Source organism: Lutjanus erythropterus, chromosome 11 (assembly GCF_056507025.1).
Source record: "Lutjanus erythropterus isolate fLutEry1 chromosome 11, fLutEry1.hap2, whole genome shotgun sequence".
Taxonomy (NCBI): Eukaryota; Metazoa; Chordata; class Actinopteri; order Lutjaniformes; family Lutjanidae; genus Lutjanus; species Lutjanus erythropterus.
The window spans coordinates 28393059-28465147 of NC_139327.1; the positions used below are offsets into that span (position 1 = coordinate 28393059).

At 39.2% G+C, this 72089-nt stretch overlaps 1 protein-coding gene across 1 annotated transcript; it reads right to left on the reverse strand.

Moving 5' to 3' along the window:
• Positions 1 to 22608: 22608 nt before the first annotated feature.
• On the reverse strand, positions 22609 to 34983 carry grxcr2 (glutaredoxin and cysteine rich domain containing 2). The gene is made up of 5 exons (XM_084730359.1): positions 34627 to 34983; positions 34008 to 34191; positions 31827 to 31936; positions 27638 to 27865; positions 22609 to 23817 (listed from the first exon to the last, which is right to left on the reverse strand). The coding sequence occupies exons 1-5, from the start codon at positions 34681 to 34683 to the stop codon at positions 23644 to 23646; spliced, it is 753 nt and encodes a 250-aa protein (XP_084586485.1). The 5' UTR covers positions 34684 to 34983; the 3' UTR covers positions 22609 to 23643.
• Between the last annotated feature and the right edge of the window lie 37106 nt (positions 34984 to 72089).

Consider the following 72089-nt stretch of genomic DNA (forward strand, 5'->3'; position numbering starts at 1 on the left):
CTTCTTCTTCTTCTTCTTCTTCTTCTTTTTTTTTTTTTTTTTTTTTTTTTTTTGGCAGAATGTCTTTCTCAGTTTTTTTTTTCTGTTTGTGAAGTTTATGCCTGGATTGTTTCACCTATGGTTGTCCTCAAATCTGCCTCTTAGTAAAAGCCAATTCTCCTGTATGTCTCCACTGTCCCTTCCTTGTTTTATGCAGTAAGCTGTTGCTCAAGGGTATTGCTATATGATCTTCATTTTATAAAGAATTCAAGAACTCCATTCACTTCAATTCACTTTTATTTGTGTAGCGTCAAAACATAAAGTTATGTCAGGGCACTTTTGAATTACAGCAGGTCAAGACCGTACTCTTTATAAACCCAATTGTTCCCACCAAGAATAAGAACCGAGGAGACAGTGGCAAGAAAAAACCTTCCTTTTAACAGGCAGAAACCTCGCGTGGGTCCAGGCTCTTTATTAAGGCTGGCTGGCCGTCAGCCTGTACATTAACAGGATGATGTACTTGTTACAGAAAAAACAATGTAGTGAGATTACAGACACATTCAGTAAAAATGGGGATTCTTAGTAGAATTACAATTTTAAAAAACATTTTATAATAAAGACTGATATACTACTATGAATACTACAACAGTCCATTAGCATCTCGACCACTCTGGCTTCCAATGAAACCATAGTTACTCTTATAGCCATCATGGTCTCACTTGTTGCTTCACTTGTTGGAACTTTTGCCATTATTTTGTCTTTCAATCAGAAAAGGTTAACAACATCACACTTCAGTGCAGTCCTGCAGCTGTGAAAATGAAAGCTAATTTAAAGAAACATTTGGAGGTAAGAGCAGCCACTAACATTAACTACACATCTGCTAACAGTGAAAAGCATTTTGGGAATGTAGGTGTAGAGGCTGTAGGGGAGGAGGAGGAGGAGGAGGAGGAGGAGGAGGAAGAAGAGGAGGAGGAAAGAGAACATACAGTACCATAATGTAATTTTAACTTGATAATTCAAAGAAACGGTAATGGTCACAGCAGTGGTGATAACATTAATAATAGTCGTATAATGAAAATAATTGCAATAGTTGAGCAGCCATTATAGGTGTCCTGCAGCCACAGAGGCACCTGTAGAAACCAACAGGAGAGGAGAGGAGAGAGAAAAAAGAGCACAGTACAATGGGAGAGAGACGCTGTTCAATCAGTAGCATGCATTAATGGGAAAACACAGATACATACCTGCAAATATGTCAGCACTCGACGGTTATTTGGCTGGATGGTTGGAAAATCTTAAAATATTGCCCAACCCTAATAAACCTGAAACCACTTTTCAGCTGAAAACCAATGTATATGGGCGCTGAGAAGTTAGGCTGATTGATTTAGGTCCAAATCTTGACATTTTAGAGCAAAGTATTTGAATTCTACACATTGTGTTATAAATGTACAGCTACAACACAGGTGACCTACCACCCAGAAACTCTGGCCTTATAGTGTCTGTCAAAGTTCCAGCAAACTCTCTGTGTTTTCAGCATGGATACAGACAGCCTGGTTGCAGCTCCTCATGTTTAGTTAGTTTTGACTCCCAGCCATCTTGCTTCACGTGCAACTAAGCAACAAGGCCATGCCCCTTCCACACCCACTATAGTGGCTGCCGTGTGCCCCCCTTCTCTTTCACCTTTACCTTCTTCTCAGCATGTTTCAAAATTATGCAGTGGGTGAAGTGAGGTTAGAAAATGCATTCATGCTCAGCCAGATAGCTGAATATGTGCATTCATAAAAAATTTAAAATACATAGGTTTAAAATAGAGTGCCTCTCTAGTTGAATCTCACACCAGTCCTGTTCTCAACAGGAACTTTTTGACTTTCTCAAGCCTCTCCTGCTGTCACTTCAGCCCACCTTGCAAGTTCACTGCTAGCTGGAGTTAACTCGGAGAAGGAAGAAATCAGAGTCAGCACAGCATCTCCAGATCTCCAGACGAGAAGCCCATTTCTAACCTCACAAGCACTGAAAACACTGCATCCCTGCCAGATCTCTCCGTCGGTTTTTCCTTGCCTCTACGTCCCTCCATGTCTCCACTCTTTGAAGTATATAAAACAGATTACTAACTTGGCAGCTTATTTTTCCCAATCGTATCATACACTGAGCCTTGAGCTATGCATAATTTTCATAATGCACAATTTCACACTTAAAACTCCGGATGAACCTTAAACCAAAGTTGACCAAAGCTGTTTGTGATTGTGCATATAATTAAGCAGAAAGTGCATCAACTTAATATTTGATGTTATGTTCTGTATCACCACACATATTTACTGCTGAAACCACCTCTTTTTTTCATTAAAGAAGTGTGTATTTACATCAACAAGACTACTTTGTAGCATTTTACATGCAGTACATTATCTCAGTATTCATCTAGAATATGCAAGAGTTGGACTTAATTTATACTTGACATGAAGACAATACAGTAGAAACACTTCTGGGTCTTATTGTTGATCACATACAGGTGCTCTTTGGTTGCTTCAGGTGCACTGGGCTTTTTCCATCTTGAAGGGCTCATTGCACGGGTAAAATATAGTCTCAATAAAAGATCCAACATGCAAGTTTGCTTCAAAAACAATCCATGGTAAATTGTAGGATTTGTGCAAAATTAAAATGCTTTTCCCAACATTACATGCAATTACTGCAAAGCAATTACAATTTGATCTCATAATCGATTTAGTTACTATAAAACAGTAACCTGAGGTTTTTAGTCTCCTCAGTGGATGGTTAAGCCATCATTATTTATTTGCTATCTGTTTTCCATTGCACTTTTCACATTTTGTTTTCACTGTGTGTAAAACTTTTTTGTGATTTTTCTTTTTATTTTATTTTGTTATGTATGAGTTCATTTACAGGGTATATTTTGGGAAGTGAGGGAGGCACAAAAATATTTTTATCTGCAAAGAGAGGCTGACAGAAAAGCTTTGGGAATCACTGACCTTTGGGCCTTGATTCCCCCAGGCATGGCGCTATGACGTTGCATCTGTGATGTGGTTTTGAACCATCCTCAGTGTGGCTTCATATCCTACCAGGAGCTTTCCAGTAGTGGCACTTTTTGTCTGCTTGATTTGGTTAATAATTGTAATTTTTCCTTGACCTTTGGAGTTTTTTTGGTCAGGAGTCTGCACCAGGTGTTTTATTTTGAAAACTGACTGGATGCTCTGTGCTGTTTCTGTGTTTGATTTCCTGCCTGGCTTGATTTGCCCTGTACAGCTTGACGTGGCTGCAGTCCAAAATAGACTTTACATCTGAAGCACAGAGCCGCTCCTGAGACATGCTGCAGTGATTCTGGTGGAATCACAGCATGGTCTAGAATGGCTGTAATTAATTCAGGTGGTCACGTTGCAGCCAAACCCTAACCTGGTGAAACCAACACATTAGATATACTTGAACACTGCATGGACACAAGCTGTATCTTACAAAAAATACAAAAACGTTTGGTGGAATCAATGTTTGTGTCCTCACTCTGGAGGATTTTTGCTCCTCGTGAGTACAGAAGAGCTCTCTATCTCTCTCACACACACCATGATTCACACCCTATTCTATTATCTCCTAAAGAAGTTGTTAGACAAGATAATGAAGTCAGCAGTCCAAGGGATAACTAGTGGTTCTTCAGTGTAAACAAGTCACTGTCACTTCTGCTTTAGAGTTCACTTCATTCTATCAGGGATGTCCTTTAAAGCAGTGTGCAGCTATAAAGTTGGCAAGCTAAAACAGGTTGAAAATTTGCTTCACTTCAACTCAATTTGAGCAATTGACAGGAGCGAAAAAAAATGGAGAGCAGTGAAGCTTAGCCACATCAAACCCACCAGAGGTGGCAAAAGTACCTACATTCTTTACTTAAGTACAGATACTTGGTGTGGTCAAAGTAGGAGTATTGATACAAGTACAAAGTAGCCCTCTCTACCAGCTATTTCTGTGCAAAGGTAACTGAATCTCGACTTTTCTCCATGGCTGAGCGACATTGTCTTGTTACATCTTTTACATTGTTTTCGTCTTGTTATGTCTTTTACATTTTTTACATTGCTTTTGTGTTGTTACTTCTTTAACATTGTTTTCACCTTATGTCTTTTAAGACTTGCTACATCGTTTTCATTGTTTTCATCTTGTTACTTTTTCTATGTCTTGTTACATCTTTTGTTTTCATCTTGTTGTCTTTTACATCTTGATACATATTTTATGCCAACTTCATCTTGTTATGTCATTTTTGTTTTGTTACATCTTTTATATTACATTATTATTTTACATCTGTTATGTATGGTATGCCCTGATTTTCTAAGTATTTTTGTCCTATCCACTTAGGTTGGAATCAGGCTTGATGTCCAGAAGGCAGTGCAGAGTATTTGAGTCAGGGAGAGGAACAGAGCTTTCATTAAGAGCGTGTTTTAAGAAATTAAAGGTCAATATCGACAGTAGTGTCTCCTGCAGTCATCCATGGCAAACAGCATAACTGTTTTCAGAGACAAGAAGTGCAATTGAAAAATTAACTTTCACAGTTAGTCACCATGCACCCTTCAATGCAGCACTTACTGTCAGTTATCTCTCTCCTTCACTATTACTGGGTATGAGGCAGAACCAGAAGGCAAAAAGGGGACTCACCGCCTCCATCTGCTTGTAACAAGCCAACAAATTAGCAGCAAATAAATCACTTAGAGGTGGCACTAAAGGAGCCAGCAGAGAAAGAAGCAGGCCAAGGGATCAAAAAGAACTGGCAGGCGCTCAGAGATTAGTTTTCGTCAAGTTAAAGACTGGAAGGAATTTAAGTGAAATTGAGCTCTCATTTGCCTCATCTGTTTGTCTCTGCTCTAGTGCAGCAACCCTCGTGAGAACTTTCCATCTCAGGCTAATTGTTCGCAGACGCGCTGTATCAGACTGTCAACAAACAAACTGCAGGTGGGGTTAAGTATTCGCCTGCCAACAGCTGCTGGAGCTGTAGGGTGGCTTGTCAAAATGGCTTCCTGCTTGAATGGGGAAGTTACTAGATCAGCAGCATTACAGGCACCTAAGTACAGGAGTGTTCTCAGCAGGGGTCAGATCTCCACCAGACAACAGATGGAGAAGCACCCTCTGCAATGCCACCACAACTGTCAGATGAAAACAGCGAAGACTTGCAAAGTTTAGAGAAAAAGTTTTGCCTGTAGTGTAAGTTTTCTTATTAAGATGTATTCAAAGTTTTAGTATGGTGTATTCTCAGTTTTCTTTAAGATGCCTAGAATAGTGTAATGGTATTGCAACCTAGTGTTGTATCACACTCAAGCCAAAGACAAAGGGCTCAATAGCAAGACTCAAATACAGGGCAGATAGAATAAAAACATTTTATACATTCCTTCTTTTTAGTAAAGTCTTTACAAGCAACAAGGTTTGGCACACAGATGATCAGTCCAAGTAGAAAAGGTACACAAGAATGAGGTCTTATATCACTTTAAAAACATGGAAATAAAGGCTGGAATGTTTAACTGAGGAACCAAAGACAAACTGGCAACAGACAAAAGACAACACAAAGACCATATGCAACAGGGAGGAGGGGTTATGAGGGTAAGGTGAAACTAATTAGGGCAGGGCGGGTAATCACACAGACAGGAAACACACAGGGGCAGGAAGGGAAGTATCTGAAACAAGAGAAAAAGGTGAGTATACCAAAACAAAAAGGGGAAATATTAACTGAAAATAAGGAAAACATGACCTTAATCAGGAGACAGGTATGTACCTGTACAGGTTCACCTAACAGAACTTAAAAAGGGAACAATAACCAGGACAGAAAATTCAAACTCTAAATATTGTTATTTATATAGAACATTTTGTTATTTATTTAGAATATGACAATAAACCAGGCAGCTTTAAGAATAAAGTATATATAGAAATCTACATGTTTGGAGAAAAGCATAAAAGCTGGAATTCTAGATAATTTACACTTGATTTTGCTTATTCTGATTCTGCATGTCCTACTAGAAGTTATGGCTATATAGAAGGTTAAAGTTTTGGCATAGAGCTAATTGCTATTAACTGAAACTAGTTGCATGACAGTCAATGTTGTCGTAAAATCTGCATATCTCATTTGTTCATTAGCGGACCTTGAAGGCAAAGAGATGGCAGCAAAGTTTATTTTTCTTATATTGCGTCTAACTTTGGTGGACCCATGACACGTAGGGTATAGAATTAATCTACAGATTATCCGCTTTAAAATGAAACAGCTTTTCTATGGATGTCAGTTTTTGAGCCACAAGAAAGGCCAAAACGTGGCCTCCAAAAGACTACAGGTAAGCCTGGTTTTTAGCTTCACAGTTGTTCTTGCGATATAAGAGGTCCTTGAGCTATATAAGATATTAGCTGCAGACACGGCCGGTAGATCTGGCCCCTTTGGTCACTCACACACACACATTACCCATTGTATGATCTCCCCCATGGTTACACCTGGCGGAGATAATAAAATGGAGCGCAAAATTGACAATATTGCTTCATGTCAAGAAATGAAAACAGAAGAAATGCCTGTAGAGAAAAACAATATAAAAAAAATGAAATGAATAAAGAATTTATGGCTTTTGCCCTGCTCTTCCAACTTAAAAGCATCTGGTAAGTGACATACTGTTGAAAGGTTAAAAAATGAGCAATAGGCTATCTACTGTAAAAACCACAATGTTCCCAAAACTGAGAAATGCTCACATCCTGAATAGCACAGACCCACACACTCATTCACACCACACACTCGCACCCCCACAGCTCTAGAAAACTATTCTTATAGCAGCCATTGTCATCCAAACTAACCACCCTTTTGTATCAATCAGCCTCTCTCTCATAATGTAATCTACTGCTGCAGCTGCTTCTACCGCTGCAGCATCTCCCTCTCGTGTTTCCATCGGTCCGTCTCAATCCAAGACGGGCTGGAGAGCAGCCCAACAGGGTCTAAATTGATGCCTCACCCCCATCTCCTTTGCTGATTGGACTCCAGCTCTTCAAAGATGAGCACCTTCCCAACAGCTTGGCTGGAGCTTCCAAGGCTGGTGTGGTGGGATTATGGTGATTATTCTGTAGCACTGGCAGCCGGTGGCGAATGATAGCCTGGTTGACTCACTGCCGCACGGTTAGACACGTGGCTACCTATAGGGAGTTGTTTTCCAGTAAAGATTTTACAATCGTTTTCACTGGATAGGGACAAAAATCACTTAGAACCTCAAATTATTTCTCATAATTCCTCATTTGAGTGCTCTAATCTTGGAAACACTGTCATACATCTGTTCTCACATTGTCTTGGGTTGTATGATTTCAGGCTGGAGGAAGAGAGTTTATTGTTTTGTCAGTGTAATCGGGGGCTTGTCAGTCATGTGTGGTCTTAATCTTCTAATATACAGGTTGTTTGGTGTCATCAGTTTTCTGTCTCAAATAACAACGATAATAATACTGATGATAATAATTGTGTAATGGTGATTCACATGGTAACTGAATAATGCATTCAAGAGATGGCATAGTATTTTATTCATGGCCAGAAGGTGTGTGCTCAGTATGTTGTGCACATGCTCATGGAGAAGCTGTATACCAAGTTTCATCTAATTAAAGACAACATGTTTTATTATCGCTACTGTAGTGCCCCCTATAGATTGAATTTTATGAAATGTAACACACTTTCTGCACAACATTCACAAATTTCGCAATCCAATGTAAGGAAAGGATAGGGTAGACTTGAAAAGAAATAAAAAAAAAAAAAATGACATAACCATTGTGGTTGTCTAACTGTGTCACACCTGCCACATTATTTGATTTTAGAACTGAGCCCCCTTTTTTTTATACTGGTCCTCTCGGCCTGATGTTTCTATGATGTAGCTTGATTAACAGAGGAGGGAGCAGGTTTGTCAGCCTATTGTGTCTGTTTGTCAGAGGTCAGAGGCTCATATTCTTCAATTAGCACAGGTTTACAAAGAGCTATTACCTGCTAATTGCAGGAATCTCTCAAAAATTATTATTGTAAATAGAATATTAAATATTATTCAAGTAACTTATCATGCAATTATCACAGTACTGGTGTAAAAAAAATATATCTGTGGTCAGAGATCATTTTTTCACACATACACCAAACTCTGTAATGAGATCCCATTTTATATCAGAACAAAAACCTCTGTTACACATTTCAAACAGGCATATAAACACTATCTGATTGAAGGACGCACTTGCAACCGCTGATATAACCCATAATATCTGCCCACAAGTCCTCTCTTGTCTGAATGTCTGTGTTGCTGTTAATGTCTTTTTATGATTGTTTCTGTTTTGGGATGTGAATTTGTCTTTAATGTGCTGCAGAACAAGAAGCTGCTGTAAACCAGTTTTAACTGGCCCATTTAATTGTCACTGATTTTACCATCTGTAACATTACTTTTAATATTTTCCTGTATAATAATAAATAAAAAAAAGAGTGTCCTGAGTTGGCCTCAGTTAATTATAAAGCTCTTACAGTTGAAAACATGCATTATGATTATATAAATAAATTTAAGTGGTCTGCTATTTGATATTCATTTCCTTTGGTATTGATTTGATTCAAAATAGTTTAAATTCTTAATGTGAAGAGAGATATTCATGGTTATGATGGATGCATTACAGTATCTACATAAAATGTTGTTCTCTGAACTACATTAACCTCTCTGTTATGCATTAAACCTCTTGAGTAGTGTGTTCTCCACCCAGGAAGGAGCCATGGAGAGTATCTTTCTTCACAGTAGTGAGCCAGTGCATTTTAGTTCTGGCGTGTTACATATTTCTAACCAAATACATTGAGAGGATCACAAAATGCTTGCAGGGTAAACGCTGAGCAAGAAACAGCCGTGTGGATCAGTTACTGAGTGGCATTGAGGCATTAACTTTTGAGTGTGGAAGTAAAAGGAGAAGCAGGACGGAGTCATGACAAGAGGAGAGGACAAAAGACGCAATCAAATTTACACATGCATATACCACTTACTCAGAGGATTTGTAGTTTTCATCCTGAAAAAGGTAATATATACCAATTTGAGCTTTAATAATAGTTGGCATGAAGGGGAAGAGGGATGAAGGGATGATGGGAAAAGGGGTTAGGGATGAATGATGAAAGGATGAGGGGAGAAATGAAGGTCGTGGACAGATGGGTGAAGGGGTATGATGATGGGCAGTGTCAGCCAGTGGCGTGAAGATAGGTGGGAACCAGGGGAGTCAAGGCTCTGAGTCGAGGTATCATCTCTTTGTGAGCTCTAAATTGCATAGAGACCCCTGGTGGTTCCTGTATTCAAACAAGGAGAGAGAAGGAGGAAAAGGAGGTTTGGTTGGGAGGGATGATTGATGGAGTCAAGGGGGAAGGAGCAGTTCAGGTGCGCTTCAGCATTTTTGTGTGGGAATGAGATGAATACGAGGCATGGTTTCTTATTCCTGAAACTTGTTATAAAACATCATGATCATGCAATTGTTTGCATGTGTATGTGCGTGCATGTGCATGATCAGTGGACCTGCAGCTTGCTCATAGTTAATCTCCAATACCACCGGACAGATTGGCTTTTTTCTTTTTTTTTACATTCATGACTGTATGCTGAAGGACCTCTGTGATTCACAATTTTTGTGAAACCTTTCCCAGAGCAGCTGGTAGAGGCAGAGGCGCAGAAATTTCTTCAAACTTCAAAGGTAGGGACAATGTATAGGAGCCATGTTAATGTTGGTGGAACTTTGCAAATCTCAGCTGGATGCATCTGGCAGTTGTGGTGGCATTGCAGTAGGTACTTCACCATCTGTTGCCTGTGGGGATCTGCACTTTTCTAGTTTAATCAGAATCAAAATCAGGCACGGTTTTATTGCAGAGTAGGTTTTCACTTAGAAGGTATTTTCTGTGGCATGTTGGTGCATAAACACAGTAAAACACGAGAAAAAACAGAAGTGACTAAAGATGTATAATGTAGAAGAACAATATTTATAAATGCTACTGATATTTACATGAGTAGATAGACGGAGCTGTGCAGTTTTATGTGGGAGTGCAAGCTTGTGGATGGGAGGGGTCGGCTACAATCTTACCTGCACGTCTCCCTGGAGGCGTACAGGTCCTGCAGGGATGGCAGGTTGCAGCCGATGTTGACTGATACGTAAACAAGCCCCATGTATGGCTGTCTGTACATAACAATGTCCAACATAGTAAAATACTGTATTTTCACTGTAGTGAAAGCCCAGCTTTGCAGTACAACATTTGATAAAGGTTGGCAATAGTCTGCATTCTTATCATTAGGTTATATTTAAATTATCAAACAGGTAAATTAAAGGAGGATTTAGTGTTCAAAAAGGAGCACTGTGGTCCAAATACAGACATGAAAGCTCAGGCACAAGACAAGCGCAACTTTATATCTTGACAGTAACAAGCAACAATGAGTCCTACATTGTTAGTTGATCAGCTGTTTATAACCTTTATAAGCTGTTTATGCCTCCTGCCTGCCAAACTTCATTAACATATTGCTCAATTTAATCAATATATAAACGTTTTCTCCCTCTAAAAGATTTTAATTCTAATACACATGAAGTAAACTAAAATATTTCAGCCCAGAATGGAAATTTCAAAGGACATTCTCAGAGAAGTCAGGATTTCAACTTAGCATTAATCTTTGATAACATATCATGGTCATTTTATGATTAAGTACAATAAATACATTACATATTTCTACTTCAAGGGCAAATTGTTTATTATAACAAAATCTGTCTTCACAGTATAAATGTGTTGAATAGAAAGATAAACTGCAGTCAACATGAAATTGTTTAACAGACAGAAAGAAGCAGGTAACAGACAAATACAAGCAGCAAAAATGTCACACAGGCCGAGGTGAATGACAAAGAAAAAAGAATATTTCAGATCAGCTAAGGAATACCTGGCATCATATTTACATTGTGCAAGACAGATGGTGGTGGGAGCTCATATAATCATCAGAGAGTTGATAAAACAAATGTAAAATCTGCTCAGTGAGGGAGGTACTGAAATGATTACCAATGAAGCGTCGCAGTGACTCTGAAAGAGCCCTGCAGTCACGCACATCCCCAGTTGATCAGCTTCAGCTGACAAACAAACACATTCACATTCAGTCATGTTCACTGAAGACAATAAGCCTGTTGTATAATCTGACCAGCACAAACACTCTCACATAATACCATCCTGCTGGTAACGCTTTGCTGCTACCTGCTGCACACTGACGACGACTGATTTCTCCCTCCACATGCTCCTATTACCACATTCAGCCATCGTATCTCTCACCCCGTGCGTTTTGTATATCCCATACCTCAGTGTTATGTGTCTTCTGGGCTCTGTTCTGTATAGTTCTCTGCAGGTTTTCAGCTCCCCGCTGAATCATACACTGCTGCTCTGATTCAGTGGGGAACACCTTCAAGAGCAGAGCCTATTTCACCAAATAAAAGAGTATCACTATTTATGAGAAAAATAGTCCTCTTCCCTCTGACAGAATAACAAGTATGCAAGAGAATTATATATTTCCTTTCTTGGATAACTCAGAAGTTTTGCAAGATTTTAGTCATTATCAGCACAGGTGTCCGGAGAAATTCATGTCTCTGGAGACTTCTGAAATACACTAATAAGAATGACTGAATAACACTGTATAACACTAATAAAACACAACAGTGGAATGATAGCTTCAGTACATCATGTGCATGGTCTACTGACTGAGCTACAGGACACCTGAAATATGTTCTTCATTAGAAAGTAGACCCTTTATTAGACTTAATTAGAAAGTAATTAGGGACACATTGAAACAGAACTAGGGTTGCATAGCTTACGCAAGCTACGCAACGTGCACCAGTGCAGCCAGCAGGAAACATGGCGCCCAAGCGGCACAAACGCTTGAACGTTTGGTTACATTTCATGAGAAAGGATGACAAGAAGGCAACTTGCAATACTTGCAAAGTGGATATTTCATCAAAGGGAGGAATACTACCAATATGTAGAAACATTCGCACACACAGCATGCGATAATGAATATCGCGTTTTCAATCCGCTCCAGCGTGAATCTCAACCCAGCAGCAGCGGCAACGTTAGCACGTCCTCTGCTGTTAATACTGCAGGTAACTAACTAACTAACACTGCCTATCATGTTAGCACTATTTGCCTCATTGTAAAATCTGCTATTATTAACTGTTAAGGTTAAACGAATGCCTTCTCATGCATTACATTTAGATGACCATGACAAGAGACAGAGTCTGGCTCAGAGGCTGGCAGCACTCGCTCCAGCTCACGTCTAGCTTCCTGTTTGTTCTCCTTTTTTCCAAATGAGAATCGATAAGAGAATCAATAAAGAACCAAATCGTTAAGCAGAATCGAAAATGGAATCGGAATTGTAAAAATCTTATCAATTCCCATCCATAAACAGAACTATAATGTAAACTGAAGTATATTGTTTACCACTGTTAATTAATCCTTAGATTATATTAGAGGGTGAATAAAGACACAATACTTGGTAAATGTGGTTCACATACTGTTTTTAAGTAGGAGATATGTGATTTCACTTTAGTTTGCTATACAGTTATGTTGTAATGTGTCCCTAATTACCCTCTAAGAGAGTCTAACAAGGGTCTAAAACTTGTCTAATACTGTCAAATAAAGAACAGGAAACAATAGTCTTTGGCTGCTTTAATACAAAGTACAGCTTGTTACATCCTATAAGTGTACTGTAAAATAAGTTTCTCAATTAGAGTGAAAAGTCTGATATTTGTGAGCCAGAGGTCTTCACACTGGATAGGGAATAAAGAGAAACAGAACAGAGCATTTCATGCATTTCAATTCAGTTACACCACCCCAACCTATAACATTGTTTACATACTGAGAGAGGAATTAATTCCAGTTTCCTGGTGGACCAACTTTCTCTTGTAAGTTTCTAGATTCCAACAGCCGCTTGGGAGACGTTTTTTTTTTTTCTTTGTTTAGAGATCGATTTTGCTTAGACACCCATTTTGTCTGATAAATATTCAGTGTCTGATGAAATTTTTTGCATTTGCTCCACGCTGCAGCAGTGAAGTAAGTTCTGTCTGAGATGGTGAATATATTGGCCTGTGTTTGCTTAGGGGAGACATTTTGCTGTCTGGCCTTTTTAACTGAAATGATTAAACCTGCCCTTTGGATTCAAAACACTGCATGTTTTAGTTGCTCTTTCCTCCTCTTTGCGCTCGCACCATAAAACACACGGTCTCCTGAATTTTTTTTTTAATCAAATAATGGCTGTGAAATTAGTTGGTAACATATGCAAATGCTAATATAGAAATATGCTGATGTTCTGAGCTGCAGCCTTGAGGATCTGCTTCATGCACTCAGTTGATACAGTTTGGAGTTTATGGACTTGATTTTCCATTTAGGAAAAAAAAATCCTTTTAGTGGTGAGCGTTACAACAACAGAAGCAGAATGTACAATGTGCTGGTAATGAAAATTCACTTGAGAACAATTTAGTGGAGAAAAATATGCAGATTACCTAAATTACCCACACCAAAGTGTGTTAGGTAACACTCTTTTTATTATGTATTTCCAAACAGACGTGGCGGCATGGTCAGTCGTAAGGCGCCTCTGAACAGTTTTTATGTGATTATGGAGTGTCTCAAAATATTGTGATTACATGAGTTTTAGTTTTCAGAAAAAAATGAGATGATCCTGGTAAGAACCGAGTTTTGGTTTTGCTTTTACTCCATTTTTACAGCATTCTCAGAAAACTGGGATTCCTGCCAGTTTACCACTGTCATACAACACCAAAACTGGACAAGTCCTCCAAACAAAATGACAAAAAAATACCTAGCTAAATCTAAATACAGAACTTGCTGGGGATAACTTAAAGCTATATTATATATTTTGTTGAGTTCAGTTGTGTATTGTGTAATTTATGTTTGTTTACAGATTATCACTTTTTTTTCTTCATATTTTAGCTCTGTTTAATGAAAAATATGTCTTACTTTGAATGAACCTATCATGTTTTAAAAATTAGCTTTAATGTTCCTTCTCTCTGTATCTGCTGTCAGTCAAATGTGCATTACTACATACGTTTATAACATCCACAGCTCACACTAGTATGAGGACAGTCATTTGCAATTCTGGACATCACAGTGGTAAACCAATTGTTTTTGAATCATCTCCATAAACTGCAATATTATTCCATTTTCTGTGTCTCATGGTAGTATAGATTTTTTTTTTTTATTCCATCATGCAAATGAACACTGAATTTGCCAGTCAAGCCTCTAGAGTGGGAATTAGATTCAGGAGCTATCTTTGAGCTTGGTAAAAAAGCAACGGGGAGACTTTAATTTGTTCTCTAACTTCCTGAATCTCTCTCTCTCTCCCCTTCTGTCAGCATGAGCAGGTGTGCAGCATGGGAATGGATAGATTCATTAGAAGTTTCTACAAACTTGAAGGTGGAATCCAGGGATGTAATTTGAAAGATTCGTCACAGTTTTAGTGTCTCTGAGACACCGCAGACGTAGAATGCTCTTAATATTCTGGAGGTTTCCATAAACTTCTCTTGATGGCAGTCGCCGCAGCGTACGGTGATAAGGGATGTTAATTTCACATGACACAAACTTTTATGGCAGTGCTTTATAAATTCAGTTTTTAGCTGACACTCTTCATCCAGAGTGAGTGACCAGATAGGCGTGAGACGTTGCTTACACTGCATCAGGATGCATGATGTCAAAGTGTCCATGTTATACAAAGACGGTGATATTTGATAGTGTGTTCTCATTTACTAATACAAGGTGTGACCTAATGGCATCCATAATGCATGAAGTGCAATTATACCACAAAACCCAACACCCCCAAGGAAGAGAACATCAACACAGAACTCACCTGCCTTCTTACATCATGGGATTACTATCTCTGTGCTCATAACATCAGGGATGATCAATATTATATTATTATATTAATAATAAAAAAATTAGGTCTCACTTCAAGCTGTTCTTTGTATCAAATTAGAGAAAATAGAGATATTTTCCTTACCAGACAGTATTAGACTCCTAATTAGACCAAACCAAACGAGGTTTCACACCTGTAATTTTGGTCTGGATCAAACTGAAAAGTCTGAAAGTCCGGATCAGACAAGGTGGGTGTGAAAACACCTTAACACTCGTGAGTTTGATGATTTCATGTGTGATGTAATACATTTCACAGAAAAACTACCACTTTTTCCTCTGTGAATAACTTTATTACAAGTGAAATGTCTGAATCAAAATCAAGAACAGCTTTAATACCAAATAAGTTTCCATATATAAGGAAATCACTGTATATAGTAGACTTAAATATAATGATATAAAGATGAAACCTGCTACTACAAAGCATAAATAGAAAAAAGAAACTTGGCACTGACATATGAAAACAAAAATATATTATAAAAAAAATATGTTCAATATGAGCTATAAAAAGGTTTATGCAGGAATGTGCAAAATGTTATGCAGGGAATGTGCCAGATTCACAGTATTATTTTAAAGAAAGGGGTCCAAGAGATGTGCATTAATGTGATGTGCAGAGGGTGGAGGCGGATATGAGAGACAGAAAACCACATGTATATATGAATTTATTATATTTACAAGCATTTAATAACGTATCGTAACTTTGACCTCTTTCTTAAAAATAACAAGATTAGGTATAAAGCTGGACATGTAGGGTCAATGTGCTCCTGACGATGTAACTAAGCACTGTACGTGTCTCTCTGTAGCCTCCTGAGGACGTACATGAGGACTGCTTTCACTTATTCATTTTGAAATTGCAACAGCCAACAGGGAATCTCCATGCGACCAACCTTTAGTGTGACTTCATCACTCTCTTGGTACGTCAGGGACAGAAATTTACGTCCACAGGGCTGCCTCTGTGTTGCTGCAGTCCAGCCTCTAACATGATAAGAAAGTTGTTGTATTGGAACCACAGTAACTCTTATTATTTCCTTTCAATAAATAAATTAAAAAATACTGCTTATGATAATAGATTAAATTTAATGCACTATATATTTGATCTTAGAGGTTAGAATAAAAAATGTGTCTCATGATTTTGTAGGACAAATATGCGACACAGTAATAATAAATCTAATAAAAACACCATTATATAGATTCCTCATGACCTCATGACTGATATACATATAAATGATATAGATATTTCAATGAATTATTTTGCAACCTCTGACTCTTTGTTAATTAAATGTGGGGGTTGTGAGTATACAATGTTCATTTGAGGAAAAAATGTCAGAAGTCAGAGGTCAGGATCAGCTAATAGGAGCTGGTGGGGGGTTCAGCGTTTTGGCAAACGATGCTTCAGCAGGGTCGAAGCTCGCTGTGATGAAGGCTTAAAGCCTGATCCATCCAGTGAAGGACATTCTCTTTAATCACTACACCACCCTGCTGCTCCAACCTGAGGGAACAGTCATGTGGTAACGTTTCTGAAGACTGTTACTACCTGAGCAACCCAATAAATTGGCTGTCGTTCACTTTCTCGGCAGCGTGAAAGATCTGCAGTCCAGAATCTACACCAAACTGTGCATTAATGGAAAGGAATAAGCTCACTGAGGTGGGTGCTGGTGAGAGATTCATCCATTTTAATGACAGGAAATTTGAGTTATGAAATAAAAGGAAAGTGATGGAGAGGGAATGACTTAGAACGACACAGACAGGAGAACAGAATGATCAGTAGTAACCAAAAAGAGAAAGTTAAAGCGTCTGCAAATACAGCTCACTTCCCTACACCATGCAAAATTTATTATTTATTCTTGCATGAGAGAGTTTCTGATTAATGTACACAGTCTGCTCCCAGTCTGCTTCCAGTGTCATATATTACAAATGGGCTATAAGAGATCACAGATATATCTATAAAGCATCATAAATGATGATGCTGCCAACAGGGAAAGTGTTTCCCTCTATATTCATAAACCATTGTTTGCTAGCTGCTGTGATTAAACAGGGCATTCTTTGATAATGGAAATCTCAAATAAACAACCGTTTTACGTAATGTTCCACAGTGTATCACAAGAATAACTGATATAGTGGCTTTACGTATGTGTGGGAGTGTGTGTCCACCCACCATAGCACATTACAGTCAAGTCAGTGAATTAGTTTGTAAAAGCCTGGAAGATCTTGCATCGAAGAACTCTAAAACTGTAAACATATTAATGTCTCTGTCTTAGTAAGGGTACGATCACTGTCAAAACACTGCAAGTTTAGCCCATTAAAGGGATAGATTGACGTTGCATGAGATACTTATCAGTGTATTACCTACAGTAGATGCCGACATGTACTGATGTGGACAGAGTCAGCAGCAAAAGTATTTGAGACACTTAAAAAAGATCTTATTAAGTAAATATCTCTCTCTCTCTCACTCAAACAGACTCATTTTTTAAAAATCAGTCATTTTAGTTGCAGAACATGGGAGTTGCTGGTCTACTGCTGCTTCAGTTGTTTAGTTTTTTTGTGTTTTTGTGTGACTTTGGTAAATCCAAATAAACCTTTTACAACAACAAAGTCACACATCAACACAAAAAAAGTAAATGATTGAGGCAGCGGTAGACTATAGTGACTCCCATGTTCTGCAAGGTAAAATTGCTGACTTCATCCATGGAGTTTCATTGGTTTGAAGAACCGATTTGCCATATATATAGAAGCAGTTTCCTGTCAGAAAAGGCTGTGTGACAGGAAAGTAAAGTGGCACTAATATTTTAATTAAATAATTCTGCTGATCCCGTCCACCGCAGTAGGCTACATTGCTTGGCTTCCAACACCAGGACTCCTGCTGCTATTGCAGGTTATACACTGGCCAAGGATAAGTACCTCATACAGCCCAAAATTCAATTAATCACAACTATCCCTTTCAGTCAAACAAAGTATCCACACTGGGTCACAGCTCTCAGACTTTGTTAAACAGAGCAGGCATCTTTTCATCAAAAAGCCGTTTTTCATTATTTAAGCAGACCCAGACTGAGATGCATTATGTCTGTGAAGGTGAAGAGGCCAAAAAGAGGTGTGGATTATGAAAAATGGCTTCTGCAACATGAATCCTCCTAGATTTATTTTCTCCATATCCTGTCTCCCAAAGGTCTCAGTGAGGATTCTGATATTAAGCTCTTCTTGTAAACCTCTCCTGCTTAAAATCCTGCTCCTACAAATCCTTTGTTAGTAATTGGATTTTAGATGTTTTTATTTGTTGAAATATTGTTTATTAGTGATGTGATTTTGTAAATTTGAAACTAACATTTCTTCGAGAGGGATTTTTCGTCCCTTTACCATTTAGCGAGTTGTCTTTTTGTGCTGCAATTCTCTCTCTCTCTCTGTATTTAATCATTTTCTTTAAATCTGAAATACTTTTTGATTCTCCCAGGGAGAAACTATGTTACATTACAGTTGCTCCAAGAAATATATATATGTAAAATATGTGCATTCTACAACAATTAACAACTATATACATTTTTTGAAAATTGAGAGTTTCGAGGATACTGGATGATACTGGATATGCCAATGCCATAAGAAAATATGTTTTAACACTTTGTATAAATATTCAGACTTTAATTCTGTATATTCAAGTGTCATTCATTTCATATCAAACGGGTTGTACTGAATATTAACAAGGCTGTTATTTTGTCACAGAAGATAATTACAGTTTTGCTGATATTTAATCTTGAGTGTGATTTTGCTTCTGTGCAACAGTTCTACAAGCGCAAATTTATCAGTTAATAGCAATAAACAACAATAGATTATGATTTGTTTGTTTATTCAATCATTTGTGTGGCGCCTTCAACACAAATAGTTCTGCAACTTGACTGAGACAGCACTGTTGCCTAGCAACACATAAACATTTCCCTGCACACTAATGTTAGCTTGCTTTGTTGCTTTGTGTAGGTCTACTCATCATCACAGTAGAGCTCTCCTTTAGTTGTCTGGATGGATCCATAAAACTGCCTCAATATTGTATTCAGCTCCTTCTTTTGAACAGGCTGAATACTGTATGTATATTATTTTTTTTTGAGAGTCGCCCTGGTACGGACCAAACAACCTGACAAAGGCGGGTTTTGGTTTGCTTCCCAACAGACTCTGGTGCGATTTGTTTGCAAATCAAGAGGTATGCTTATCAGTGCAGGTATTTTCTCTTAAAAGGTCAAAAGCTGTTAAAGCTGCTGTTCTTGTATCCTGCTCTACTTTGTTAGATAGTCAAGTAGCAAGCTCCAAATCCTCACTGTACAAGACGCCATCTTTTTGTCCCATCTCTATGGTCTCTACCTGTTAGACATTGTAATATTAATGTGTTATTAAAACACATTATACTCTATATCAGCACTCATGGAATGCCTCTTAGGCCTAACTGTTTAATACATGTACATACTGTACAACAATGCAGAGAAATGCTGATTTCTTTTATAACTGTTTGTATTTGGTCAGCTAGTTAACCATGACATCAGCATGATGATGTACTTGGTCATGTTGGCCGTTTGCCTGATGTGTTGCCTTTTCATAATAATAAAGTTTGGGAGGTATAATCCCATGTGGAGATGCTCTCTGCCTTTACTTTCCTGCTCCTGGCCTAAATATCGGAACAGATGTGCACCCAAATACCATTCTACAACCGCAAAGTGTGTGATCTTCATGCTCCAGTGATTATCTTTCTATATTTGCCCGAATTCCCCTTTCCTGAGCCAAGAGTATTTAGTGTAGCACTTGTGTGTTTTTACCTGCTCCCTTATCAGTCCAGCTCCTGCGGGATAAAGGAGGCCAAAAACAGTCCTGTGATTTTCCATCACTTTGGCTCCCGTGTGGAATACCGAGTGAGAATGGGAGCTGACATGATAAAGTTAAAAAGCTCGGTTTTAACTCCACTATGGGTGGTGGGTGTTTTAGAGAAAGAGAGAAAGAAAGTAAAATGAAAAAAAAAGAGACTGTAGCTTTAGGTTCCTCCTCTCATCCCAGAAATAGCAGGCATTTGATTGCTGATGGGGCTTTTGGCCAGTCCGCTGATAAGCCATATAGTCTGCTCTTTAACTGAGTGTGAGGCTATCTAAAGTAATAAGACAAAACTAATGGAAATGCCAGTACAAAGATAGGTATAGGGGCAGGGATAGTGGGCTGTAATGGCCTGGGGGGCTTGTTCTCGAGTGACTTTGGGCCACCACCGACACCTTAGGGGATGTGGTCAGTGCTCTCCACTGCACACTGATTTTGATTGATCATCTTTGCCTTGCAGCATAAGGATAGTGGTGAAAAATGCCATATCAGCAGCCACTGCAAAATATCCTATGTCTCAGCTGGGTTCATATCTGATTACAGGGTAGGCAGGCATATTAGAAGGGCTATACCTGTTTTGAAAAAAATAAAAAAATAAAAGAAAATTGCTAACTCCGCCTACAACCAGAGGAGGCAAAAATACACACATTCTTTACTCAAGGTGAAGTACAGATATTTGATTTAGACTAAAGAAGTTGAAGCACTGATGAAAAACAACACATACTGTGTAGTTAACATTATTATCTAATGTTTAAACCTTACTGGGAAAAAATAATGCTATTTTATAATGGATAAATGTAATCTGCATGTGGATGTTACCACATACAAAATGCATAATTGCATGAAGGTGATCAGCCAGAGCTGAAAATAGCAGTTTTAATAATTTTAATACTATTACAACCATTTACTATTGAGGCGATATGTTTTAATTTTGTTTTTCCTTTTCTGTTAAACCATCCTGAAATGGGATCATACAAAACATTGTGGTTGATTGCAGCTGATTTGAGGTGTAATGACTACGAGGTAATGACTAGGAATTATGCAGCATGCTGCATTTGTCTTTATTGTTATGTTTCATTTAGTTTTCAAGCTGGGAACGCACAAACAAACATTCCTAACCCACTGTGAAAACACATCAAACGTTTAAGGAATGACTTTCACACACTACAGTCGCAGACGTTGGCTTTTGAATTATGATGCAGCTCTGACGGCAGGAACATTTTCAGATTTATCCAGATTATAGCCATAAAAATCAAACATTTGATAATGTTTGATATGATCGCGACAGTTCTGACTGATGTAAGGCTCCGTGAGGAAGCATGACTGATGCACACTGCAAGGAAACATAAGATGGATGTCTAGGAGCTTCAGTATTTCTATGGACTAGAATTCCTGGATGTCTGTGATTACATTCACAGTCAACAGTTAGCCTAATACCCAAAATAGCCTAATATTGGTGTTGCACAAAACTTCAAACTATAGCAAATACATAAAAAGGTCTGCCCAAAGGCATTTATCAGTTTCTGACTAGGAAAGAATCTAATTCCTGAAATCTATGCTATCTCTGAATAATTGTCTTCTTAATCAAATCACAAACATTTAGGCTACTCTTTGTGAAGACCCTTTTGATAACCAATAACTAATTCACTGAGCCTCCTCTGAAACTGTTCCCCATGGGAGGTCCGCCTCCCACTTTAAAAACCTCTGCTCCAAATCATCACTTATGATCCACTAGAAGTGTGCACTGCATTGTGGTGTCTGTGGAGTGTCCATATTTGCAGAGATCCTGCCCTCTATTTTCTTATTTTCTCATTATTTTTGCCATATTCATGATAATTCTGAGCACCAGCCTGTTTGGCAGTGGTGTTAAGCCCCCAGCCAATAACAGCACACGGGTTGCGAGGTCAGGACCCTATCAAAACGTAGCAATCAAAGAGGTTTAAATCGCTGTCTCTACTCACAGACAGGCAGAGCAGACTGAGGAAACAGCAACAGGATGAGGGTTTGCTTTGGCTGCATTCACACAAAATCTGGCATTGTGCAGAGGCACGATGTCCGTCGCCGCCTGGGCCTCTCATCACCCCGTCCACATCTGTCGTCCTTCCAAGGAGCAGGCAGCCAGGCAGGCCAGTGGATCTGCGGTTGCAGGCACTGCTGGCATCATATTTGACCCCCATTTGTCTGGGCCTCATCCCACTAGGACGCCCCTATCTCCACCTCCCTCTCAACTTGTGGTTTAGAATGTGACCATTTTGAGACAATCAGAAAATAAAGTTTTATTTCTTTAATTAACTGCTTTGTTCTCAATTGTTAAGCCAGGGAGGAGGGGCCAACTTTTAAATGTGCATTTACAAACAGCAACTGACAAATCCTGCATATTCTACATTTAGTTGATGTGGACATATCTGTGTGTTATTGATGTTATATGCTAATCTTGTGTTAATAACCCAACACAAAACAAATAGAGCAGAATCTATACTTTCAAACAGCAGTTGCTGGACACAATAAATGAAGAGACATTGAAAATTAATCAAGTGTTTTATTTCATTCATATAACAAAACTCTGTGGATGAAGCTCTGAAACAAGTTGGAATGGCGATAACCTGAGAATTAGATTATTAATTAAAGACATCATCTTAATCGTCATCATTTAACCTCCTGAGCAGGCCTACAGTACAACTGTCAGTTATTTACCCGTTCTCCTTTTCTTACAATCTCTATTTCTAACTCTTTCATAATAAAAAAGGGCTTAAAGAAATAGTTCAGATTATCTGAAGTGAGGTTCTATGTGGTACTCCCAGTTTGGGGAAGCAGAGAACAGTACCAGCACGGAAGCTAATCAATTAACTGCTGTTGACAGGTTCAGCAAAAAAATGTGTTAAAAAACTGTTTAATATATATTTAGAGTATTTCCACTACTTTACCTTGGCATTAGACAGCCTTTTACAACGGGAAACTACTGTTAGACCAGTACTCTGCTGCTTCTCCAGACTGTGGGCACGCAGACAGCCATCTACTGTAGAGAAGATGCAACAATCCCACTCCAAATAATCCAAACTATTCATTTAAAGTGATACTTCACCCAAATTCCATAGTTGTGAATGCAAAGGTAGCTTTAAAAAGCTAAACTCTCTCCTTATTAATAACAGTAGCTGCCATCAGCTTGAATTCATAATGCTAATGCACTACTTCTGTGTCGTGATTACAGTGCCTTTTACCACTGTTGGGTGGAGTACACTTTACTCAAGGATCAAATTTAATTTCTGTTGTTAAAATTTATGAAACTGTCTCCATTTGCTTCACTCACTCTCATCTCTCACTCTTTGCTTTTCTCTCTTGGCCCTGTCTTTATCTTTATCTCGGATTCTCTTTTCCCCTCTGTTTTGAAAAAAAAAAAAAAATGAAAGCATCAATTACCCTCATACAGTACATCATGCTGGGATATCAAAGACCTCATTCTTCCTACTGAATAGCGTGGAGATAGGAACAGGGCAGCGTTCCCAGCAGATGAAATAAAATGCAAAATGTTTGCATGATTTTAATTAAAATGATAACTCTGTCGTGGAACCTGGGTTTATCAGGAAGAAGCGCGCAGATGCAAAATAATGTGACAACAAAAAAGTGATTATGTGTTTGTGTTATCGCAAGCCATGTTCACTGCACACAGTAATTGTATTTTATGATTTCGTGCCCGCTGCACAGTCACAATTCCCCTTTCCAATGATGGCTTATGTTTCCTAGTAGTGCCTCGAAACACCCCACCAAGAACATTTTGGATTAGAGCAATATTGCAGCTGAGACAATTCTGACAAACCGATAGCACATCGGGCATACACTCGCTCACACAAGCTACACTCTCTCATTCACTCGCTCACTCTTTCTCTCCGCCAGACATGGGTGTCAGCCAAACAGTGCTATTTGCTGGAGCAGGACTGGCACTTCTCCAGACCATGGGGGTAGCAGGCTTGGCAACGCAGATCACTGATGGACTCATTGAAGCGGTTCGCCAGCATGGACAGCTTGCTACCGTGACACAGAGAGCAGGGAGCGCAGCCCGAACCGCCACAATGCTGGCAGCTGTCGGCCTCCTGGAGACAGAAGAAACGCTTTAGAGGAGAGACGAGGAGGAGGAGGAGGAGGTGAACGAGAGGAACTGTAAGGTCAGGCAAAGGGTACACTCTTAGAAATAAGACTTCCAAAAGGGTTCTTCCTGAAGGGATGAGGTTCTACCGAGGACCATTTTCTTCTGAAGAACCCTTCTTTAAAGACATGGTTTGTCAAGCATTCTTTGTAAGATTATGGGTTCCATTAAGAACGCTTTTCATCCAAAGAACAATTCCCTTGGAATAAACCCTTGGAATATAAATAGGTTCTTGGTAGAACCCCGTGAGTGTGTTCTAGTTAAAACCCTTGTAATATAAAAAGCTTCTCGGTACAACCCCCTGGGTGGTTCCTTGATAAAACTCTGGGTTTAAGTTAATACTTTTGGAATTTAAAGAGGTTCTCAGAGAACCATCTGAGTGCGTTCTGGATAAATTCCTTGGAATATAAAAAGGTTTTCAGTGGAATAGGACCCTATCCAGGGTTCCACCATTCTATGTATCTGGATAGAAGCCCCAGAGAGCATTCTAGGTGGAACCAATACACCACAGAAGAGTTCTCTGTAGAATCTCTGAGGGTTTTGGGGTGAAATCTTTCACAACTGATTCTAGGTATGACCCTTTATGTTGGGTTCTTGGTAGAACTCTCTGTATGGGTTCCAAGTGTAATTTATAAAAGGTTCTAACAGAAACCAGAAACCAAATTCTCCTCAGGGAACCAGACTTTATTGAAGCACTTTGATTTCTAAGAGTGCAGAGAGGAGAGGAGGAGTTTGGAAAGGTTAAGAAAAACTTAAATGGGGAATTTGAACAACAAGGGAAAACATTTGACAGCCATATCTTAACAACAGCTGTATATTATGTATTTAAATGTCAAATGCATCAATAATCTATAATGTAACATTTCACAGTTCCACATATTCCTAATTTTTACCCTGCAACTGTTTCTAAACTGATTAACTTGCAACACGTTTTGCCAGTCCATTAACAGCAAACATTAATAGAGCTATCTGCTTTAACTGGCCAGCCTGCTGGCAAACACTAAACAACCTTAACGACACAGGCCGAGAGGATTTTTCCAGCATTATTTATAATCAAACGCCTTTGGTAAGTAGCTGTGTTACTGGATAATGTACAGCCAGCCAGTCATTTTTACAGCCAGCTGGTCATTACCGCGAAATTTACAATAACGAGCAGATGCCTGTAGATTATGGACGAGACGAGGGGTGGATAGGAACAGAAGACATGCATTGAGGTTGTGTTTGAATCTTTACAGACTACTGGATGTCTTAAAGGGATAGTTTGGATTTTCTGAGGTCATATGAGGTTCTTATGGTAGATGGCGGTTGCCACACCCCAGTTTGGAGAAGCAGCAGGAGTATCGGTGTAGGAAACTAAGTAGGGGTTTGTATCTGACTGAGACCGATTCAATTCATATCTCGATACATGTTCAAAAGTACAATATATCTTAGAAATTTTCAAATGGCCAATGATTTGGTTCGATACGAGTCAGCCCTGTTACAATACGATACGATATGATGCAACTCAAGACCATGCAATGTGTTAACATTTTGATTCAACTAATGCTACATTTGTAGAGTGCTTTCAGTTGCAAAAAGAAATCCTGATAGTTTTACTAAATATAGAGAAAGAGACATTACAATGATGTTAACAACTTATAATGAGTCTCATGTGTAAATGAGATCCTGTAGCCTAAATGAGAATCAAACTTTAACAAACTTTGAACAAACTTTAAAACTGTTTAAAATATCAGTATTTTTGCAGTAAAAGGATGTGCTGCTCTGTTTCATATGAAGAGTACTGTGGTTCTGATCAGAGTAGAGGAACAGCAATGCTCTGTGTGACCTGCAGTCACAGTGACATGACGTCTCTGTGGGTCAGACTCGTGGCTCCGTACTCCGCTGTCTGACATGTTTTGCATAAATCATTTGCAGCAGCGTTTCTCATCTTTCTTATAAAACCCAAAACTTGTTGTACACTTGCGTGTTATGAAAGTTTGGCGGTGCGACGCAGTTCAGTGTCACTTCTGTCGCTGTTTTCGGCGCGGTCTGTTTTGATGAAATGAAGCGGAGACAGAGGAGAGGGAGGAGGGAGCGCTTGTTTTATGTGAGCGCAGCAGCAGGCGTCCAGCGAGGCAGGAGGAGAGAGAAAACAAAGGAAAATTACAATGGCAGCTCCTTCATGCCAAAAATGAAATATATGCATGTCCAATGAGAAGTATCGAATCATGTTCAGCTTTTTACCGATACACGCCATCCGAACTGATGCACAGTCTGATGCATCGGATGCATGAGTGAATTGCTACACCCCTAAAACTAAGCAATGTACTGGTATAGACAGGGTCAGAAACAAGACATATTTTAGCCACCGAAAAACAGTATAAGATTAAGTGTACACTATATTTAGAATATTTTTAATATTTTTCTGTCACACCACTTTTTCCAATGGGAAACTGGCATTTTCTAGGTCAAATGTTGCTCTCTCCAAAACTACTACTGTTTTGGCAAAAACAATAATTTTACCTTGCAGAAGGTGGGAGTTATACATCTACTGCTGCCTCAATCAGTTAGTTTGTTTGTGTTATTGTGGAGGGTTTCCTTTAGGAGTTCCAACATAAAGTAAAAGAGATAGACAGCTTGGTAATGCATTGTAGAACGCTTCAGAAGAAAATTCTCTTTAAATGTAAAACTTGTTTAAAACTCAAAGTGTTTTCAACAGTTTCCTTGATTGAAAGTGAGAAAGGTATTATTGAGTTTGGAGAATCATTTTGTTAAGACTGCTCAAATACTGAGTAACCAAACATTCTTACCCTTTGCAGCTGAAATGCAACACAAACAGGAAGTGAAAATGTTCAATTATGATTCAATGTGGTCCCTGGTTGGCAAACTGCATTGTTGCAATTTCACAAGTTCACAAGGCAAAATCTGCACACAAGCTTTTTTCTGTTAACAAAAGTTAATGATTTGGCTTAGGGCATCTAAACCTACATTTGTTTCAGCTTCACATGGGGTTAGTTACAATATTGCTGTTGCAGCAGTCCAGATTGTTGCAATAGTTACACAACTTGAGCACATAAATAGGGCTTAATAAATAAAATAATAAGAGTTTAAATCTAATTCTGTGTTAGAAATTAAGACAGTTAAAAATTACCTACCTTGGGAGTGTGGGCAACAAAGACAAAGATGATAAAGAGGAGAGAGTAACAAATAGGAGTGAGATTGCCAAATAATGAAAAAAAAAAAGCTGAGAATGAACTTTTTTTCTGGAGGCAGAGAAAATGAGAAAATAACGAGAGAGGTGAGAAAGAAATGGAGGGAGTGAGAGAAAGAGAACAGTAATCAGCCGAGGAGGTGAGAGGGAGGGGATAATAGTGAGCTGGGTATCCTTGCAGGAAGGCAAGTGGCAGGCAAATGCTGCAAGGGCAGAGTAAAACTGTGGACTCATCAGTATCTGTTCACAGTTGACAGATAACACTATAGGACAATGGGAAGGGAGTTGTTACAGCAGGAGGGGGCAACGGGAAAAGAAAAGAGAAGGGGCAGTTACAAGGAAACACAGAGGAGACTGTGGGATGAGAATAAACATCCCTCTGTGAACGTTTACAAATTACAACAATATGGCTGCACACAGTTATTCTCTTAAAAGCAAGATAAAGTGAAGGAAGGGTGGCTGAGGACAGAGAAAAGGAGAAGGAGGGAGGACATGGTGAGAGTGAGAGTACCAAGAAGGAACAGGGTGATAAAAACTCTACCACTCCACTGAGAATAATTTGGCCAAGCATCATTACCTTGGCCTCTGTGTCGCTGAGCTGTTTCTCCTCCTTCTCCTCCCCGTCTTGTGTACAAAGAGCTTTAGCCCTCCTCCTGCTCCCCTTCTCCCTGGCCTTTGGGTATCCCTCCAAGTCCACAAGAGGCACTGTGTGGTGCCGCAGTGTTTCGGGCTTTCTGGGTGGCGCTCTAATGATGCGCAGATTGCTGGTGTAGATTATTATTTTGCCAAAGTCCAACACTGAGGACTGAAGGAGACAGAAAATGTCAGTTAACCCAGCTACTGGTTAATAATATCGTCTGGCACATGCTAACGTGAAGTATTTTAATTAGCCTCTCCTTGTGTTGGATATTTCCTATGTTTCCTGGATTTCTTTCCAACAACTCTGAGAGAGAGCGTGCCCACATTTAGCTGTGGGCTGAATGTGTGGGTGAGAAGAGGTTTTCTACTTGAATGCAGCTGAAGAGTCACACCCCTTGTGCAAAACACAACATGCTTTGTAGCTGTTTTCTGGTCTATTGAGGATTCTGGTGATGGAGACACTGGAAACAACAGTAATTCTTCTTTTAACACAGATTTCATGCTTTATGATTATCAAGAGTCTACAGAAAATCTCTTGATCTCTGATAAGAGCAAAAATATGGGGTCCATTGATATTTTAAAGTGTTTATATTGAATTTAACTTGACTTATGCTATCTGTGTTTGGTTGCCCATAGGAATGAAACAGCTAAGATGGTTCTGAGATTACTCATCTATCAGTAGCAGTAACTATACTGTTGTATAGTGTTTTTCTCCATTCTGTATTGTCATATCAATTTTCCATGTGTCCCATTCTTGTGATTGCAGTATCTCAACACCTTGATGGAATTTCTTCAAACTTGGCACAAATGTCCACTTCAATTCAAGGACGAACTCATCAGATTTTGATGGTCAGAAATCAAAGGTCAAAGTCACTGTGATCTCATGTCCATCTCGTTCTCGTGAACAACAAATCTCAAAAATGCCTGACCAAAAAATATTCTCAGATTTGGCACAAATGTACACTTGGACTAAAGGATGAACTTGATTACAATTTAGAGGTCAAAGGTCAAGGTCATTCTGACCTCACAAAACATTCGTTCATATGCTAATTAAGACAACATTTCACACACATACTTAATGGGATAAAACGACGAAGTGATAACAGTTTACATCCTAAAGGTCAAAGGTGAACTTCAGTGTGACATCATAATGTTCAGCTCTCTATCAGTCCTTTGTACTCTGTAAAAATAGTCTGAGTGAAAACGGCATGTTTCTCACTGGAAATTATCCACTGAAATCTTATATATCAATATTAAATTTCTTCAAAGTCCTCACTACATTTATTCTGAAAAGACATGGATGTACACTGCAACTTGATTGGTCGGTGGAGGCATACAACTATGTGGCAGTAATTATAGTCTTTAAGCAACATCCTCATTGTTACTTATTAGATGCATTGTACCAGATATAACTAAAAGCTTATTTTGATCTGTAGTCCCTGGGCAGATGCCACCACTGATACACAGGTTACAGAGTAAGAAGACTTATTATAGTAAAACAAAACCTTACACTTACACACAAAGAACGCCATTTAAAAAAAAAGAAATAGGAAACAAAACAACCCCCTTGACACAGACAACTAAAGTACAATATTAAATTCCCACAAGGGCACACACCCTCAGCAGATCCAACACCGGCAGAAAAGATAATTCATCAGCACACGAAATTACAAATCAAACTCAGGGCCTACAGACCTGTTTGTCCTTCAACCATGTTTTCAAACTAACTTCAGAATATACTGCTCTGTCTGATGCTCAGTGGTAGAGAGCTGCACATCCCTGCTGTCTTAACTGAGAAGCAGTTTTTGTGAAAATGTTGTAGACCAAAATTTAACATAACAGTCCTCTCTAGAGGAAGCTCTTTTTATCCTTGAGTCAGCCCTAAATCTTATTACAAACTGTTTAGGAGGTTGTGGTTTTAAATTTTTGAATGGTCTTGTATAATAAACCAACATTTGACACACACAAAAAAAAAATCAAATTACAAAAGATTATGCTTTTAAACTGTATTACAATAATGGGTTATGTTTTTTTCATGATTCTCATTGCTTGCTTATATACCCTATGAAGTGACCAATAAGTGCAATAATGTACTATTTGTATGAGACTAGGTTGTAATACAGTATGATATCATTTCATGCATGAACAGTTTTGCTGCATCTGTACTTATTTGATTTTTTTGGTATTGATTTTGAAATTTGTGCAATGTGTTTTTAAAGGTTAGACTGCTATCATTTATTACACCTAAGTATCTAACATGTAAATCATCTTGTATCTTCTATCCTTTTACAATAATTTCAGGAGAACGGGAGTTGCCTCATCTAATGGAAAAAACAAAACAAAACTGCAACTGTTTTGGACATATTCAATGTCAAGCATGAAAAAATCATCCAATCTGCGACTTTCTCCATATCTCCTGTATGCAAGGATGCAGTTCGTGGTTTAGAATTCGCATGCACATAAATTGGTGTGTCGTCTGCATACTTTAAAATATTAACTTGACATAAAAAACAGGAGTCTCCTGGATAATGTAATGAGCCTCTGTTTATGTAAGGATGTCAGTCTTGTTTGCATGGCGGACAGCTCAAAATACGACAGTACCCATGAGCCTCAGCTGCTGCTGCCATGGAGAGGAAGCCAGGCAGGGAGATGAATCATAGCGGTAGAAAATACAGGAGCTTTGCTGTCACAGCAACAAAGCAAGACACCACAGCTGCTGAGAGCACTTTAAAAGTGAACTCATTTAAGTTGCTCTCAATTAGCGGCACACCTAACAGAATTTTAAGCTCTCTGAGACTTCTGTCATTTTCTGGTCCATACATGGTTTCTCGAACTTTTTAAATTGATGTGATAAGTTGCATTTAAAAAACATTTAGAAAGTAAACCAAGATAAAGAACTTTTTTTCAGTGAAACTGTCTTATCATAAAACAGAGAGAGAGCACTGACGTCATATAGGGAGGAACTCATTAGGCCTCGTACAGTAGGGGTGCTCCTCTAGGACCACCGTGCCATCTTTTCAGTAATGCCCTTAAAGGATAAACTAAATCCAGATTTCTGTTTTCAACTGATAAATGTGATAAATACTGGCCTCGGTCACCAGGGCCAAGCGTGCCTTTGTTTAGAGGATAAAAGAATGAAACTGACACTAAGCCAGCAGGCGATGTAGCTGACCTCCCTCTCAGCCTGCTGCACTAATGAAGCCACTGCCACAGCGGCTCAGTAACACTGGCTTTTCCCTGTCAGATGAACAATTTTGTTGCTGTTATTATTCCACTTCAATTGTTGTACAATTTCCACTGAGCAGCGTGCTGTTGATGCTTTAATTACCCAAGGATTCTTCCCATTTTCTATTTTAAGTCTTGATTGCTTGTTGTGTTCTAAAGATGTATGAATTAATCATTAAATTACTTTGTGTTGGCTGGTAATTGTGTTTATTGTGTGTATATTTTGGTACGTCTGTTTGCTTTTCAGCATATGTAGACTAGCTCTGTGGGGTATGAAAAAGAAACACAGACTCTTCCAAGAAGATGTGATACTTTCTTATTATAATTCCCTTTATGTAACTATCCAAAGAGACGTTGCATAGTGATCATGTTCCAAAATTAGTTATTTACCATTCAACGGGTGTCAGATGCACAAAAACATAATTTTAAGGTGTTAACTTATTTTTGTGTGGGTTTTGTTTGAAATAGCAGACAATAATTCTAGGCATCACATCCATATGTAAGTAAATGAGTCGAACTGAAAATATTTCTCTTGATTTAGAGCAGAACAAGAAAGATAAAATGCATGAATCCGAGATGTTCGCACGGATGCCTGCACTCCCTATAAATAATTAAGATGTAATGTTTTATTTCTATTAACAAACTGTTGTTTTTCAAGATCACAATAAAGTAAACTGTTACCATGATGGACATTTTAATAAACATTCAGCAAAATCTCATTATTTTCAATTCCAGTTCATTTCAGCTGCACTGGAGAATGAATTATGACAATTAAGAAAGGTTTTGGTACTTGACATTCAGACTGACAAATCTGACACAGCTTGTGGAAAATCTAATCAAAGCTGATCTTGATTAATATAAAAATTTAGCAAAAATAAAAACCAGTGAGCAGCCTTGCTTACTGTGGCATCTCCCTCTGCTCCCTCTGTCTGGTCTGCAGCAGCCTTGTAGCTTCCCATTCCTCTGTACACGTTTATTCTCTGGGCAATGAGCCCTGTTGGAGGATAGACACCTGGAAACAGAATAAAACATGTTGTCAGGAGTCAGGAGTGAGAACTTGTACTTGTAGATTTGAGAGTCCTGGTTTCATTCACAAACTGCATATTTCATACACATGCTTGTCTGAACTTTTGGAAGTCGTGCAAGACTACAATGGCTACACATAAGTCGCCAATCTCTACACTAACTAACTGTGATCATCCAGTAAATATTTGATGTAGGTAGCCCCATGTGGCCGCTAAGTTTTATCCTCTTACTGCGAAAATAATGTGATACTGCATGGATCTTGCACGGAGTTCTCTTTAATCAGCTTGGACTACTTTAAGCCTCCAGCACCTTAACAAAGATTTTGCCGGGTGAGGCAGTTTTCATCCTATCTATCCCCACACTGCAAGACTTCAGCAACACAACTTTATAGTTCCACAAACATCTCAGTTCCTTTGTGGTTTTTTTTCTATGAAAAACAGTGAACTCATTGCTAGCTGCTAATGTGATTGGTCAAGACAAGCGGAACAATTGAGGAAGGCTGTGTTGAGTGTTAAATTGCCTTTTCTATATTATCTTACATTTGGGCCACCAAAAGTGCACTGCCACCAAATTCAGGGGTTTGGCAGCCTGTGGCACCAACTTAGAAATATTAGCTTCCATCCCTGTCCCAGGTTAACTGTATTAGCCAGAATAGCATCCTACCTTTGGTTTTAACAAACACCACGTCTATGTATGTTTCTGAGTAAGAACTAGGAAAAATATTTTTAAAACTTCTTAACAAGCCCACTAAAGTTGCTGGGACTTGTTGCTAGGCAACAAGAGGAGACACCATGAAGTTGGTCGCAGCCAAGAAGCAGCTCGACCCATAAACTGTAAAACAGCTAATTTAATTTTTTACACTTAGGTTAACTGGTGAGCTTTGGGCATGCTGGGAGATGGATTTTGTCACCTTTGGACAGAGCTAGGTTTGCTGTTTTCTCCTTTTTCCAGTCTCCATGTTAATCTAAGCTAAGGTGCTGCTAGCAGTGGCTTCCAATTACTGTGCAAATATGAGGGTGTTATGTAATCTTCAAAATTAACTCTCTGCAACAAAGCAAATAGGTGTAATTTCCCCAATTACTCCATTAATTGCACACTACTAACTTCACACTAATTCTAACAATATTTTTTGTAAGTAGTGCAGTTTCACAACACAGTATTTAGAAAAATAAATGAAAATATATTACATTTTACCAAGCTATTTCAGCATTTCCTCTTTGAAATTGTTAATGTTATAAGTTCACAGTTTGATTGACCTCCTCAGGTACATGTTAATATAATTTCTTGCACTTTCAAAATGGTTTACTGTGGCCTGATAACATTTGCACTTAGGAATCAGCTAGATTTTATTTTAACCAGACTGCTAACTTTTTGATTTTACTAACACTAGCTGACTTGATAACTAAGATGTGTGTAAGATGTCTAAGATGTCACTTTTACAGCAACATCTTGTAACTAGGAGTGTAATTGTGAATACAGCGGTGGGTAAACTGGATAAACTACTTTACCCCCCCCTTTTTCCCGTCATTAATTGATACAGTTGATCTGAACATAGGTGGGGAAACTCTTTTCTTTTCCTTTCTACAAAACAAGCCTGGCACAGAGCATATAAGTACAGAAACAGGAATAGATTCCACTGGGTACCAAGTTTGCTTAACTGATATTGCAGCACAGAGAAAGAAAAGGGGTTTGTTTAGCTATGAGATGTTTCCCATGAAGTTTACTGTAACACTTTTTGTGTAAGCAAGTTTTTGAGCATGCTCTAACAGTATTTGATGATGATGATTTTCTGACAGTTTTCATTTGCGCACATACATGCAAACACACTGTACAGTAAAGTCTAAATCATACACTGCCATAATAATACCATGAAAGCAATAACATGCCCAGACAATTTAAGGGAAACCACACAACTGTATAGCCTAGAGAGCCAGCTACAAATAATATACACATTATTTTGGTGTTCCTGGTTACCAGCTTTCATACTGTGTAACCATCACAGTGTAGCCCTCCATATAAGGATACAGTGATGTTACACAATATTATAAAAAACCCACCCTGTTGGTCTCCCTGAGTGTCCTCAAACCCACAGAGCTGCTCCAGCTCCAGGTGGCTGGGAGGGATCTTGCGGTGAACAAAGCTGTGAGGGTACTTCTCCTCTGGACTGTCCAACTCCTGACCATCCTCATACACGTGCTTCAGCACCCGACCGCTGTAAGATGACGCAAGCTTGAACCTCACCTGTGGTTTTGAGTTGAAGGTGACATAGTGTTACTCCACTCCATTAAAGGGATTACATGCAGAAATGATACACAGGTGTGTTATACTGCATAGTGACTAAATTGCACAGCTTGCTAGCATAGAAAAGAAGAATTGTGAGTAGATGCTGTTTGATCAGAGAAGACGGGTGCAGCATTTCAACATACAAGCTAACATCCCGTCTCATTCCCTCTCTCTTTGACAACATCCAGTGTGATTTAAAGATGAGAACTATCTTCAAGCACAGCAGCGCCAGCTAGTTAATGTACAGCAAAATGCCGCTGATGTTCAAAATCATTTAAAAACAAAGCTCAGCAATGACCTGAATATGTCTCGTTCTCAGCACAGTAGCCTGTATTTGTAAAAGCACTTCAAAACCCATGAATTTGAAAGAAAGTGGTCCTGTAACTAACTCACCTTTCTGGGCTTGGTGCCTTCATAGCGCTGGTTCAGTTTTCTCTGGAGTTCCTCCATGGTGGCTGATTTAGGAGGGGACGCAGAGGGAGTGTCAGTCCATCCAAGCTCCGTACCTGGGGCGAATTGACATCAGCTGGACACCGTGGTGCCTGGTGTGATGAAAGAATGCACGGATGGATAGATGAATGAAAGATTGGATTGCTTATACAGCTTGATGGAAGAACAGGGTGGATGAGAGCCTGGCTGAGGAGCTGTGTGCAAGGAGTGGGTGGAAGACTAGATAAAGATAGAGATAAAGCTCTCTCCGTGTGTCCTGCCTCCTGAGTTTGACTGCACCTGCTGTTTTAAGGGACCACCTTTCTAGCTCCCGGCACTAAATTATTCACAGCCGGATCGTGTGTACAAAAGCGTAGTTGAGAAACCAGAAGCTCCGTCATCAAATAATTATGATCACCAGAATAGAAGGCAGTTGGAGCCTGTGTGGAGCACTGTGTGTGTGTGTGTGTTAGGAAGAGAAAGAGAGAGTGAGGCTGTGTGTGTGGGAGTTGTTTGATAGTTGTAGGACTGCCTGTCATTGGACTGGAGCCGAGTGCAAAAGTAAACGTGACACTTGATGTCTGTTGCTGTGATACTGAAAACCTTTACGTTTATGAAAATATACTTATGATGACTAAGCTTCCATGTAGGAATAATGCACAGTCTGCAGGTCATTATTGCAAAATAAACCCTGACTGGGTGATGCAAGAGGGTTTATTTTGCAATAATGGCCTGCTCACTGTAAATTATCCGTCTCACTACATGATTACTTCCCAAAAAAAATCAATGATTTGACACAAAATATTATTTTTAAAGTGATTGTATGGATTTGAAAGTGATTTTAATGCTCTTCCAGATTCTATGATTGAACTGTGTCCATAGCAACGGTCTGTTCTTCATAGCAACGGTCTGTTAAAGAGAAATGCCAGACCTTAGAATGTTGTAATTGACCAATCAGAATCAAGTATTTAACAGGGCTAGAACCATCTGTGAAAGATTTCACACAAGGTTTTTTTGGAACTCTTGTTTCTAAGAGTGTTGTGGCTGAATATGTGTTTCTGTGTGTACTAGATGTGTCCTACTTGAGCAGTAAAACTTCAGTCTTCATGACTCAGTGGAGTCTGAGTCAGTCTCTTTGAAAGTCGAATCTGAAGAGTATCTGTCATTGTATCTCAGGTATGTAAAATATATTTGAAAAAGTAAGGTTTTCACAGACCAGAGAATGTCTGAGGACTTTCCTCCAGCAGAAAATGTTCAGGGACCTTGTCTAGAACCCAAGAAGGTTCAAAGACAAATCAAACAGATTTATATCACAAATTCCAGTCCTTTAGATAACACAGACAACACATGAGAAAGGTACGTTCAGTAAAACTGAGGTGAACCACACCAAAACTTATCTGTACCATACAATATTTTATGGATGTACCATATGGTTGCCAAGTAAAATTCAGTAAGACTGATATCTGCATCATTTCCTAGTTTAAAATACTGGGGGGAATAATAACAAAAATAACATAAAAATATTTCAACTTTTGTCAAAAGAATAGAGAAAAAAAAAACAATTTAATTCATACAAAATTCTTTCAATTTAAGTAAATCATGTTAAGTGTAAAATCAAAGTTTTTTCTCCTGTCCTAATCCTACAGTGTAATTACTTGAACTGATGAGTCACACAATAAGTGTTTCACTAAATCACCACGTGCTAAGCGTTTCCTGTCTAGTGTAATTGCTTTAATTATTTCGTAAATTATGTGTCGTTAGTTTGTATTTAACTAGCAATTATGTACTACTTAGTGTGACTAATTTGGACAGTTACCACACATTAAACACAGTATAAAGACTCATGGTGCGGTGTGGGAATATTCACTTTGCTTTAAGTATGGCCTAAAATAATGTACACGTGTACACACACACGTGTATATATATATGGCTGCCAAATATACACTTCTCAAAAGCAATTTTAATGTGTGATCGAAGACAAAAGCCACAGTCCTCATTCTGTCCAGAAAATAATTCCAGTTCAGCTGAAGCTAATATGAGGATTCAACAATCTAAGTTAAAAATGTCAGGTGAGATCTTCCCAAATTCCTTCTTTTTGTAACCATTTCTCACTTCCTTAGCAAGAAACATGGAAACATTTGTCCAGCAGTGGATTCAACAGATTAGCACACTTTAAAGAGAAAGAAGAGCATCGGGCTTGATGGATTTTGACTCAAATGATCGTTCCGTTGCACTTGATTGCAGCATTAGAAGGAAAAGCACACGTTTTACCAAAACTGTAACATGAACAATCGCTTTGTTCTGTTCAAGCGTCCCAGTAAGCCATGACAGCGTGACAGTGAGCTGAAACTGAACAGCTAAATGGAATTCATCCATTATTAATTTTATTATTTACACCTGTTTTTTTTCTGCAGCGATATGTCAAAATGTTTTCTGTGAAGCAGGCCTATGTTGGAGGCATCCATCTCTTTTCATTACCTTTTTATTTATAACACACAAAATGCTGGTGAACTGCTGTCAGCGGATTAAACAAAAGAACCAGACATCTGTCTCAGCTGACGACCCTTATTGAGCAATGCTGATGAAGCTTCTCTAAAGAAAACCAGAATTTCACAAAATGGCCCACAAGTGCCAAATAGCGGGTGAGATTGGTTATCTATATTGCAAAGAAAGCAATTATGGTCTAATCATAGGCCTCTGGTAAGCAATTGTTTTTTTTTTAATGTTCTCATCATATGAAAGTATCATTCACATGTCTAATTTTGCTCTCTGTCATTTCCAGAATTGGCCTGTCGGACTCTTATTAAGGCTAATGGGCTATGATTCATGCTGTCAGCATCCTTTTAAGCTTCATTTTATCACAAGTTCAGAGACTAATTTAAGATTTCAATCACATCCAAGAGTTTCACAGTGCTGAAATTCAAGTCTGCATCACTTTTATTTGGGTCAATATGAGGTCGCACCCTGGCATCATGTGCTGGACTTTTGAGTGTGTGTCTGTTTTGTGTTTGCAAGTGCTTGTATAAATGTTCGTAACCCGTTCTCACTCCTAATGCTTCAAATATGGCAGCCAACACACACATTTTTGTGGTAAGGATGGGCTGCCTTCTAACCAAGTACTTTTGTCACCTTAAACTAACGAAACTGCCATCATGTCACAACCAGATTGCTGCCATGATAATGAAGGCCTCCTGACTATTATTACATATATAACAATAAAGGTCATCCGGCTCTGGTTCCTGTGAGTCCAAAACTCTTAAAACGTGAAACGTTTCTCAGAAAGCTTTATTTTTAAAGTCTAACCACTACAAACGTATTATTATTGCTAATGGCGAAGGCCTACATGCACCAAAGCATCATAATTTGAAGTGTAGGGACGCTGACCAAGCTGCCATATTTGATGAGCTGGGAGTGAGAATGTGCTGGTAATGTCCAATCCATACATGCATGCTCACAGTTTTTGAATTGCTCTCATTAACAGGATTTTGCAAAGTGTGATTATCCCTACTTTGAAACTGCTGAAAGCAGTGGCAACTTGCTTGAGAGGCTATTTTATAGAACAAACACTCATCTAACAAATGGATGCCATTAACCCCATGCATGTCGAGATCAATCTTACAATTATCCTTACAGATGACTGTTATTAAGCTGAGATTGAATGGATGGTTTAAACAGAGAGGGAGGGAGGAGAGAGACAGAGACCCTCTCTCGTCTCCTCCCTGACCGAGAGTCGGCTTAATCAGATTGCAGAACAAGCAAGTATGGTCACTGAGGCGAGAAATTGTTTTGGGTGCATCACTGTGAAGGAATCATTTAATGTGCCACGATTCTCGCTGCTTTCGGCTTAAATGATTGCCACTGTAAATCTGTCTCTCTGTGTCTCCACATTAACAGTTCATGTATATTCTATTATCCCCATTATCCTCCCAAAATACAATGTGCAATATCAGCTCCATTGCTCAGGTACAGTGCATGATCTCTCATAGCTATAGATCTCCATCTAATCCATTTTCAGTGCTCTGATGGTATAGATCGAAACTGAGAAATAATAGTTTTGGTTTCCCCGTGTTGGTGATAATGCATTTGGACCTGAGTGCGTAAGACAAGCCTCATTGAGCCACAAATTTAAAGCCAAATTGAAGTCTATTCCCCAGATGGCCTGATGCTACACCTACGTGCTAACTGTGGTGGATGTGTAAATTAGAATTGAAACTCTATCTCTGTATCAATGCAGCAGGTACGAGCGTGATGAGTGCAGGCTGGTCCTCTATAAATCTTTTTAATCCACTTCTGCTTGTCTTGCCCTGTGTGTTCAACAGTGATGCTCCCAGTTGTTTATGCCTCCAACCCTCCGCAGCTACTGTAGCACATCCTACCTCACCCTGGCATCAATGGATGTTCATTACGGTAGTCGTTTTGTGTTTATAGGAGCATGTGTGTGTTGTGTTTGATTATTTATCCCCAAGGGTCCAACAGCACCCTCAGGAGGTGACTGTATCAGACTTGGCAGGTCTCACTGTGACAGCCTGGGGGCAGCATCCCTGCCATCCATTCTTGTCTTGCTCTTTCTGCTTTGCACTGTTAGAAATGACAGTTCCAAAGAGGTTCCTCCTGAAGGGCTGAGGCTCTACCCAGAACTGTTTGCTTCTGAAGAACTCTTTTTGGAAGTAAGGGTTTGTCAAGGGTTCTTTGAAAGACTACAGATTCCATTAACAACCCTTTTCATCAAGAACCTTTATTGAAAGAAAGAGTTCTTCTAGGGTTGTTGAAACTGTTTTTTTTGTATATAATAAAGTTCTTGGTAGAACCCCTTGGGTGGATTCCAGGTAAATTTTTTGGCCTGTAAAAACGTTCTCGGAAGAACCTCCTGGATGGGCTCTGGGTAAAATCATTGGAATATAAAAGGGGTCCAAGTAGAACCTCTTGGGTGGGATCTTTGGAAATCTTTGGAGTAAATAACAGTTCTCAGTAGAACCCCCTGGATGGATTCTAGGTAAAATCCTTGAAATAAATACAGAAAGTAGAAGCCCATTTGAAGGTTGTAGATAAAACCCTTGGAATATAATAGGGATTTTAGTAGAACTCCCTGGGAGAGTGCTAGTTAAAAGCCTTGGAATATAAATGGCTTCTCGGTAGAACCCCCTTGGTTGTGTTCTAGGTAAAACCCTTGGATATATATAGGGTTCTTAGCAGAACTCCACTGGAAAGGATAAAACCCATGGAATATACTAGGAATCTTAATAGAAAACCCTGGGAGGGTTCTCGGTAAAACGCTTGGAATATATAAGGGGCATTGGTAGAACCTCCAGGGTGGATTTCTAGATAAATCCCTTGGAATATAAAAAGGTACTCTGTAGAACCCCAGGGTGGGTTCTGATTAATTCCTTGAAATACAAGGGTTATTAAATATATAAACCCAGGGTTTTCTCAGTAGAAACGGTTCTGGATAGGACCTCTTATAGGGGGTTCTGGGTGAAACCTTTCACTGATGGTTCTTTTATACCCCTTTGTATCAGGTTCTGGGTAGAAGTTCCAAGTGGAATCTGGAAGGTTCTACCAGCAACCAAAAAGTGGTGGGGACAAGACAAAGAACGCTTCATGGTTCTAATTAGCTCTTTTATTTGTAAGAGTGCATTATCTCTGTTGAACGTTTGCCCTGTAAGTGAAGCACAAAAACGCAACAAAAAAGGAAGGTGAAACTCACACTTTTAAAAGACAACTACTCATTATTTTGGCAGTACTATTTCTGACACCCTCCCAAGGGGAATGGTATTGACTGAGTCTCATATCAGCAGCGCCTATTTTCAGGCATCAACGTAACAGAGATCTGTCAGAAACACTGGCTTAAATTTCTCCATAGCGGTCATTATCCCGAAGGCACATGAAGCCAAATTTCTGGGGAAAGATGGAATTACTCGGAGTGTCATACAAGGAGTTTCTCGGGATGAACTGTCCCCTCGGGTCAGCGAGGAGGTGATGATCACCTGGTGTTTACCGCGAAAAAGAGACAAGAGCTTTGCCATTTTAAAAGGAAACCACTGCTATTCAGCACCAAACTCAGATTGTACTCTCTGACTCTCTTCCTCTGCCCTCAGGTGGCTGATAGGCAGGTGGGAGGAGGAGTATGAGAGGAAGACTGAGAGAGAGAAGCAAGGAGAGATAAAGTCTGGGTGGTGAATGTAAAAGACCATATATTTCTTGTCACATCTGAAGACACTAATGCCATGCCCCTTCTGAAGGACACAGACAAAAAAGAGAGAAAAGATCTCCACCTCAGACTATAGATTTGCGTTGTGGTTCATTTAATTTACAAGTGTCTTTTTAAATAGTTCTGTATCTTTTGATGCAGCTATAATTGAACTGAATTAAGTATATGTTAGTCATGGAAAGAGCCCATGTTGCTGTTTCCAGTTCATGATATAAGATGGTAGATTATATTAATGGTTTACCAAGGTAACAGTGATAACAGTGATAACAGTGTGTTTCCTGCTAGCCATTGCTAGCTAGTTGTTATAACCTCTGGGAAAACACAGGATATGTCAAGTCAAGTGAAGTCAAATCGTCACAAATTTGCCTCAGGAGTTTTACAGTCTGTACAGTGTGCAGCACCCCCTGTCCTGTAGACCTTTATCAGTACGTAAGGAGAGTGAGGAAGGAAATCAGTGAACATGACTAAAAGTAAGATTAATAAACTTTATTATTACCTCATCTACGAACATGATTTCTACCCGAGTCATGTCAGATTTTTATCAGCCATGGTGGTTGTTTGAAAGTGAAGACTCCCATGATCCCACGCTACTTCACAGCATCATCAAATTATGTAATTGGTTATTGTTTTAATGTGAGAGAGACACAGGGCTGATACATTGTACGTTTAAGGTAAGGTTCAGGAAAATTATGGGTTAAAATGACTGCTTCATTAACGTTAGGAGACTTTTGTTGTCATGGCTGTCATGGTCCTCCCTATGACTTTGACACTCTAAGCAATGACGCCATATTTCTTGCTTTGCTCTTGTCACAAGTACTCCTGTCGCTAGAAGGTTAGTCACTTGGACATCTCCTTGGGGCATTTGCTGAAACAACTGAGGCTCAGACGTTCTTTCTGGGAAGAGAGCAGTGACAGCAGGATCAAAAAAAAGGCCCCTGGCATTTGACTGGCCCTATGTTCAAACCCAACACCAACCCAACCCAAATGTTAACATAAAAAGCTGGACAAAACAATCTGGGAGCACTGGAACAATAGGTGTTACAACATAATACTCTCCACTAAAGGCACATTCAGCAGAAATACATTTAGGTGCAATCCATAATAATAAAACAGCTTCATGAAAACAACAAGAGTAATGTGCAGCTACAGTATACAATAATTACGTGACTGATAAGGCCTTCACATGATAAGAAATTTGTCTCAGCCTCACCACCAGGTAGGGCGCAGAGAGGCAAAGCACAGCGCTATAACCGCTACATCCTGCCGGGTATACAAACGGCTGAGCTACCTTTCACTCTGGAAGTAGCTAAGTTCATAAACTATATGATTCACAAAACTTATAACCCAGTCTGACTGTTCTGACATTTCACCATGCATTACCTTTACTGGCAAGATCGTAGTCTGCTTTTAATGTTGTGTTACAGAGTTTGGGGAACCCTGAAACAGTTTTCTTCAGTCATGTCAGGAAGGGAACCTTTGATTTGCGAAATTCTTGTGAGATTTTTCCAATTCGTTCCTTCATTGTGACGTTAAAATGATCACTCTCGCAAGATCTTTCACGGTTCTGGGGTTCCCTTCAAGACTCGACCATCAGTCACCGTCTCCTCTGCTTGTGTCACTTCGACACATCTCTGGTCTCTTCTGCCTGCGTTCAGCTGTTATCTCATTGGTTGTGGGGGGTCAGAGATTATTTCATAAACAACTGAAAGCAGGACAGTTCACAAGTACTCTTGATTACTTCATGGGTGCAGAATTTCTAGCTCAAAAACTATCCAATATGTAAACATAAATACACACTGATACTGTATTAGTTATATACTGGAGCCTATATTGATACTGCATAAAGTTTCCAAAGGGAACTTAAATAATGACAAAGCAGTAACATTCAACACCGAATTAGATTAGACTGTCATTCAAAAGAATCTGCTCCACAGCAACAATGTTTTAAATAGAACTACTAATGCATTTAAACTTTATTATCTTAATTACAGTGTCTATCAAATGATAGATGTTGCGAGTCACAGTCAAGTTAATATTTAATATTTCACTGGGACTGATTTTCTATCTCATTTTAATTAGCTGTATGGTGGTAGTGATGGTGTTCGGCTCCCAGTGAATCCTTAAGTCAGTGCAGAAACTTGTGGCTGTGGATGCTACAGAGGTGTCCACCTGTGACCTCTCTCCACCCACTCTCCACCATCATCTTCAGAAAAATATCCCTCTTAAAAAATGTTGCATGGCTGTCTCTTCCACCTGCAATTGCAGCCAAAATGAGATTCAGGACAGCAGCAGGCTGGGGCAGGGAACTGGCAGGAATCAGCAAATATTCTTACAATGCTTTGTAAAAGCTATAATTTTGTTGCAAAGCCAGTTTGGAAATCGTTGTGAAATGACTGTTGTTACATTCTCTAAAGTAGAATTTAAGTCAGCCAAGGTTTAGTTTTTGTTAAACTTTGATCACACGTCAACTGGTTGAACTTATAATAAAAATGGAAAGATGGCAAACATACAAAAACACAAACAAAGGGATATGTGTGGTGAGGGAGCAGTAGGGTTGTGCCTGCACCGAATAAAGTGACCAAAATATTATGGAAGGAAAGTGCACTGAGCTGTCGTCCTGCTTTGGGTAGGCCGGTGGCAGACAACACTGAGACGCACGCATTCATGCCACCGAGATTGCAGTATTCATGGCAGGTCATCAAGATACCAGACCGGTGCAGTCAAGGAAATAACCTCAGCGTGTCCCACAGAAACACCACTTTGCCTGTACGACAATGTGTTCCTTGCCCGGCACCAAAACAAACATGAAGTCCTGTGGTGCTTTGAGCTTAATGCTTATGTCAGCATGCTAAGATGACACATGCACACAGTGGCAAAGCTGGTATCATATTTACTGTGTTCACTATCTCATTTCAGTGGGTAAGGGTAACCTTATGGTCTTATATTTCAAGAGCTGGGTGCAACAAGTATTAAATACCAGACACCAAAAGTTTTCAGCAACAAATTTGTTTAGGAAAAGACCATGTTTTTTGGTTACATTACATTACCCACCTCCTCCATATGCAGACTTTCTTTACACTACCTCGAAAGCCCAGTGTACAGACACAGATGGGTCAAACAGTAAAGTCACTTGAGAGCCCATTGCATCTTAAAGCGTCTTATACAGCTGCTACCTTGAGCTTCTGTACAAGTCACTGAGGGGCGTGACAAAACGTATTTGATGACTTGGAAATGAGAACAAGCTGCATCAGCTTGACCCAACAATAACACCAACCCTCACATCAAGTTCAAGAGTTGAAAGGAAGAAAGAAGATGCTAAAATATGAAGGCTGACAGGAGGATAAAGATTAATGTGTATAGAAAACCCACTCACATAGACCAGCATGTCTTAATTTTAACTCTAACTACCAAATTAAAAGATTAAAGCTTGTTGGTGAGGACCCGCCCACACAGAGCAGCTCTTACTAGTGAGGAGGAGGACAGAGATAAAGAGTTGTACTCAGCACCAAAGGGTACAAAGACTGGATAATGAGAATCCCACCCTAACACCACCAAAAGCATGCCAGTGGGACTCCATTACACGGCTGGGCTGTCAGAACATCCAGCCGGAGACCTAAAGTCACAAGGAATCAGCCATATCACAAACCATTTAACACCGTAAGATCTCTGCTGCTAAACCCTAAAGACAACCAACAGGACCCTCTGAGAGGAGAACTGTGTATGACATTGCATGTGACAGCCGTGGGGAACACTACAATCTTAGAAATTAAGCTGCTAACTAAAACCATAAAGAATACTTTGGCTTGTCCCCATAGGAGAACCTTTCATAAAGATTCCACTTTAAACCTTTTCAGAGAGTTATACCTACAGCCTGACATGAAGGGTTACACCTAGACCGATCTGTAAAAGGTTCTACCCAGAAATCCTATGAGACGTTCTACAGAGAACCCTTCTGTGGTGTAATGATTCCACCCAAGAACCCCTGACAGACCCTTGATGAAAAAAATTGTCAAGGGCTCTCAACCATTCTTGAACTCTTTCCTCCAAAAAGGGTTCTCTGGATGAAAATGGTTCTTCATGGAACATTTAATTTTACAAAGTACCCTTGAAAACCCCTCTCTTCAAAAAAGGGTTCTTCAGAAGCAAAGGGTTCTGGGTACAACCTCAGCTCTTCAGGAGGAACCTTTTTGGAATCTTCTAAGGGGGCCAATACAGACTCACCTAGGATGTTCTACTAAAATCCTTTTTATATTCCAAGAGTTTAATCAAGAACCCACCCATGGGGTTCTACTGAGAACCTTTTTATATTCCAGGGATTTTATCGAGAACACACTGAGATTCTTCTACAAAGAACCTTTTTAAATTTTAAAAGTTTTCTCTAGAACACACTCAGGGATTTCTATGGAGAACTTTTTTGTATTGCCCAGGTTTTTACCTAGAACCCACCCATGGGGTTCTACTAAGAACCCTTTTATATTATGGCACAAAGAACCTTTAGTAAAAGAGTTCTTCAAATATTCCAACAATCTTTGAAGAACTATTTCTTCTAAAAGTGGGTCTTTGGATGAAAAGGTTTCTAAATGAAATTCCTAGTCTTACAAAAGATCCTAGACAAACCTTTTACTCAAAAAAGGGTTCTTCAGAAGGAAATGGTTCTTTGTAGAACCTCAGCCCTTCAGGAAGAACACATCATATATCGGTGAAAGAGCAAGTGCCCTGGGCGAGAGAGTGACTGAATTAAAACTGACTTATGTCACATGTAGATGACTGAATCATCTCCATGACTACTAAGAAAACTCCATCTGCATTTTGTCAAATTATACGCTCAATTTCCAGACTGAAAGAAGAGAGTTTTATCTTTCTATTCCAAACCACAGTTCAGTGTTCGTTGTCATGTCAAAATGTATCAGGCAAACTTGAGATAGGCCAACCTGTCTTATTTGCATAATAAAGGATGTCACAGATAAATGCATAATTCATCATTGTTGAACCTGAGTATTGAAGTGTCACACTATTTCTGTAGGCCAATGACTTGGGTTGTGATAGACTGGACAATTTTTTGGAAGCAACGTGGTGAAGTATCTCTGAATTGTCATATCCCTTAAACTACTCAGAAGGTTCAAATTTAATCAGGCAGTAAATTTAGTCAAAAATCAATTTAAATATTTAAAATGGTGTTTGAGTAAAGGAACGGTGCAGAGACCATCCCGTGCAAGACCCTGTGTAATACACTCTTATTGAATCTATTCCTTTATTATTATAGTTTTTTAAAAAATAAATGTAAATGGAAATTGGACTATATGCTGAACCTACAGTCCTCGTGATGCTCTTGAGGATCTACTCCACTCTGTGTCTGGAAGCACAATAAAATCAACAGAGATATTCAGAATTGACCCACAAGATACACAAGATATCAACAAAAATTAGAACAATGGTAGAACAAGATAAGGATGCACTGAGCAACACTGTCATCATCCAAGAACTCAATATCTAATTTAAACCAGCATCTATGGGTAAGATGAACTGCTAATGTTAGCTACACAGAACAACCGCTAACATTAGTAACACAGACTAACAGCTAACATTAGTTACACAGAAATCCAGTTAGTCAACTAACCTCTCAGTACTGCTATTACTGGTAATACAACTGAAAAACTGTAGGTGGTGATCATGTAGGTGACTGGGATGGTGTGTTTCTGTCAGTTTTTTTGTACTAAAGTTTGAGAAGTGTGAATAATATACATACAAACTACTTTAAATGAGCACAATTACAGCTATTAATGTAAAAAGTGCATTTTCACTTAACAAAGGAAGGAACAACTGGAACAATATTTAATAAGCGTAACAACGAGTCCTAAGTCTGGGTGAGCCACATGTGTGAAGAGAGCAGCTCAGTGTCCAGAGTGAGTGAGTGGGCGTGTTGATGATGCTGTACTGTGTGCAGCTGCTCGTCTGTGAAGCCACTGTTAGTTCTGTTTTCATACCAGCTATCTACCAATTAGTATCAGCCTACACGAGTCTGTTTTAATCCCTTTCTTCATTCTGTGATGTGAAAACATCAGAATACAGTCACAAAAACAGCGCACCACAAAGTATTTCTCCTGCCAGGCAGAGTTTTTTTTTTTCCCCAGGATGGTTAAGGCATAGCAGGACATGCCTTTGCCATCCTTTGCTGCAGAGTTGGCACACTGGAGTCAGCTGATCTCAGCATCTATTATCCTTCTCCATTTCCATCATGGTGTTTATTTCAAGACTATTGATATCGGTGCAAAAACATAATTACAGATGAATCCTCCTCCTCCTGCATGCTCTGTGGGTACCATCCCTCGCCTAAACTACACAAATTATTTCTAACATGTGAAAGCAACAAGGACAAAGTGCAGAGTTCAGAGTGCATATATGAAAGCAGCTTGTCCTCTATGGTACCCTTGACAAGTGGACAAAATGTGATAAAAATGTGTCATGCCTTTCTGCACACTTGTGCCCCACCACATACAGCTAGTACCCTTATTTTTATTTTTATTTTATTTTTAATTTCTGGAGAATATTTCTCCTACCTTTTTGTCTTCCTGTCATTTTCTCTCCCGCTTAAGAAACTGTTAAGCCTCTTAAAAACTCCTCCATCCTACTCAAACAGTTTTTCACCTCGGGAGCCTTTAAGAGCTAAAATGCTTTATGAATAACTGAGGCAAATTCTGAGAAATCGCTGTAGAAATTCCCAAGAACTTTCTTAGAATTTTGTCCATAGGAGCAAAGCTTTATGAATGTAGCCCCTATGCTTTATCATTTCATCTACAATGAAGCAATGAAACGCAAGCATTATGGAAATGAGCAACATGCCCTCAATGTGTCTCTGGCTAATGAGATTACTTGAAAATCCAAGGAATCCAATAGCAGATCAGGAAAAATCCCAGTGGGCTGATAACTTTTTGGCTGATAACTAACTTAAATGATCCTTAGAGCAACCGGAGCTGATTGAGCTGTCTCCACATGTCTGCAGTTGGGGAGGAAATGACTGGGCAAGGTCCAGTTCAGCTAGGTTTTTTTTTTTTTTTTTTTTTTTTTCTTTAGAAACTAGCTTGTTTAATTTTCAATTGAATGTCAGTATGTTCCTGTTTGCTTCAATCAGTGCCAGGTACCAGAGTTTTGTTTCCAAAAATAACTAAAAGAGCAAAGGAAAATGAGGCAGATTTTGGCTGCCTCAACCTCCATCAAATGGTTTTCTTGGCTTTCGAGGAGGCCCTCATTTCAAGAGGGTCTGGCTGCGTCGCAAAGAGAGAAACGGCCGTGGCAGATGTCACTCGGGAAGATGGAGTTTACTCTGGAGTGAAATCAAGTAAACAGACAGTACTTAATCCAAAATAAACACAATGGTAGCCCGCAAAAATCTTAGGATTGGAAAGCACCAAATGCATAGATTACCACAGAGAATACCAGATCTGATATCTGCATTTGTATGCTTCATATTTTGATATAATAGTGTCAGTGAATACTTGTTGTGTCATGTATATTGTAGCCTTTTTTTTATGTACATTTATGAATGACATTTTATATTACTATGTCTTAGAATAGATTCCTCCCATTATGGCAGCTGGTGAGAAAACCCACAGCCATGTGTTTAAGTGCTGTAATGTTTACTGAACAGAGGCTTTCAAAGATCTCTCATGTTTTGTGCTTCCTCTTAACTCAAGGATATGGATCTTATAACAGCGGTGACATTCAGCCCTGACCTTCTGGTGAATGGACAAACTATTAAACCAAACATTCTAGAAGCAGGTGTTTTATGTTACAGACATATTTTTACCATCACTGAGACTCTTTTCAGAGTCACTTTGATCCACAGACACAATCAGCACATGTCATTTACTCAGTAGCATCATTAACCAACCTGTGTTTTATACAGACGTAAACATTATTACTGACTCTGAAGTGTTTTCACCCCATGACAGGAAAGTGACGTATGCAGTTCATACCACTGAGCTGGATAGATGGGCGGGGGGGGCATAAAACTTTTCAGGCTGTGAAATTATGGAAATTTCCATATTATTACAAGTGCTAACTTCCAAAGCCAGCGTCTGTGATGGTATGGGGATGTGTACTGTCTCATCTGTCCAGATGATGTCCTTGCTCATTTCAGCAAGACAGTGCCACACATTCACGCATTCTGCACATGATACAACAGCGTGGCTTCATTGTAAAAGAGTTTGGGTACAGTATTGGCCTGAATATAGGTCAAGGGTTTTGCAAATCATGTCGATCTGTTTTTATTTACATTTTACACAGTGTACCAGCTTTACTGTAATCGTGGTTGTATTTGATTTAGTTTACAGAAAGAGCTTTATATTTTAACTCTGACAGTAGTCATTCTGTTTCACAGAGAGTGTTTTACATCTGGATCGGGCTTCACCAGATACTCGTAAATCTGTAGTTTCTTACTTCTGTCTTCCTTTTTACTTTTGTTACCATCCCTCCGCTGGAGCTCAGCAAGAATACACTGGGGAAACAAAAAAAGGAAATTTTTCTGCAATTATATAAGTAAGTTTGAACAAGCAGCTGGTGTAACTAGCTCCTGATGAAGAGATACACATAAGAAGTGTTAATTGTGGAAATCAAATGTCAGAAATTAATTATTTTAAAATAATTAACTCTCCATACCTTGTAGAGATCCTGCTCTCGTTGTCATACATTACCTACCATAACAAGTCTGCAAAGTTCTGGAAATGTACTTTGTGATTCTGCAATTTTTGCAAATTAATTCCCTCAGGTGTCACGTTTGTTTTCCACCCTCGCTGTCTTTCCCGATCTCTCTTTTTCTCCGGTTCCCATGCAGAATTATAATTGGTCTAATAATGGTGTAGATGGCAGCCTGTGGCTAAGGCTCTGTGCTCGGTGTGTTCAGTCTGACGTGGTTCTTCAACCTGTCATAGATTTCCATTATTCATCTTAGGGAGAACCCAGAGTGCTGTCTCTGCAGCCCCCCGTTCAGAGATCACTTTTCTCTCTGTTTGTTCGCCACCACAAGAGCACTGCAACACAACGGTTTCTTATTTTTCATTTTCAGAAAAAGAGATGAATAAAAGACAGCATGAGCATACGGAGTATTTTTTTCTTATTCATAGAATACAAATTGAGAATTTGTGCATCTGGACAGAATATTTAAGCTTTTTTTTCCACTACATTTGCTAAATTTAAAACAAATTCACCCCATGATATTAAATTGTTGCAAAAGCAGTCTGCAAAGAAGCCGTGGTCTAAATATTCCTCTTCCTCTCAGCTGTGTTTACATCTCATTGGCTATTATAGGACCCAAACAAATCCACTGATGACCTTTAGAGGGGTATCACTGTGCATTTATAATAACATGAGCATGCAAAATGGGATTATGCCTGAGAAATAACAAAATAACAAGCATCACCTCATATTTATTACAGCAGAGGGTACTGAATCTTATCGCTGCAGGTTGTTTCAGTTTAAACCTGCTCAAGAAGCCCTATTTCACCTTCATAATCTTCAATATTAAGCACAGAACAATACAAAATCATTGAAAAGAACATGATGCAACACTGTGGATATCATATTTGTTACCTAATATTGAATAAATTAATTGTTTGTGACATGCAGAGGTGGCTAAAGTACACACAATCTTTACTCAGGTAGAAGTAGAAGTCTTTTGTTAGGAAAAAAAAAAGACTCAAAGCAAAAGTCCTGATTCACTTTAGTGAAAAAGCACAGGAGCTGAAATGTACTCAAAGAATAAAAGTAAAAAGTAGCTCTCTGGGGGACATTTCTCCCAGCCATTCTTGTGCGTAAAGCAAACTGAGCCTCACCTTTTCTCAGCAGGCAAGTCTCTCTCTATTGTCTGTTTCTACTTGTTACATAATTTTCCATCCTGTTACATTTTTATGTCTTTTACGTCTTGTTTTTTTTGTCGTTACATTTCGTCTTGTTACATATTTTTTTGATTTGTTATGTCTTAAACACCTTGTTATGTCTTTTACTTTTTGTAAGGTTGTTTTCTTGTTGCACCTTGTTACATTATTTTTTGTCTTGTCATGTCTTTTACGTCTTGTTGCAACTTCTGCAACTTCTATGTCTGCTGTTGTTACGTCATTTTAGTCTTGTTATATCTGTCCTGCATGACATGGATACACCAAGGAATTGTCTTTTCTATGTGTTATTGTTCCATTTATTTAGGTTAAAATCAGACTTGATGTTGGGAGGGCGGCAAGCGGTGCAAAATAAAATATAATAATTCACTTCTAATACATTAAAACTAAAGTAACCAGCCTGTTTTGAAAATGTCAGGAATAGAAAACACAGATATGTCTGTTAAAATGTAGGGAGTAAAGTAAAAAGTTATCAGTAAAATGCATATTCATGTAAAATATAGCAACCTGAAAACTCTGCTTAAGAACAGTACTTAGATACTTCCCACATTTTGGTGCCATGTGTGTCAATAATTAAATTCTGTATATAAGAGACGCATTTCTCAATTCTTGACACATCAGACAAGAAGCAATAGAAAAAGAGAAACACTGCTGGAGCTGGTAAGCCTCTGAATCACGATGCTTGACTGGCTACAAGAGCGACAAGGCAGCGAGGCAAGCAGTTTGCTATTTTTTAAACTCCTTGTCTAACTAAGTCTTTCAATGTGTGTGTGGGTGTGGGTGTGTATGTGTATGTGTGTGTTTTCCTTTTTTTTCTGTTCTTGTAGCTAATGTTTTTTTTTCTGCAAAACAAAAAGCAGCTTACCATCTCGTGCTTGGCTCTGTTGTCTGCTTGCACATTCTGTCTACTTAGCCTGTCCATCTCCTCCTGAATCCTGTACATAAGCCCAAAACAACAGATAGCACCACACACGCACAAATGCACCAACACAAAAGAACCTCTGAATAAAATAATTCAGAAAGACCGACAACAATGAGACAACAGCTAAAGCAGACCAAGTTTAGGTGTGCCAAAAAGAAATTGGTTAAAGAGCAATTTAAAAAGCTGCTGCGCGACTGCTGAAAGCATGTTGGCAATATAAAAATAAAACAATGGAACATTATATCACAAGTAATCCTCCATTTTAACAATGCTACTGCTAATATACACGTGTAGTAAGTTTAGTAGTTTACTACAACTAAAAACATGAACGTCAACACTTGAAAGGGATGGACTTCAAAAGATACCAAAACAGATCATTTTGACAAAAAATGTTCAGAGAAAAGTGCAGTACAGTAGCTATAAACATTATGTTAGAGAATGATGGATGTGTTCAGTATCAGCAAAGAAAAAATGTTGCTTTTCCATCAAGGTTCATTGGCAGGATACAAGACAAAGAAGAAGGGAGACACACACAAGTTCCTGCAATTCTGGTAGTCATTTTGGCTCAAAATATCAGACTTTAATTTACAATGTGCATAAATAATCACAGTCAAATCACTTTTATTGATGACAAACAGTACTTTGAAATAAAGAGTATGCTCCAACAAAAAGGCTGGACGGACGCAATTATCTGTCTGCCGCAGATAAGAAATCTGTTTGGTTTGGCCCTGACTTTAACCGATACAAACACAGACATGCTGCCTTCAGGAAAACTACAAAACCTTAAACTGTGAAGGCTGCACAAGCTTAGGCGGGTTTGTTATGAGTCAGTGTGTTTTAAAAACTCTGTCAGGCAGTGAGACAGGCAGCCACTTTTCTCAAACTCCAGTGTGTGTTTTCATAACTGTGGGCTTTTGCTTTTGAGCCAACTGACAGTTAGAAACAGCTGATCAACTTATAGTTGAGGACTCACCATCACTCATTAATCTCGGTTTATAATGCTGCATGCGTCCTGCACTCCTGCTGCATTCCTGCAGCCTGCAGAGCTCTCGTGGGTGGAGGGAAACAACTCACTTCAATATTAAATAGGATTTCAACCTATTTAATATATGGGCTATGGCACCAGCTTGCTGTTAAGTACTCAGTTCTGCACATGCAATTGCTACATATTGGTCCTTGAAGGACTAAAGGACTAAAGGAATAGTTTTCTGGAGCTTGTGCACTTCGGGATGTAAATGTCACCTGCTCCTGTATACACTTCTTGACACTCCCCTTAAATATATAGTACACACTGCAGCAAAGAGCTTCCGTTTATCACCTTTCCAGTCCGCTGATAACTTTTGACAGAACGGAGCTGAACACAGTCAGTGTAACACCGTGGCAGATGATGCTGTCTCTTAACTCTTTTCCTCTCCACACCCCTCCCCCCCCAGCCTGACCTCCATTTCTACTCTCCTCTTCCCTTCAGTCCCTGATCTTTCTCTCCTCTCCTCCCTCTAAATCTGATTTGCCTGTCACACTGTCACATCCCGCAGGTTTTCTCTTTCTCCTCCCTTCCTCGCTCAGTCTGCTCCGTCTCTTTTTGTACTCTCGGTGACACATTACTGTGCTGCTGTCTTCTGACTTAGACACCCGATTTATCTGATACTCTGAAGCCCCTCTACAAAGCTGAAGCTTCCTGGGACCAGGTTGAGTACTGCACCAATCCCCCTCCTACACAAGTATCTTCAATTACACATGGCTGTCAGCATGATTACTGAGCATAGATAGAGTATGACACAAAGTCATAGTGACAGGACACGCAGGGAGGAGGGAAGAGATGGCAGAGTGGAGAAGGAATTAAGGTAAGGATGGTTAGATAATGAGGCTGAAAGAGATGGAGGATGGACCAAGAGAGAAATATATATGTCCTTGGGCCCTTAAAAGGTTTAAAGGGTTTTCATGAGACAAATGATCACAATGTACGGGTTTTGACAGTTACCTTTTCCATTTGATGAGATCTGTCTCTAAACTACGTTGACATTCACTCGGACTGAGGCAGTATTCTGATTATTGCAGCTGTCAAATATCACCTTAATCAGATTATCCGATTAATGTCGTCATCAGACTCGATTGTTCCTGTCAATTACGGGCCACCAGGTTTTAGCTCAACAGGAGACAGACAGGGCATGTGGACTGTGCCAGATAACATTTTCAGACGACTGTTTCTTTTCTCACGTCATAATGCTGGAAGACATCTGGTACAAAATTTTAATACAGAAGGTTCTCTGTCACTTACCTGACAGAGGACCAGATGCATTTTTCTAATCAGTTTGGTATTAGACATAACAATGACCACTGAAATGTTGTTTGCTATTTAGGAGTACGGTTGAATATCATTGTTTTTTTTTTCTGATACTTGTGCTAAAATAATAGTTAAAATAAAATGGTATCAGTGGCTTAATGGTGCCTTTTTTTAAGGAGGAAGCACAAAATAATAGTCCACATCTAAAGACATTAAAAGCTGGTTAAAGAACAGCTTTTTTATTGCTAAAGCAAATTTGAACTCAAAACTGAACAACATATTAACTGTCAACAGTTTAAAGTATGCTTAAATATATATATATATAAATACAAAACACTTAACATATTTACATAATAAATTAACTTATGAAATTAAACCTACAAAAACATATCACTAAATAACAGTTGCAGTACTAATAACGGAAAAATTAATAAAAACTCCAGCTTCAAACTTCAGCAGTTCTTTTGCAGAAAAGTTTGCGGGTAAATATTGTCTAACCTGTGGAAAGGCTGCTGACATCATCATCAGTGGTCTCCTCATCATAGACATAAAAATGGTGAGTCATTAATACATGTTGCACCTACTGTTTTACATCTTTGCACCTCATCTCTGAGGTCAGGGACGCCCACACTGTCAGCTCAGGTAAAGTGCAGTATTTGTTGATTTTAAAATGATTTTTGACTGTAAAAATTTGTGTACCAGCTTCTCAGAAATATTATGATTTTCAGGCAGAGATATAAACTTTAAAACTGTGAACAGTAGGAGCCTTTATTGATTTGCTGTATTAAGATAATATTGATGCGTTGGCTCATAAGCCTTCCTCGCACAGCCACCCTGGGTCTTTAACTAAAGGTAGAATAAGCATAAATTGTCAGTTGCTTTCTTACACCAGAGGATAGTTGATTGTTGAGTCTAACTCCCAGGATGTCAAATACTGGCATTTTGAGTGTAAAGCATCCTAAGCACAGCAAAACAGTGAGAAAATAAGAGGGTATTCAGAGACTGAAAAACTGTTAAAAACTGTTGCTTCTAGAAAATGCATTTCCTGAGGATAATGCTTGTGAATGCTAATAGCTGAAGTGTTGTATTGCTGCACAAAAACTTGGAGCTAAAAAAAAAGCTGCTTTACCTGAAGAAGATGACAGTTGATATATTTTTCTAGAAAAACTGAAAGCTTAACTGTAATACTTCCAAAGCTGTAAGATGAAATAGATAGCCGTCGAATGCTGAAGGAAGAAATGTTTTTTGTTATTGTCAGACAGACGATGTGCACTCCTAAACATTACTATATTGCCCTGAAGCGCTGAGAGCTGAAATGTATGGTTTTAAAAGAAGGGGCCTGAATTGCTCTGCATATATCACAAAGGTGAAGACAAGTTTGATAGTTCAGCGTGACCCATTTAAAGTTAAAGCCTTCTGAAGTTGCACAACTTCAAAGTGGAGTGCATTCGAAGAGCATTTGAAGATTCCTCTGATTCACTCGAAGTGACAAGCAGAAATCTGAGCTTACAGTATGCAAAGTATGCCAAACGCATGCAGAAGTATAGTCCACCGAAAAACATACAGAAGAAGAATGATTAAGGTAAAAGACGGCTGGTTGTCACAATAATCTGAAAGTAATGCAGCATATTGCAATTTAATACAAACAGTCCACAAAGAGAAGTGACAATAGGGTTGAATCTGCAGTTTTCTGATACACACACAAAAATAACATAATGGGTTTTGCCTACTAGCGTGAGGAGATATTCGTAAATGGCGTGTTATTGCCGATTCAGTGCCGTACAGCAATTTTGTCGCTGTGGACAACCAGGAATTATGGAATCATTTGTGTTCTGTAATTATTTCATCACTTTATTAAAGAGACATCCACACACGGTAAACCTTTATTTGTGTTTTGCTCGTCTGTTCCACTTCCATTCAACGTTCTTCAACCAGCTGATCACACAGAACCAAATACACTTCCATTCAGGTTATGGCATTAAGGCCAGCAAGACAGAATAAAGATTAATGACTGACTCTTCCCAGCATCTGTCGTCCACAACAGCCAACAGTCTATACTGACAGCCTTTCATTTACCCCGAGGACTCTCTTTAAAGCCATCTGAAGGCTGCAGATCTGTTCCATCTGCAGTCTGTAGGAGTGATGACGCTGCTGTCAAGTCACAATCACGCATGTCAGATCTGTCTGTTGTGTAACTGGCACCAGAAACCTCCATGTGTATTTCACGAGTCCAGCCAAAGTACCAGCTGGAGCTCTATTTTCTTAGATTATACGATAGGTGTGTCTGTGATTACCAACATTATGTGAAAGAGATTGTTTGGTTTGTGTGCTTCTTTGCCAGATTGTCAACAGTAATTCTTCCCTACATTCAAATCAAACAGAACTGAACTTTCATCAGGGTTTCTGTCTTTTCTCTGCCCATTTATTGTATGTTTTATGATTAAAAGGAACACATTTTAATCTCTTTTTTGCTATACAATCTAGTTTTGGAAAACTGCTAGAACAGGGCAGGATGAAACAAAACAACCCCGATTATTTTCCCACAGTTTCCTCCATGTTTTTTTTATCAGATCGCTGAAATTGCGTGCGTGTGTGCATGATTGTGTGTGTACAGCAGCACTTGGTGGTGAATGTTTCAACCCGCATTAAAGCAGATGTTTGTTTTTTCAGCTTTAAGCTAAGTGGGTTTTGTTTTTAAAGCGTGTTTTTCCCAATAAACAATAGAGAAGTTTGTCAGCATATACAGTTGTATATTTCCATCTGTGACATCTGTACAGAAAGTGAACGAAAGTTACACAATTCTGCTCTTATTGCACAAAATAGTTTAAAATATATTATATTTCATATTAAATAGTGTTTAAATATTCATCTTTATTTTCTTATCAAATTATTTATTTTATCCTCACTCTAATTTCTCTTGTGTAAAAAAATGTGGTAATATAATACTTTTGGAGAAAAAAATCTTCTGCTCAAAAATAGCTCAGAATGACTCAATATTTGTCCATCTTGCGTTACCGTGTGATTTACTGTGATGCTGCCATCACCACATGACCCATTTCCTCCACCACTGACCCAAAGGGATGGTGCAATGCTTTCAGATTATTGGGATACACCTATAACACAGTGACTGTGGGTGTGCAGCGGGTAACCAGGGATTGGTATTTTTGCAGGATGATGATTCATGGTCTCAAAAACTTGATAAAAATGAATAAACCATTTTCCAGAATTTTTAATACAGTGAGCTTATATAAGGTAAATGATTTTGATATACAGGTAACTAATCATCAGTCATTCACTGTAGCAGTGGAACTGTTACAGTGAAGCTGTTTTGTTTCGTTAATGCATGACAGGAATCAGTTCAGTGTTAGTATACATATGAATAACTTTGTGCTGATCTCAAAAGTTCTAACATACTGCAAAACAAATAAAAACAAACATTTCATGGTATTATTATTGATGATAAAGTGTAATGTGAATAGTAATGATGTGAAACTGAAGTTTAATGAGAAAGTCAAACTCAGAAAATGTTTCCTCTGAATAATGGAAACATGGTGTGATCCTTGGTTTACAGTTTGAGTCTGTGCTGATGTCTCTGATTGCATGAAGTGCTCCAGAACCCAGTCGACTGACATCAAGATCATCTTCTCATTGGGATTCTTCACATCCAAATCAAAGTAGACTAACATGAGGAAAACAAAGAGCTCTGTTTTCCTCACGTTGGCAAAGAACCTCCAAGGACACATGGAGCGCCCCAGCACCAAAGGCCGTGTTTTAATATTTCACCTTGTTCCCTGCTTTGCAGAAATTTGTTTTCTTGCTCCCATCTGGATTCAGAAAGTGGTATTATTGGAATAAATGTGGGTCAGAGTTAGATCTCTGGGTTTCTGTGGACAGCAGACAGATTGACATTCTGTCATCCTGGCGAATATGTTAACTACAACCATCGGCCATCTTGAAAGTCATATGCTGGCACACTGTCCTGACGAGGAGCGGTGAAGCAATGAGTCACAGTGTCTCCTCTACGGCAACGATCCATGATTGGTGTTGTCATCAGTGGTTTTTGTGATGTCACCTTCGTGTTGTGATTTGCTTCAGTGACGTCCGGTGATGTAACGTAACACAGTTAATGTAACCCCAAATAATGGTGTAATCTTAAACCTGCCAAAGGTTTTTCTCTGTTACTTTTAGATTACCTCCATACCAAATACGCATAGTAAATTTGTTTATCACAATGTAATGTTTGAGGCTTGTGTTTTTACTCACACACCATCTCAGTCACCAGTATCAACACCTACAGCCCCAAAACAGTTTTCAGTTGGCCTAATAGTAGTATAGTAATCCTGTTACATGTGATCCATTACTCCACAAAACAGTTAGTCCCCCAAGCCAGGTCATTATCTGAAATAATTCAGAAGCTATTATGTGCTGGATACTGGATTTATATCTACTTTCCGAACCTCTTTTTCCTTTGTATGAAAATTTTTGTAGGAATCAGTAAGTATGTAATTGATATATGTGCAACAAAATTACACTTTCTTTACCAGCAATACCACAATATTAGATGTTTTTTTATCATTTAAAGCTGTAAAGTGATTATGCAAAGTAACAAAAACAAGTGAGATGCAATATTATTTTTGCTTTGTTGAAATGAGTCATTATGTAGGCTAAATATATTTTCTACATTTGTTTCCAGCACTGTGAGAAAACTGACTCTGTGTGTTATAAAAAGCTTTACATTCTGATCGTGCCTGGATGTTTATTTCATCTAAACTCTTCTCAAGATATGGTCGCGTATATCAGAGTGAGAGACCAAAGGTGATGGATCATGCCATTATCCACAAACAGGTTTCTGCACCAAAATTTGTCATATTCCTGACCTTGGCTGCTGAAATGAATAGTTCCCTCACCTCGGCATGTCACCAAAACTTTTATATCTTCTGCTCTATTTTTCCCACTCTTGTTCCAACTGTCCTGTTACAAACAGAAAATACCTCACAGGAATGACAATCCCTATGGTGCAAGATTTGAATTTCAGTTAAATGAATCAGTATGTAGTGCAGGATGCAGTGTAGAATATTGCAGTGAGTCCCAGTGGGATCAAGATAATGGACTGAATAAAAGAAAATTGGCTTGCAGAAAATCATTTTCCCAATTTCTTCAGGACTTCATGTTTTGAATTAATTCCTCTGGGGTGACCTCTGTTTATACTCATATTACATCTATCCTGGATGTTATTTATGCACTGGTTTGCATTTTGTTTGGAAAAAAAAAATAACTTAACAGGAATTCATAAGCAGCTGCAATTATATATTAAAAAAGTCTGCACCACAGAAGGGCATTTATGATAATGCTTTATATGCATCACACACCACAGAAAGAAGACATTGCCCTTTTACACTGCAGCCTAATTTTAGCCAGGGCAGCTATAACTACTTAGATTCCCCTTTATAGGGCTAATCAGGGTTAAACTGCTGCAGGGATGTGATCATGTTCAGCCAAGAAAGAGAGCAGATAAGGATGCTCAAGGACAGTTGTTTTGAAAGGCACTATTTGAAGTTATTGATTTTTTTTTTTCCTTCACAGGTGTTAGTGCTGATTTGAATGACCTTGCCGCTGTTAATATCAACATTATCAGCATGCAGATACACATTTATTTTAATTACTGGTTAAAAAAAAAATCAGCCTGTCCTGGTGTTAACCCTACTTTTCCTCTGTCAAAATAGTGGGAAATCCTGTGAATGAATGACTTTCTAATTCTGCTGCTGCCGTTCACTATTAGAGGTTCAGCTGTGCCCCACCAACACGAGAATGTCAACACAGACGTTAAAAGGATTATTTAATGTGGGGTTGTATTAGGTGCTTATTGAAAGTCGGTGTATTACCTACAGTAGACGCAAGTCGGCACACCTTCAGTTTGGAGAAGCAGAGAGGAGCAGCATCACAGAAGTCGAGCAACGTCCTGCTGCGGATGAGGTCAGAAACAAAAGGTACTTAAGCCACTTGAAAAAAGTTGAGTGTATGCTATATTTAGAATATTTTCACCACTTTACTCTGCGATCAGACAGCCCTTCCTGGTGGGAAACCACTGTTATATAAGCCAAATGTAGCTCTGTCCAAACCAACCAAACTCCATAGGTGAAAAACATAATTTTACCGTAATAACACCAACAAACTAATACATCAAGGCAGCTGTAGACCAGCAGCTCTCATGTTCTGCCAGGTAAAATTACTGACTTTGCCTGTGGAGTGTGGTTGCTTTATCACGAGTGACATTTGGCTTGTATAACAGTGGTTTCCCATCAGAAAAGGCTGTCTGATGGCAAAGTAAATATTCTAAATATAGGGTAGACCTATAGGCTAGCTTTTGTTGCCAACTAGGGCTGGGTATCAGTACTCAATACTTTTAGGGTATCCACTCAAATAAACTAACGCCAAGTGGGATCAAAATTTGTTCAGTCAAATGATTCCTGCATTCAATCATTTTTGTATCCAGGTCTAGAAATAAAATGGCTATTTGCTTGGTTGCTTGCAGCCAATCACAGCAAGCGTTTTTTAGTTTAGTGTGGTGTGTGTTTGGCCGACTACTGCAGCTACAGTTAGCAGATACATGCAGTCTGTGGTGGTGATGTTGAGCTTGGTGTGTTTGATGGAGTTGGCAGTTTAGCGTGCTCAGGTTTCATCAAAACATTCAAAAGTATGCAGCTTAGAAAAAAAGTTATCAAATTAAATGCTCTGTTTGTATCAGTATCACTTTAAGTGCACTGTAATAATTGGAACTATCCCTTTAAATAGTGTGCAGAACATACTTTGTTCTATCATTCCACCTATTTTTATTTTGTGCCTTCCTTTTACCACCATCTCCTCCCGACATTTTCTAATTCCTTGACCTTTCTTCACCTCCATTTCTTATTCTTCACCCACCTTCTGTGGAATCTTTCTCAGCTTGCTATTACCCAGTGAGGGGAAAAGGTGGGTTCTTTGTAATAAATTACAGCATAGGGCATTTCATGGAAGCATTAGTCTAAAATGCCTTGCAGTACCAGGGCAAAATCCATATTTCTGGCATGGTTGTCTCCAGTGGAAAATAGACCGCAAACCCTTTGGTGCCACATTCTCTCCATTCAGCTACATTTGTCATGGACAGTGCAGCAAGTAGTTCAGTCTTGCAAGGCCAGACATATCAATGTGTGTGTTTTTATGTACCTCTGGAGTCAACTGTGCTGGGTTTGGGCAAACATGTGGGTATTGATGTGTGAAATTTAAAATTTTTATACATCAGTGCAAGACCCAGTGAAACTGGCGCTCAAAACAAGAATGGTGCACATTCATCCACAACCACAGATTTTTCCTACTTAAAACAGTAATCTGGTACCAGTAAATCTCACACACGAGAACTCCAAACATTTATTGTAAGTCCTTCATTATTTTCATTATTAATTCTCTGCAGTTTAAACAGTTAGTGTTGCCAGTGCCACCTTTAACTTGTTTTAGCAGCTTAAATGGTTCAGGTTCAATCCGTTTTTTGTTAATGGATTTTTCAGACCTGCCCCATATAGCAGTGTATTATTCTCAGAACACCATCATCTGCTGTCAAAAAAACCTGACGTGTCTCACCAAGACACAATAAACGTGGCTGCATAGAGCGCACACCGGTCTGACCTGCTGACAGTTGTGAAATTAAATAGGAACATGCTTAAAGGTCAATACACCATGGCACCAAACCAAAACTCATCTTCAGGCAGATACTTAAATTTGTTCAAAGTGCAGGTTAGTCAGCTAGTCACTTCTCTTTATCTTAGCATAAACCGCAGCTGTGTGGAAAGATGGACGTTTAAAGGCTCGGTGAAGAATCTGAAAAAGAAAATCTCACCAAAAGTTCCATTTAGTAGAGTTACTGTCGTGATTGTTGGGAGGCTCAACAATGCGAACATATCAATGCTTTGAATCCACTAATATCCTGGTGTTTTCACCTTCCTGTCTGTCATGTGTAAGATCTGAGGAGATTCATACGCTTTGGCTGTCATTTGTTTTCCCTGCTTTTGTCTCTGTTTCTCTACCTGCCTGCACCTCTCTGCTCGTCGTCTTTCTTTCTCATCCTCATTCCTTTTCACACACTGTTCCACCAGATGTCAACTTTGAATTGTCAACTTCTTCCCCACCTTCAGATTGTCAATGAAACTCTGAGAAGAGGAAGAGGAACACATCGGTGGCTTTCTTTTCCTTCTCCCTCTCATCTCTGCTTTACATGAATATTTGTTTGTCTGTCTTTGTCTATCTGTTCCTGTTGTGCTATTTTTATAACTATTCTTTTGGTCTCCCCTGTCGCTTTTCTGTCCTTTACTTTGTCTCCCTCTCTATCCTTGTACAGCTCTCAGCCGTACTAATGAAAGGATGACTGATGTAGGTGTTGGCTGGGAGATGGAGGCTGCCATTTATTTTCCAGTTTTCTGCGGGGCTTGCCTGGGGCCAGACTCACCTCGACCACAGACAATGTTACCATGAGAGCTTTTAGTCCGTGGCTGAGATAGGCTACTGCATCCATACATATGCACACACACAGACCACACACACACACACAGCTCCCGCCCTGCTGCCACTGACAGACTGATGTTCGCTGCTGTCCCGGAGAGTGGGAGTCAAAACAATCCTCTGTAATTGAATCCCTGTTGCCACCGTGTACCTCACTCCTGCTCTCAGATTGTGGCAACAATCTCTCACAGTCACTCTCGTTCTTGAAAGTTGTTTGCTTCCCTTGCTGCGTTTGCTTGTGTGTCTAAATATTCTTTCTTCTGTGTGTCTCTTCATGTGGCCCAGCGTCTCTTCCTACTCTCTCTTCTCCATTTTTTTTCAGACTAGATACACGACGCAAAGATGGCTTCCGTTCAGTCCAATGAGAACTGCTCACCTGCCGCATAATCCCAAAAAAAGTTTTCTATCTTCCACGTTTACTTCTGGTTATACTGCCCACTGAACATGAGCAGTAGTGTTTCCTCCCTTGCCCCTGCCCATGAGTTCCTACTCAGCCCATAAACTTTACATTGTGATGACATCACAGATTTTTAAATTGCTTTTCACAGCTCATGTTTTACAAATATAAAACCTCCACGGATCAAAAATTCATAACAGAAAGAATATAGCTTATTCTCAGTTTGAGGTCTCCTATCAACAGTTTCACAGGAGTCTGTCTTGTAATGGTGGCTAACGGGGAAAATGCCTTATGGGCTGCAGGATGGATTTTTTGCTGCAATATTTTGAGTGGCCACAGGGAAAAACTGGTGGCAAGGCTGAGCAGCAATCCTATCTAGGTTTATACAGTATATTACTTTTCTGGATATTCACCACTGTGCACCAGTCTCTTGCATTTGGCAGCATCACAACAGTGATTTGCTCTTCTTTTTAGACACAATGCAGCCATTAATGTAACTAACTCTCCTTCTTCTTCTTTTCTTTTATATTTCCAGTAGAGCAGATGATAGCTCCAGGTGACAGCTATTATAGATTTCAAAATAATGGATTCACGGTGTACGTAAAATTGCTGAGTAGTTATTTAACATGATATGCACACATATATGAACACTTTGGTGGCAAGTTTGGAGAGGGTTGGACGAATGTGATTGGAGCAGCATGCTCTCCCATAGGCTACTTTTGTCAGCATCCTGAAAGGCAATCACTATTCCTTTCATTTTTTATGTGTGAATGGTACAGCACACAATAGTCACCTAGTTATAGTTATACAAGTGGGAGTCTGTCATTCAATGAACACCTGAAAGTGTCATTTCCTGCCATACAGAACCTTCAATTTTGACCAGTAGACCTGTTCTTTCACTATAAAGCTCAGTTTGTATTGCAATATTATATGAAAATTTTGTTTTTCATTGTGTTCTGTACTTTCAGCAATGAGTGACAGATAAGTGCATACAAATGGCAGCCATTTACTGCACAATGCTGATAGAAACTAAGCATAATTAGCTGATAATTAGCCTGTTCAGCCACCATCACTAATCACTACACACATTATTAAACCATTAATCAAACCAATAACTAACAGCAGTCAACTTAGCAGTTACCTAGTGTTTTTGTGGGGAAAACACATTTTTAAAAATGCATTTTAGCTGTTTGAATTAAACAGAAATTTGATATTAACAATTCCTTCTGTATCTGTATAAACAAATAATCTTTGAAACACAAGAAAGGATGTCATGTGTTGACAGACTTGTCAATTTGGCATCATTATAATCCATAAAGATAAACTATTTTATGGCAGTCAACCGTTAACACCTTAACTACACTCAGTATTTATGCCTTGCCATTTGGCCTGGGAAAGAGTTGCAAAATGGACCTTTTCTCTTGTAACACTGTAGTCACAGTGCACTGCTGCTACTCGCTAGTTAGCTCAGTATTGCTCATATTAAACTGGGACACAGCCTCCAAGACGATGGAGGCCTTTTGATGACTGTGAATTCAGCGCTGAGGCGATTCAGTATTACAGTGGTTCCAACCAGAACTCTGATTCCAGGGACGATGGCGATACGGCGGGTTCAGGTCGGGACAGAAGGCGTGAAGTGGTTGAGGAGTGAGTTTGCAAGTAAATTTCTATTTGAGTATTTGTTTTTGTGACGTTAGAAGTTATTTATTCCCAAGTTTTAAACAAGGTTATACTGTGTTGACATAAATGAAATAAATGAGTGTCCTTGTTGGTCTATCGTTTTTGCCATTTGTATTTAACGGATGGTTAGCTTTGTACTCCAAAAATTTATATTTACATAATTAAATTCATATCATAAACATGTGATGACTAGTCAACTAATGGCTTGAACTGATGACTACTAGTGACTAGAAAAATTTTTAGTTGTGGGCAGCTCTTTCCTCAGCCTCTGTTGGTTAGTTTGGTTGGTTGGTTATTTTAGTGGGCATCTACCATGCATGTGTGATGGGATTTGAGGAGGTTTTTTGGTTGTTACTATGCAAAATAACCCTAATCGCTGTTTCCTGTAAGGTGCTAGAGAGAGTGCGCCCATGCTCCAATAGTATTAAGCATGTTTGAGTTTATCGGAGCATCAACATGGGGAAAAGTCTTAAAAAAGCTTTGACTAGGTTTCATGGCCACCTCGCAGATGAATCATTTATTTTATGGTTTCTTCTTCTTTCTTCCAAAAGTACGTATTTGCTCCCCCAAGTCTAATAGTGTGGGTGCAGTTGCTCCATTCACGCCATTGCACAGGCTACATATGTGAGTAGGGTTAAGTTATTTTGATCTCTGTGTCCATTTCTTTGCGTGTGGGCAGATACATCAAGTGTATAAATACATGTGTGGGCGTAAATAATATCACATTTCCATATGTACATATTTGTGTCTTTTGTATATAGTATGTGAGCGCACTGAATGACACCTCAACCAGTTGGTCCACGCCATGCCTCATTGCTCCTCATTGTTTTCCTGTTCGTTTGACTGACATGTCATCCTCAAAAGATGTTTGCATCGCCTTGGCACTCTAGATTGGACACGCTTGCGTGATCCCAGCCTGGGCTGTGTTTGAAGAAAGACAGGCAGTTTGGTTCTGGTTTATTTATAGACTCCCATACTTGTTCACACTCTAGAGACTATGTTTTGATTAGACGTCTCACACAGGGAGATCAGGGCCTCAGTAGTCGCACATTATCTGTAGTATTTGTTTTAATGTTCTCAGATTGGTGGAGCATGTCGAATCAGAGGAAGTCAGGTCCTTTCAGGACAGTTTTCCCTTGTAGGGAGGAAGTTTTAATCTTTGTTGTTAGAAGTCGTCTTTCCATCAGTGTACTTTTATGTGCAGTTTGAAGCATTGCTTTAGAAAAGGTTCATGTAAAAACTGAAAAAATGTAATTTCGAGGTAGTGTGCTTGGAAGATAGAAACACATTTCCTGAATAAGTTGAGGCTTAGCAAACTTTTAACTCAAATGATGATCAGCTGTCTCCACTCTGAAAATCTACACATTGCTGCCATGGATCTATAAATACATTCATGATCGCTCCAAACACATCTAATCGAATCAAGTAAAGTCAAGCCAGTTTTATTTAAATAGCATGAAAGTATTCTTTATAATATTATTTAGAGACACACCGAGAGCAAGCACCAAGATGACAATGGTGAGGAAAGGCAGAAACCTCAGACTAACACATATATGGGATATCTTGTTCATCAGCACCACACACTTCTCTTTAAAATGGTAGGCAATCCAGGTCATAGTCCCAGGATGCTGAAAGACACAGAGCAGTTCAATGTTGACACAACCATATGAGCTATATCGCCTGGAAAGTAACGCCGTATTAGTATTTCAGTTTAGCTTATAGCCACCCTGGCACCATTATTCCGGGGATCAACTACTTTCAAAGACCACTGGACAAACTGCCAGGAAATTTTGTACGGATATTCATGGTCTCCAGGGGATACAGCCTACTGAGGGTTATGATTGTCTGACTTTTTCTCTATTGCTCCCATTGCTGCCATATTTCAGATGAAGCTCCAGATTCTTGGTCTTGTTAATAGTGCACTCATCATGTCAGTGCCTGCTATGTAGATTAACTAGTGTGGCGAAACATTACTACAAGAAATTTTAAAGCCTCTTCAGGATTTGACCAGTGTGCTTCTCTCTCAATGTAGACTGTCCAGTTTTAATTTCATAGCTTAAAAGTGCTTGGCAAAATTATAAACATAGTCCAAGCGACAAAATAAAACAGTTCACCCATGCAGAATAATCATAGCGTGACACATCATTGCCCCCATCCTGACATCCCCAGATGTGCTTCATCAGTGGCTAATAAGGAGTCAGAACCCTCCATCTATGATGTCACAGCTGACCCTCCTGCTTGTTTGAATGCAAAATCAGTCAAATAAATAAAATTGCATGTTGCAAATGTGTCTGCTTGGGACTCTAATAACAGTGATTAGGAAGTGGAATGAATGTGTAAAAGACAACAGTTGATTATTTCTGTGTTAATATATTGATTAATTCATTCATTTCACAACTTTAAATTACAAGTCGCTCTCTGTAAAGAGTTGTGAGGCTCAATAATTCAAGCTTCATTTTTCATTGTGTAACTTGGAGCTGGGGAAGGCATTGTGTAGCAGGGGAGCCAAAACCCGAGACAGTAATGACCCAGTCCCAAGTCAGAAATCTCTTCTTGGCTGTTGCAATGTTCTGCAATGTGAGCATAATGTTAATATGTTAATATGAAGCTAATTCTCATAATCCAGCTCTCTCTCATTCCTTGTGTTTCAGCTGTTTTTTCCTCTCCAGTATCTCCTCTGTTTGTCTTCTCTCTTTGTGTGTTCATCAGGGCGTGGTGCTCCATCTCACCTCTGCTGCCAATTAACCTGCACACCTGCGATTCATCCACTCATCAGGCTCCTGCAGTATAAATACTCCTGCTCTGCACTCCAGTCTTCACCAGCAGCATGAGGTACAGATGCTGTGGTCAAGTTTGTTGTTTTTGTGTGCTTCAGGTGCATTACTCACCTGTGCTTTTTTTTTTTTTGCCTCATCCAGCACCACTCCATGCTGTTTCCCTGGCATCTGTCCAGCTCAACCTCCTTGTTCTACTCCACTATGAAATCCTACTCCAGTCCTTTCAACCTCATCAATTCTCTTGTGTGAATAAATCCACTCTGAATTGACCTAAGCCCCTCCTGCGAACAGCCACTGTCCAATCTCAGAGTAATGACTGACTTTTTGTGAAGTTTTTCAAAAATGTAAAACAGAAGAGCAAACACGTGAGGAACGGATTAAACTTTAAACTTCAAACTGCATGTGTGCAATGTATTGGAAAGCTTGACAGGCATAGCATCAGTAACTAAGCAGGGCAGGGCTTAACACAGGGTCAGTTGTTAAAAAGTCTTGTCCAAGTCCTGTTTTTGGGTTCAGTTAAAACAACGTAGCTTAACACTGATAGTCTGATACTGACATTCTGATAATGAGAGTTCTTTTCTATGATATGCATCTCCTATAAAATATAATAGGCTTAAGCTTAATAAAAACACTGGTTTAAATTAAAAAGACAATTCACCCAAAATATAAAAGGAAAAAAAAAATCTAGCAATGCAGATTTTTAAAATTTATTTGGCCAAGTTTTGAGATGTCTGTCCCTGAGATTTCTGCTTGCACTCTAATAGCGCAAAAGGTGAACTAAATTACATTTGTGATGCTCAGAGCATTGAAAAATTCAATAGCAGCTTCTTTCTACAAAGTCTCTGGATAATCGACAGACCTCACTGTCAAGAATTCTTCATTGAACTACTTTAAAGAACACAATCTATAATTTAGGGACATTTTGAAGCATGTGAGTTGATTAAGGAAGAGAGAGGTGTGAAAGATATGGACAGGAGCAGCTTATAGTAGCCCACCAACCTGTGAGGAAAATTCTCTGGTCATATCTCCAAGTGACAACTGTGACAAGCGCGCGCACACTCGTCTAGGGGTATGTGATAAGGTAATCCATTTACTGGTGGGGGCTAGTATCCTGCTATCATGCTGAATGATGGAAAACAGCTTTCATCTTTCAACTCTCTGCAGCTGTAAAACTCTCTCACATACAGACACACACGTACACACTCATTTCTATCATTTTCAAGCTTATGAGTGTAGGTGGTGTGAAGAAAACTCAACCCCGCACAGATAAACAGGTAAATGTTTTCTCTTGAGCCAATAGGCAGGTGTAATTTACTGTAATTCAATCACAGATTTTCAAACGGTTCTGTATTTTGAGATATCCTGTTCCAGTTTAGAGTCTTACACAACTGGTAACCTACATTTCTCCTTGCTGTGTTCACTTTCTGTTCAGAGAGTCTTTACAGATATGCAGCTCAGCACAACAGTTAATCTCACATCCAAAATGCACTAATACAACCAAAACACTTCACACACACGTTAGTGTTGTACCAGAACACTGACAACATTTGGCTGCAAACAGAAACACTTGGTAACTTGTTACGCAATGACCTTGTTTGGGGATTTTGCATAATTCAACATGCACAAAATGAAACTAAAGTAGTTCCAGTAATGCAACAAAACCTATACATATTCACTCAATAGATATAGAAATACAACAGTGCTGTCAGGGCAGGAATTTTCACAGTGACCACAGCGTGCCCCCTCAGTTTGGTCTTATGCTCCTCAAAAAATGATATGCCCTGCAGCATCACAGCGGCCTTGATTTCACGGTTTTCTCCTCTGCCTCTTTCCTGTAATATATATATATATTTTTTTTTTGGTTTTGTTGAGATTCTGGTTGGGAAACATTAAGTGAAACACTTGTTATGTTCCTGGTCTGGGGGAATCTTAGGCATAACATGAGCTGGGACTCCCCCCATTCTTCCCAGTCCCAGGAAAGGGCAGCAGCACCCTGAAGCAAAGTTCAAAGCAGCAGTTTAATTTGACCTCTGAGTAAGCAATGGAATGGCTAACACTACAAACAAAATGTTCTAAATTAACCCTAAACTTCTCTGTATAATAAAAATAAATGACAAATCACTAGCTTAAACTCCTAACTTAAAAAAAACAGGAGACAACTACCGCTTTCTCCTTCATTATGTGCACAGTTAAATTTAATTCCTCTGCAGTTATGCTAGTTTGGACTGGGAGAGCATGAAGTGGGGAAGGAATACCAGTTAGAGCGCCCGGCTCAGCTCCTTCAGCCGGAGCTGACTCAAAAAACGCACCCCTTTCTCTCAGCTGTTTACATGGAAGCTCTTTCAACACCTGCTTTATAGCTTTTACTGGCACAAGCACATCACAAACGTTAGCTATCAAAATCAAATCATCTTTTTTGCATCTCTTTAGTTTATCTACTGATGGATTAGTAGTAAATTCATCTAATTCTGACTTTCCCATTCTTCCCCAAGAAAGGCCAACAGCACAGTGAAGCAAAGCTCAATCAAACCTCTCCTCGAGGGCTTGTTACTGTACTTACACAATGCAAACACAAACTATAAGCTGGCTCTTTGTTGGGAGCGGGAGGCTGGCGGAGACGGAGCGCTGTCACCCGGAGATTTGAAAATACTTCTGTCTTCTTTCTAACCAATCCTGTAGCAGCAGTCAATGCCCTACCTGTTTACCATCACACACACACACACACACACAGAAGAAAGGAGAGAGAAAACTACAGCGAATGACAAATATCAAGCAACAAATGACTCAAGGTCATAACAACACTGCACACATAATCAGTAGTGGACTCAGCTTCAAGCCCGGTGTGGAAAACAGGACTATTTATGATCATAATCAATGTTTTAATATTTCGTCAACTAAAATGTGAATCATAGGTCTATGGCTCAGACCCTTTTCCTCCGTATCACAAATCATTATTGCCTCAGGGTGCTTTACAATCTGTGCAGTGTGCAGAACCTCTTGTCCTGAGGACCCTCTAAAGAGTAAGGGAAAACTCCCCCCAAAAAAATCTTTTAACAGAGGCCAAAATGGCAAGAAACCTCAGGGAAAGCCCCAGGAGAAGAATCCCCCTCCCAGGATGGACAAGCATGCAATACATTTTACTTGAACAGAGCAGCAAAATCACAAAAAATACAGTATTTGAAGACAGTTTGTAATGCATTGAATTATAATATGTGTGAAGAATGTGAGTCCAGGAGGACGTTAAACAATCTCACTTGTTGGACCCAAGCCAAGTGACTTGTCACTGTGCAGCTTGTGTGTTTAGAGAATTTCTGACGATGATGATGCAAAGTTTAATTGATATGGAAATTATTATTAGGTGAATAAGTAAAAAAAAAGTGACATGAAATTATATTACGGTAAGACTAAATAAGTAAACTACTTTATAAGTAAAACTCTCTCTTACAGAGTTGTTAAATAAGATAACAAAATCAATCAAATAGTTATTGGTCATGGAAAAAAAACAATATAAAAGCAGTGAAGTTATCAGAACCATTTAAGGCAATACAAATGCAGAGTTATTAGAATTAGAAAGCTTAAAAAAATGTGATAAAAATTAAATTATCCTTAAACCACAAGTTAAATTCATAATTACTGTGGATTCAAAATCAGTTTTATTTGAGGACCTTGCTGCCCTGACATTTGGCCTTTGTGACCTCAAACAATTGACACCTCCAAAGGCCAAGTGGCCTTGCCCCTGAAATGATGAAATTCCAGTCAGAGTGTGATTCAACACTCCTTTCTGCATTTAGTCACAGGTTCTCATCCACGTCACAACTCATGTCCTCTCTTTCAGTCCATCTGGCAAAGAGTTTTTTTGCATTTCTGATCTGATCCATCCTTGGCAGTCCTCTGCAGATATGTCCAGACATCCAGCCCTCATTGTGTCCAAGAGGGACATCTGATCATGTCGCTGGGTACTTCCCACCTCCACGAGGACAAGAATTCCTCTGAATTTCAAGAATGGAGATTAAGGTGGAAGGAAAAGTGGCAACATGAGCTGTAAATCTTTCGTAGATGTTATCAGGAAATGAAATGAGGCGCTCAGACTTATTCAGCCCAATTAGTGGTTTATGTAACGGCAGATCATCAGGAGGTATTGCTGCGCACATTGTGATGTTGGCACCCCTCCGACCCAAGACATCCTCTGTTGCTCTGTTTCCAATCCCATATCTTACTCACCAGCATGTTTTGGCCAAGTTGAAGCAAGTCTTACCCACAAAGATGGATATGAAGGGTGCTGGCCTGGCTTCAAGCTCCATATGTATTCCCCTCCTTTTCCTGGCCCCTCTTCCTTCGCTGGAAGCCATTTCTCTGTGTCTGGCTGGGTCCATGTTTAGTCTGAGGAAAAACTATCTCCAAAGACTTTTATATAGATGTTATGAAATTAAAAAGCATAACCAACTAGGTAGATTCTCTCTTAAAATGGGAATCAGCTGTTGTTGCTCTGTTGGTCAGTCAGTTGATTAGTCCACAAAAATGTCCTTAACCTTTGGTGGTCATTGTTTTCACTCCAGGAGGTTGAAATTTGGCATGGAAGTCATGTGTGTGTGTGTGTGTGTGTGTGTGTGTGTGTGTGTGTGTGTGTGTGTGTGTGTGTGTGTGTGTGTGGTGTAAAGGTGTGTATTTCTATTCATGCCAAGAAGGCGTCACTGGACTCAGCAGAGTTCATTCTTCACTGGTGAAGGTTAGCCTATACTGTAG

Bases quoted from the DNA above. Each gene is read 5' to 3' on its own strand.
- grxcr2 (XM_084730359.1), bottom strand. From the start codon at position 34,683: ATGGAGGAACTCCAGAGAAAACTGAACCAGCGCTATGAAGGCACCAAG. The intron at 27,866-31,826 runs GTAAGCAAGGCT...TGTCTCCTTCAG, and splicing joins GAGCAGAGGGAGATGCCACA to TCCTCAGTGTTGGACTTTGG. The intron at 23,818-27,637 runs GTAATGATGCTT...TTCTGTCTCCAG, and splicing joins TCAGCGACACAGAGGCCAAG to GAGGCCGACAGCTGCCAGCA.